Source organism: Entelurus aequoreus, linkage group LG13, assembly GCF_033978785.1.
Source record: "Entelurus aequoreus isolate RoL-2023_Sb linkage group LG13, RoL_Eaeq_v1.1, whole genome shotgun sequence".
In the NCBI taxonomy this organism is placed as follows: Eukaryota; Metazoa; Chordata; class Actinopteri; order Syngnathiformes; family Syngnathidae; genus Entelurus; species Entelurus aequoreus.
The window spans coordinates 7394590-7466678 of NC_084743.1; the positions used below are offsets into that span (position 1 = coordinate 7394590).

The window sequence follows — 72089 nt, forward strand, 5'->3', positions numbered from 1 at the left end:
TTCGGGTGAAGGAGTCCCCTATGACTAAGGTGTGGTGCCCGGTAGACTGGGGTGTAGGACTAGCTAAAGAGCTAAATCTATTATGCGTCTCAACCGGTACACCGTAGCTTGTAGGCCGCTTAGGACTGCTACAAGCTGGGCTAGTTGGCTCGCTACAGCTAACGCTAGCAGATGTGTCCGCAACATCTAAAGTTACGACATTACTCTGCTCTAACTGGCGGACACGGCCCTCTAGCAGAGCCAACCTCTCCGTGAGTATGGTGCAAGACGCGCAGGAAGCCATTACTCACAGTGTTTTCTGTCACCGAGTGAAGTTCCTGCTGTCAATCAATCAATCAATCAATCAATCAATCAATGTTTATTTATATAGCCCTAAATCACAAGTGTCTCAAAGGGCTGTACAAGCCACAACGACATCCTCGGTACAGAGCCCACATACGGGCAAGGAAAAACTCACCCCAGTGGGACGTCGGTGAATGACTATGAGAAACCTTGGAGAGGACCGCATATGTGGGTAACCCCCCCCCTCTAGGGGAGACCGAAAGCAACGGATGTCGAGTGGGTCTGACATAACATTGTGAAAGTCCAGTCCACAGTGGATCCAACACATCAGCGGGAGTCCAGTCCACAGCGGGGCCAACAGGAAACCATCCCGAGCGGAGACGGGTCAGCAGCGCAGAGATGTCCCCAACCGATGCACAGGCTAGTGGTCCACCCGGGGTCCCGGCTCTGGACAGCCAGCACTTCATCCATGGCCACCGGACCTATGCAACTCCCCCTCGCAAGGGACAGGGGAGAAGAGGAGAGAAGAAAAGAAACGGCAGATCAACTGGTCTAAAAAAGGGGGGTCTATTTAAAGGCTAGATTATACAAATGAGTTTTAAGATGGGACTTAAATGCTTCTACTGAGGTAGCATCTCTAACTGTTACCGGGAGGGCATTCCAGAGTACTGGAGCCCGAATAGAAAACGCTCTATAGCCCGCAGACTTTTTTTTGGCTCTGGGAATCACTAATAAGCCGGAGTTCTTTGAACGCAGATTTCTTGTCGGGACATATGGTACAATACAATCGGCGAGATAGGCTGGAGCTAAACCGTGTAATATTTTATACGTAAGTAGTAAAACCTTAAAGTCGCATCTTAAGTGCACAGGAAGCCAGTGCAAGTGAGCCAGTATAGGTGTATATATATATGTATATAAAGGTATATACAGTATAGGCGTAATATGATCAAACTTTCTTGTTTTTGTCAAAAGTCTAGCAGCCGCATTTTGTACCAACTGTAATCTTTTAATGCTAGACATAGGGAGGCCCGAAAATAATACGTTACAGTAATCGAGACGAGATGTAACGAACGCATGAATAATGATCTCAGCGTCGCTAGTGGACAAGATGGAACGAATTTTAGCGATATTACGGAGATGAAAGAAGGCCGTTTTAGTAACACTCTTAATGTGTGACTCAAACCAGAGAGTTGGGAGGAAGATAATACCCAGATTCTTTACCGAGTCTCCTTGTTTAATTGTTTGGTTGTCAAATGTTAAGGTGGTATTATTAAATAGATGTTGGTGTCTAGCAGGACCGATAATCAGCATTTCCGTTTTCTTAGCGTTGAGTTGCAAAAAGTTAGCGGACATCCATTGTTTAATTTCATTAAGACACGCCTCCAGCTGACTACAGTCCGGCGTGTTGGTCAGCTTTAGGGGCATGTAGAGTTGAGTGTCATCAGCATAACAGTGAAAGCTAACACCGTACTTGCGTATAATGTCACCTAGCGGCAGCATGTAAATACTAAAGAGTGCAGGGCCAAGAACCGAACCCTGTCCTCAGGGAAGTGGTCGCGGTCTGTGGGAGTAGCTTCTTACTGACCGGCGCTGCCTTTCTCCGCGCTAGCTTAGCAGCTAGCTAGCTGAGGAAAGGGTGGTGGGACAGAGATCGGGTGATTTGCAAGTTAAATAGTACCACTAAATATGTTTGAGAAGTGATAAAGAAAGCTGTAGAACAATTAAAAGCACACAGATAGAGCGCTACTTAGCTTTTTCGCAACAGCGAACAGACGGCGAGCAAGTCTGTGTTAAGAGTTTAGTAAAAGTATTTTAAGTATAGGTAAGCGCTTGTTAGCGATGGAAAAAAACTGTAAGTGCTGGCGATGGAAATGGAGTTGGAACTAACGAGTCCCACCATATTTCACATCACTTCCAGAGACACGGAAGTGAAGAGAAACCGTCAACCTGCTCATGAAATCTGACGCGGCCTCCATTATGCTGGAAGAAGCAGACAAGAAGGAAGGCAGGAACATTTGTTGCTGGCTGAAGGAGACAACACAACACTTTGTGTCAGAGATGAGCACTCGCTGAATCCCAACTTGCTATTCATGTCAAAAGCAAAATGGCCGACAACAATGAGCGTTAGTAGGAGCCAGAGATGAAAAGCTGCAGTACCCGAGCTGACCACAAGAGGGCGACAGAGCACACTGACAGCTTCCAAGCATTTGACTGCAAGAATCAAGTCTGCTGTTGATGAAGAAGTCAAAGTGATGAACAATTCAGAGCTTTATCAGTATCATGAAGCATGCAGCTCCAGCAACACTTCTAGACCTGAACTCGTGCACACTTCAACAAAGCAAAGGGTGTAAATCTGGGCTCTATTTGAACAGAACATCTTAAATTACATTCAACATGTTTCCTCTACCACTCAAAGAACAATTTTACAAGGTTCAAATAGAAATCAATTAAACACATTGGACTTTTCTTGTTGCACTCAAACCACAATTTACAATCCTCCATACTACAAATAGTCTGCCATGATCAAGGATTAGTTTAGAATATCATTTAAAAAAGACTTCATTTGCATTATATGAATTGCTTCATGATTTATGGTTGCCAATCAGAATCAGAACAGTTTTTATTGCCATTGTTTGAGAACAGCTTCACAAACTAGGAATTTGACTTGGTGCAATGGTGCAACATAAAACAATGGTGCAACATAAAACAATGGTGCAACATAAAACAATGGTGCAACATAAAACAATGGTGCAACATAAAACAATGGTGCAACATAAAACAATGGTGCAACATAAAACAATGGTGCAACATAAAACAATGGTGCAACATAAAACAATGGTGCAACATAAAACAATGGTGCAACATAAAACAATGGTGCAACATAAAACAATGGTGCAACATAAAACAATGGTGCAACATAAAACAATGGTGCAACATAAAACAATGGTGCAACATAAAACAATGGTGCAACATAAAACAATGGTGCAACATAAAACAATGGTGCAACATAAAACAATGGTGCAACATAAAACAATGGTGCAACATAAAACAATGGTGCAACATAAAACAATGGTGCAACATAAAACAATGGTGCAACATAAAACAATGGTGCAACATAAAACAATGGTGCAACATAAAACAATGGTGCAACATAAAACAATGGTGCAACATAAAACAATGGTGCAACATAAAACAATGGTGCAACATAAAACAATGGTGCAACATAAAACAATGGTGCAACATAAAACAATGGTGCAACATAAAACAATGGTGCAACATAAAAGACATATCACACAGAATAGGTAATAACATGAGCTGTAACTGAGCTACCAGATCTTGTTATTGTTCATGTGTCTGATGGCGGAGGGGAAAAACTGTTCCCTGGTCTGTGCTTTAAGAAACATAAAACTATTAGTAAGCACTAAAAACAAAACTATGGATACATGTACACAGATAAGCCATGTAGCAGGTAAAACACACATTTGTTAAAGATAAAACACACATTGTAGCAATTTGTTACCAAATTAGATTGGTGGTCCTAACTCCGCTAATATTTGGCATCAAGCCAAGCAACTGTGTGCACGTCTAAGCATCTACATGTTATGTATCTACATGTTATATATCTACATGTTATGTATCTACATGTCATGTATCTACATGTCATGTATCTACATGTTATGTATCTACATGTTATGTATCTACATGTTATGTATCTACATGTCATGTATCTACATGTCATGTATCTACATGTTATGTATCTACATGTCATGTATCTTCATGTTATGTATCTACATGTTATATATCTACATGTTATGTATCTACATGTCATGTATCTACATGTCATGTATCTACATGTTATGTATCTACATGTTATGCATCTACATGTTATGTATCTACATGTTATGTATCTACATGTTATGTATCTACATGTTATGTATCTACATGTCATGTATCTACATGTCATGTATCTACATGTTATGTATCTACATGTTATGTATCTACATGTCATGTATCTACATGTTATGTATCTACATGTCATGTGTCTACATGTCATGTATCTACATGTCATGTATCTACATGTTATGTATCTACATGTCATGTATCTACATGTTATGTATCTACATGTCATGTATCTACATGTTATGTATCTACATGTCATGTATCTACATGTCATGTATCTACATGTCATGTATCTACATGTCATGTATCTACATGTCATGTATCTACATGTTATGTATCTACATGTTATGTATCTACATGTCATGTATCTACATGTCATGTATCTACATGTTATGTATCTACATGTTATGTATCTACATGTCATGTATCTACATGTCATGTATCTACATGTTATGTATCTACATGTTATGTATCTACATGTTATGTATTTACATGTTATGTATCTACATGTTATGTATCTACATGTTACGTATCTACATGTTGTGTATCTACATGTTATGTATTTACATGTTATGTATCTACATGTTATGTATCTACATATTATGTATCTACATGTTACGTATCTACATGTTATGTATCTACATGTTATGTATCTACATGTTACGTATTTACATGTCATGTATCTACATGTTATGTATCTACATGTTATGTATCTACATGTTATGTATCTACATGTTATGTATCTACATGTTGTGTATCTACATGTTACGTATCTACATGTTACGTATTTACATGTTATGTATCTACATGTTATGTATCTACATGTTATGTATCTACATGTTATGTATCTACATGTTACGTATCTACATGTTGTGTATCTACATGTTATGTATTTACATGTTGTGTATCTACATGTTATGTATCTACATATTATGTATCTACATGTTACGTATCTACATGTTATGTATCTACATGTTATGTATCTACATGTTACGTATTTACATGTCATGTATCTACATGTTATGTATCTACATGTTATGTATCTACATGTTATGTATCTACATGTTATGTATCTACATGTTGTGTATCTACATGTTACGTATCTACATGTTACGTATTTACATGTTATGTATCTACATGTTATGTATCTACATGTTATGTATCTACATGTTACGTATCTACATGTTGTGTATCTACATGTTATGTATTTACATGTTATGTATCTACATGTTATGTATCTACATATTATGTATCTACATGTTACGTATCTACATGTTATGTATCTACATGTTATGTATCTACATGTTACGTATTTACATGTCATGTATCTACATGTTATGTAACTACATGTTATGTATCTACATGTTATGTATCTACATGTTATGTATCTACATGTTGTGTATCTACATGTTACGTATCTACATGTTACGTATTTACATGTTATGTATCTACATGTTATGTATCTACATGTTGTGTATCTACATGTTATGTATCTACATGTTACGTATCTACATGTTACGTATCTACATGTCATGTATCTACATGTTATTTATCCAAAAACCCTCAAATCTAAACTCCAAACATCCCAGAACAAGCTAGTCAGATTACTTCTAGACCTCCACCCCAGATCCCACCTCACTCCTACCCACTTCTCCAAAGTGGGCTGGCTCAAGGTGGAGGACAGAGTTAAACAACTTGCACTGAGCCTAGTCTATAAAATCCGCTACACCTCCCTGATACCGAAGTACATGTCAAACTACTTCCTTAACGTAAATGACCGCCATAACCACAACACCAGGGGAGCTCCACTAACCACGTTAAACCCAGATTCCCATCTAACAAAGGTCTTAACTCATTCTCTTTCTATGCCACATCAATGTGGAATGCACTCCCAACAGGTGTAAAAGAAAGGGCATCTCTATCCTCCTTCAAAACCGCAATAAAAGTTCACCTCCAGGCAGCTACAACCCTAAACTAACACCCTCCCCGGATTGCTAATAATCAAATGTAAACAATCAAATGCAGATACTTTTTATTATGCCTTCTGATCTCTCTCTCTCTCTCTCTCTCCCCTCTCTCTCTCTCTCTCTCTCTCTCCTCTCTCTCTCTCTCTCTCTCTCTCTCTCTCTCTCTCTCTCTCTCTCTCTCTCTCTCTCTCTCTCTCTCTCCCTCTCTCTCTCTCTCTCTCTCTCTCTCTCTCTATGTCCACTACTTGCTGTCCATATCCTACCAAGTCACACCTACACTGTTCCAATGTCCATTTCTCTGTTCTCAATTGTTGATGACTGATGATAACAACCAAACCTAACCCCCCCCCCCCTCCACACCCCTGATTGTAAATAATGTAAATAATTCAATGTGATTATCTTGTGTGATGACTGTATTATGATGATAGTATATATGATAGTATATATCTGTATCATCAATCCATTTAAGTGGACCCCGACTTAAACAAGTGGAAAAACTTATTGGGGTGTTACCATTTAGTGGTCAATTGTACGGAATATGTACTTCACTGTGCTATCTACTAATACAAGTCTCAATCAATCAATCAATCAATCAATCACACTGGCATACACGCACACACACACACACACACACACAGGAACACACAGACACACACACACACACACAGGCACACACACGCACACACACACACACAAGCATACACACACAGACATACACACACACAGACACACAGGCATACACTCACACACACACACACACACACACACACACACACACACACACACACACACACACACACACACACACACACACACACACACACACACACACACACACACACACACACACACACACACACACACACACACATGTGCAAGCATACACACACACACATAGGCATACACACACACACAGACACACAGGCATACACACACAGACACACGCACATATGCACACACAGGCATACACACACACACACTCACACACACACACACACACACACACACACACACACACAGACACACACACACACACACACACACACACACACACACACACACACACACACACACACACACACACACACACACACACACACACACACACACACACACACACGCAGGCATAGACGCACAGGCACATACTTGCATAAGCAGCTCAGCAGTCTTAGAAATGATGACAGCAACACGGAAGATGAAAGTTGTGTTTCAGGTTTTGTTGTTGTGTGTTCTCAGGAAGGAACGTTGTTGTGTGTTCTCAGGAAGGAACGTTGTTGTGTGATCTCAGGGAGGAACGTCAGTCAGCACAACGTGCAGCAAGAATATCCACGCTGAGGTAGGACAAAGATTTATTTTCAAATAACCCAAATGTACTGAAAGTAGATGCAAACACGCTAGTTGTTAGCCAAGTGCTTAAAGACGACACTCAGGTGCACCAACACATCATTGCTTCATTGCAGACACCAATCAGGTCCAAGCAGGACAAAAAGGCAGCAGGTGAGTTCACCTGTCTTCAACAATGGAAGCAGTAAGTCAAGGAAGAGTCAGAATAAGAAGAGAATATTTTCCCTGCTGTATTGTCTTTGCTTTTTTGTCACTTTCCTCTCCAATAATTATTATCCCTGCTAAATCCTTGCATTTGTCAATCTACACTTATTTGACTAATCAAGTCACTTTATAGAAAATACATGGTAACAAAGTGCTTTCCCCAACATTGGGGACCAAGTGGAGCGTTACACAGGTGGTACACATCCTGCTTTCCCCAACATTGGGGACCATGTGGAGCGTTACACAGGTGGTACACATCCTGCTTTCCCCAACATTGGGGACCATGTGGAGCGTTATACAGGTGGTACACATCCTGCTTTCCCCAACATTGGGGACCATGTGGAGCGTTACACAGGTGGTACACATCCTGCTTTCCCCAACATTGGGGACCATGTGGAGCGTTACACAGGTGGTACACATCCTGCTTTCCCCAACATTGGGGACCATGTGGAGCGTTACACAGGTGGTACACATCCTGCTTTCCCCAACATTGGGGACCATGTGGAGCGTTATACAGGTGGTACACATCCTGCTTTCCCCAACATTGGGGACCATGTGGAGCGTTATACAGGTGGTACACATCCTGCTTTCCCCAACATTGGGGACCAAGTGGAGCGTTACACAGGTGGTACACATCCTGCTTTCCCCAACATTGGGGACCATGTGGAGCGTTACACAGGTGGTACACATCCTGCTTTCCCCAACATTGGGGACCATGTGGAGCGTTACACAGGTGGTACACATCCTGCTTTCCCCAACATTGGGGACCATGTGGAGCGTTACACAGGTGGTACACATCCTGCTTTCCCCAACATTGGGGACCATGTGGAGCGTTACACAGGTGGTACACATCCTGCTTTCCCCAACATTGGGGACCATGTGGAGCGTTACACAGGTGGTACACATCCTGCTTTCCCCAACATTGGGACGTAAGAAGAAGAGCAGCTGGGCGGTGTCACGTACATCAGAGCTCTCATCCAAAGTTAGCGAAAAACAGTCCAAGTCTCCGGGCATATCAGCGCAACAAAGTCCAATAAGCACTCCTTAATAAACTCTCCGTCAGAAAACGCCTTACTTTTTCTGGCGATTTTGTGAGAAATGACGAAAATTGTCCTGACGGCTGCATCTCTGGGGGTGTGAAATTTGGCAAAAAGTCCTTGTTGGGTTTGCAGTTTTACCATCAACGCATCAGCCTCCCTTACGCGCGCTTCATCGGACAGATTCCGGTATTTTTCCTCGTGCTTCGTCGTGTAGTGGCGATTCAAATGATATTCTTTAAACACAGCAACCTGTGTACCACAAATTAAGCACACAGATTTACCTTTAATTTCTGTAAAGAAATACTTGGCAGTCCTCGTCTTGTTGGAAACACGCCATTTGTCATCAACTTTTCTCTTTTTAGCGTCTCATCACTTGTCGCTGTGCACCTTCACTCACAGGTTACACACGGACATACGCCCATAAATAACACTTTTCAAAACAAAAGCAGCACAGTTGTATTGCACGCACGACATAGATGTTTTTTAAACTTTATTTTGGAATTTGTGATTGCCGCTGTTCACATTCACTCACAAACCCACAAGCGCATACGTCCACACGGAAGTAATACAAATTAACGCTTTTCAAAACAAAAGCAGCACCGTTGTATTGCACACTCAACATAGATACTTTTTAAAATGTATTTTGTAATTTATGATTGGCCTCACGCGGGCTGGACAGGGACGCACAAAGGGCCAGATGTGGCCCGCGGGCCGCAGAATGCCCAGGTCTGCGATAGATTGACTTAATCTATTTGAGTTTCTTTTCATATGTTAGATTGACTTAATCTATTTTAGTTTCCTTTAAAACATTTGATTGACTTAATCTATTTGAGTTTCCTTTGTCACGTTAGATTGACTTAATCTATTTGAGTTTATCTTTATATGTAAGATTGACCTAAAACGTTATTAGTTAATGAGGTCAATAGAGACAACAATCTTAACGTCATTGGTCTTAGCGAAACCTGGCTCAAACCAGACGGTTTTTTTTGCGCTAAATGAGGCATCTCCTCCTAACTATACGAATGCACATATTGCCCGTCCCTTTAAAAGGGGTGGGGTGGAGGGGGGGGGGGGGGGTGAGGGGGTCGCACTAATATACAATGAAAACTTTAACCTTACCCCTAACCTAAATAATAAATATAAATCGTTTGAGGTGCTTACTATGAGGTCTGTCACACCGCTACCTCTCGACCTGGCTGTTATCTACCGCCCCCAAGGGCTCTATTCGGACTTTATCAGTGAATTCTCAGAGTTCGTTGCTGATCTAGTGACGCACGCCGACAATATAATCATAATGGGGGACTTTATTATCCATATGAATACCCCATCGGTGTCTCAGTGTGTAGCGCTCCAGACTATAATTGATAGCTGTGGTCTTACACAAATAATAAATGAACCCACGCATCGCAACGGTAATACAATAGATCTAGTGCTTGTCAAGGGTGTCACCACCTCCAAAGTTATGATACTCCCGTACACTAAAGTAATGTCCGATCATTACCTTATAAAATTGGAAGTGCTGACTCATTGTCAACAAGCTAATAATAATAATAACTGCTATAGCAGCCGCAAAATTAACGCGGCCACAACGATGACTCTTGCTGACCTACTGCCTTCGGTAATGGCACCATTCCCAAATTATGTGGGCTCTATTGATAACCTCACAAACAACTTTGACGACGCCCTGCGCAAAACCATTGATAGTATAGCACCGCTAAAGCAAAAAAGGGCCCCTAAAAGGCGCACCCCATGTTTTACAGAAGAAACTAGAGCTCATAAATTATCATGTAGAAAACTGGAATGCAAATGGCGCACGACTAAACTTGAGGTTTTCCATCAAGCATGGAGTGATAGTTTAATAACTTATAAACGCATGCTTACCTTAGCTAAAGCTAAATATTACTCAAATCTCATCCGCCTCAACAAAAACTATCCTAAATTTTTGTTTAGTACAATAGCATCGCTAACCCAACAAGGGACTCCTCCCAGTAGCTCCACCCACTCGGCAGATGACTTTATGAATTTCTTTAATAAGAAAATTGAAGTCATTAGAAAATAGATTAAAGACAATGCATCTCAGCTACAGCTGGGTTCTATTAACACAAATACGACGATATATACGACGGACACTGCCCTCCAAAATAGTTTCTCTCTTTTTGATTAAATAACATTAGAGGAATTGTCAAAATGTGTAAATGGGATAAAACAAACAACATGTTTACTTGACCCAATTCCTGGAAAACTTATCAAGGAGCTTTTTGTATTATTAGGTCCATCAGTGTTAAATATTATAAACTTATCACTTTCCTCTGGCACTGTTCCCCTAGCATTCAAAAAAGCGGTTATTCATCCTCTGCTCAAAAGACCTAACCTCGATCCTGACCTCCTGGTAAACTACCGACCGGTGTCCCACCTTCCCTTTATTTCGAAAATCCTCGGAAAAAATAGTTGCACAGCAGCTAAATGAACACTTAGCGTCTAACAATCTCTGTGAACCTTTTCAATCCGGTTTCAGGGCAAATCACTCTACGGAGACAGCCCTCGCAAAAATGACTAATGATCTATTGCTAACCATGGATGTCATCTATGTTGCTGCTTCTTGATCTTAGCGCTGCTTTCCATACCGTTGATCACCGACATTTATTTAATAATACCACCTTAACATTTGACAACCAAACAATTAAACAAGGCGACTCGGTAAAGAATCTGGGTATTATTTTCCACCCAACTCTCTCGTTTGAGTCACACATTAAGAGTGTTACTAAAACAACTCTCTCGTTTGAGTCGCACATTAAGAGTGTTACTAAAACGGCCTTCTTTCATCTCCGTAATATCGCTAAAATTCGTTCCATTTTGTCCACTAACGATGCTGAGATCATTATTCATGCGTTCGTTACATCTCGTCTCGATTACTGTAACATATTATTTTCGGGCCTCCCTATGTCTAGCATTAAAAGATTACAGATGGTACAAAATGCGGCTGCTAGACTTTTGACAAGAACAAGAAAGTTTGATCATATTACGCCTATACTGTATATACCTTTATACATATATATATATATATATATATATATATATATACCTATTATATATACCTATACTGGCTCACCTGCACTGGCTTCCTGTGCACCTAAGATGCGACTTTAAGGTTTTACTACTTACGTATAAAATACTACACGGTCAAGCTCCTGCCTATCTTGACGATTGTATTGTACCATATGTCCCGACAAGAAATCTGCGTTCAAAGAACTCCGGCTTATTAGTGATTCCCAGAGCCCAAATAAAGTCTGCGGGCTATAGAGCGTTTTCTATTGGGGCTCCAGTACTCTGGAATGCCCTCCCGGTAAAAGTTAGAGATGCTACCTCAGTAGAAGCATTTAAGTCCCATCTTAAAACTCATTTGTATAATCTAGCCTTTAAATAGACTCCCTTTTTTAGACCAGTTGATCTGCCGTTTCTTTTCTTTTCTCCTCTGCCCCCCTCTCTCTTGTGGAGGGGGGGACACACAGGTCCGGTGGCCATTGATGTAGTGCTGGTTGTCCAGAGTCGGGACCCGGGGTGGACCACTCGCCTGTGCATCGGTTGGGGACATCTCTGCGCTGCTGACCCGTCTCCGCTCGGGATGGTTTCCTGCTGGCCCCACCATGGACTGGACTCTCACTATTATGTTAGATCCACTATGGACTGGACTCTCACACTATTATGTTAGATCCACTATGGACTGGACTCTCACTATTATGTTAGATCCACTATGGACTGGACTTTCACTAATATGTTGGATCCACTATGGACTGGACTTTCACAATATTATGTCAGATCCACTCGACATCCATTGTTTTCGGTCTCCCCTAGAGGGGGGGGGGGTTACCCACATATGCGGTCCTCTCCAAGGTTTCTCATAGTCATTCACATCGACGTCCCACTGGGGTGAGTTTTCCTTGCCCGTATGTGGGCTCTGTACCGAGGATGTCGTTGTGGCTTGTGCAGCCCTTTGAGACACTTGTGATTTAGGGCTGTATAAATAAACATTGATTGATTGAGTGATTGATATTTGACTTTTCTTTGATACGTTAGATTGACTTTATCTATTTGAGTTTCTTTTGATACATTAGGTTGACCTAATCTATTTGAGTTTCCTTTTATACGTTAGATTGACTTAATCTATTTGAGTTTAATTTGTCACATTAGATTGACTTAATATATTTGAATTTATTTTTATATGTTAGATGAACTTAATATATTTGATTTTCCTTTGATACGTTATGTTGACCCTATCTATTTGAGTTTCCTTTTATAGGTTAGGTTGACTTAATCTATTTGAGTTTCCTTTTATAGGTTAGGTTGATTTAATCTATTTGAGTTTCCTTTGTCACGTTAGACTAACTTTATATATTTGAGTTTAATTTGTCACGTTAGATTGACTTAATATATTTGGATTTATTTTTATATGTTAGATGAACTTAATATATTTGATTTTCCTTTGATACGTTATGTTGACCCTATCTATTTGAGTTTCCTTTTATAGGTTGGATTGACTTAATCTATTTGAGTTTCCTTTTATAGGTTAGGTTGATTTAATCTATTTGAGTTTCCTTTGTCACGTTAGACTAACTTTATATATTTCAGTTTCCTTTGTCACGTTAGATTGACTTAATATATTTGGATTTATTTTTATATGTTAGATGAACTTAATATATTTGATTTTCCTTTGATACGTTATGTTGACCCTATCTATTTGAGTTTCCTTTTATAGGTTAGATTGACTTAATCTATTTGAGTTTCCTTTTATATTTTAGATTGACTTAATCTATTTGAGTTTCCTTTGTTACGTTATGTTGACTTAATATGTTTAATTATACGTTAGATTGAGTTTTTGAGTTGAAGCACCAGTAACATGCTGAGGAGACGTCAGAGAATAGTCAAACAACGTCCAAACAGGTCTTCCTGTGTCCTTAGTGGGCCTTCAAGGTTTGAATGCACCTGAGGAACAACCAAGACCTGCTGAGGTTGGGAGGGAGTGAAGGGGGCGGGGAAACAAGGTGAGTTAGGAGTTGTGCGAAGATTTCTGTCGTTGTGTCGATTTAGCAACACCTGGATTATGACAGCAGGCCTTCGGATGTCCTGTACTTCCTGCCCACATGGTAACGTGTGTATTATACATTCTGATGCAAGTACTTCCTGGTGGAAATATTTCTGCTCTATCAGGCAATTGTGCGGTCACTTTTGTCGTGTGTGAGTGTGTTCACCTGTCTGAGGCTTGTGTAACGTCTTCAGCAAGACGCTTTCTATTTGCTGTGCTTTGTTTTTGGCATACATTGGTAACCACGTACCTGTTAGTGTGGACTCTGACGCCTCCCATTCAGTCTTTCAGCTGCCCTCTTCTGTTTACCTTCAGGTGTGTGTGTGTGTGTGTGTGTGTGCGTGTACGACAAACTATTAACATAACAGGATGATATTTAGCACAAAAAGCGGTTGTTTAGAGCTATGTATTGTGTGGGCTCTGTTGGCTGTAAACACACCTGAGACATGCCCAGGCACTGCCCAGGTCTTGGTATGCCTCTGCTATTGCAGTCAAGTCTCTTACGCCTGCTATCACACGTCATGTTGTCTGCCTCTTTGTGAAGACATCATGAAACTCTTGTGTTCAACACGTCAAGGATACAACTGAGAAAGTTACAAAGACAATTGGATTGACAAATCACGCAGCATAACTGTCAAACATACGTCACACTCGGTGAGTTGCTAACTATCAAACAAACGTCACACTCGGTGAGTTGTTAACTGTCAAACATACGTCACACTCGGTGAGTTGCTAACTGTCAAACATACGTCACACTCGGTGAGTTGTTAACTGTCAAACAAACGTCACACTCGGTGAGTTGCTAACTGTCAAACATACGTCACACTCGGTGAGTTGCTAACTATCAAATGTACGTCACACTCGGTGAGTTGTTAACTGTCAAACATACGTCACACTCGGTGAGTTGCTAACTATCAAACAAACGTCACACTCGGTGAGTTGTTAACTATCAAATGTACGTCACACTCGGTGAGTTGCTAACTATCAAATGTACGTCACACTCGGTGAGTTGTTAACTGTCAAACAAACGTCACACTCGGTGAGTTGCTAACTATCAAATGTACGTCACACTCGGTGAGTTGTTAACTGTCAAACATACGTCACACTCGGTGAGTTGCTAACTATCAAATGTACGTCACACTCGGTGAGTTGTTAACTGTCAAACATACGTCACACTCGGTGAGTTGCTAACTATCAAACAAACGTCACACTCGGTGAGTTGCTAACTGTCAAACAAACGTCACACTCGGTGAGTTGCTAACTATCAAATGTACGTCACACTCGGTGAGTTGTTAACTGTCAAACATACGTCACACTCGGTGAGTTGCTAACTATCAAATGTACGTCACACTCGGTGAGTTGTTAACTGTCAAACAAACGTCACACTCGGTGAGTTGTTAACTGTCAAACAAACGTCACACTCGGTGAGTTGCTAACTGTCAAACAAACGTCACACTCGGTGAGTTGCTAACTGTCAAACAAACGTCACACTCGGTGAGTTGCTAACTATCAAACATACGTCACACTCGGTGAGTTGCTAACTGTCAAACAAACGTCACACTCGGTGAGTTGCTAACTATCAAATGTACGTCACACTCGGTGAGTTGTTAACTGTCAAACATACGTCACACTCGGTGAGTTGCTAACTATCAAATGTACGTCACACTCGGTGAGTTGTTAACTGTCAAACAAACGTCACACTCGGTGAGTTGCTAACTGTCAAACAAACGTCACACTCGGTGAGTTGCTAACTATCAAATGTACGTCACACTCGGTGAGTTGTTAACTGTCAAACAAACGTCACACTCGGTGAGTTGCTAACTGTCAAACATACGTCACACTCGGTGAGTTGCTAACTATCAAATGTACGTCACACTCGGTGAGTTGTTAACTGTCAAACAAACGTCACACTCGGTGAGTTGCTAACTGTCAAACAAACGTCACACTCGGTGAGTTGCTAACTATCAAATGTACGTCACACTCGGTGAGTTGTTAACTGTCAAACAAATGTCACACTCGGTGAGTTGCTAACTGTCAAAACAAACGTCACACTCGGTGAGTTGCTAACTATCAAACATACGTCACACTCGGTGAGTTGCTAACTATCAAATGTACGTCACACTGGGTGAGTTGCTAACTGTCAAACAAACGTCACACTCGGTGAGTTGCTAACTATCAAACATACGTCACACTCAGTGAGTTGCTAACTATCAAACATACGTCACACTCAGTGAGTTGCTAACTGTCGAACATATGTCACACTCGGTGAGTTGCTAAGAGTGTCAAGATAGTTGATGCTCGGCAACGTCTTGGAGATGTTCATTCAACTATCAGATTTTTCTGGCTCAAAGAAGGACAACTCACTGTTGTATGTCTCGAAAGAAACGACTCCTTTTTGGCATGTAGACTACTTCTAGAAATATCAAATAGGGGTGTAATGATTAATCCATACATTCATTTATATTCCATAGATTGAACCACATCGATATTTATCCATCCAACATCGATTTCAAAGGCAGTCAAATGATTTTATTGATACTAGAAATAGGAAAGATTGGATTTAAGAAGGACAGTTTTTGAAATGAAGTTGAAGACTTTTAATGAAAAGGACGTCTAACGTCATTCAAGTCTGTCTGTGGCTGAGAAAGGTCACAACAAATGCAAACACCACAAGACAATATCATCAAATACAACACAACGAGGGGCTGATACAGCACGATTGCAAAAGCCACAACAAACACAAACGCCACAACACAATAATATAAAGCCACAACTCAACTTTTATGCCACAAGGGACGCGTTGGACACGTGGGAAGTGACAGCTGACAACGTTGCGGCGATATCTGAACATAGTTCATTAGTATTATTGAATGAATAAAAACAGTTATTGATGAAACTATATAACTGAAAAAGTAATTACACTTCACTTACTTTTCCGACTTTGTTCATTACGCCCTTTTCAACTTTCCTTCTCAGGAAGTCGGTGAGTCGCCGAAACTTGTTTGCTGTCACTTCCGTTCTGTCTTTGTATTGTCGTGTTTTGTCATATAGTTGTTGTATTGTGGATTTATGTTGTTGTGTTGTGGCTTTTGCATTTGATTGGACTTTTGCAGTCTAACCACTGTTAATTCAACCTGAAGAGATTTATGTTTTATATTCATTTATTTGGTATTATTTTCATGTCATAAAACAACAGTAACATAGTTAGTAAATCTACTGTTAATTCAATCTGACACCTTCATAACAATAAGTAATATGTAAAATATACACACTGCAAGTATATATATAAATGTAGTAACAGACACCTTCATAACAATATGTAATATGTACAATATACACACTGCAAGTATATATATAATGTAGTAACAGACACCTTCATAACAATATGTAATATGTACAATATACACACTGCAAGTATATATATCATGTAGTAACAGACACCTTCATAACAATATGTAATATGTACAATATACACACTGCAAGTATATATATATATAATGTTGTAACACACACCTTCATAACAATATGTAATATGTACAATATACACACTGCAAGTATATATATCATGTAGTAACACACATCTTCATAACAATATGTAATATGTACAATATACACACTGCAAGTATATATATATATATATATATATATATATATATATATATATATATATATATATATATATATATATATATATATATATATATATATATATATATATATATATATATATATATATATGTATATATATATATATATATATATATATATATAAATAAAAAGAGAATACAACAAATCCTTTTCAACTTATATTCAATTGAATAGACTGCAAAGACACAATTATTAATGTTGGAACCGAGAAACTTTATTTTTATTTTTGCAAATATTCATTAACTTGGAATTTAATGACAGCAACACATTGCAAAAAAGTTGTCACAGTGGCATTTTTACCAGTGTGTTACATGGCCTTTCCTTTGAACAACACTCAGTTTTGGTTTGGGAAGTGAGGAGACACATTTTTGAAGTGGAATTATTTCCCATTCTTGCTTGATGTACAGCTTAAGTTGTTCAACAGTCTCCCTTCTCATCTTTTAGACGCCACACATTTTCAATGTCTGGACTACAGGCAGGCCAGTCTAGTCTTTTACTACGAAGCCACGCTGTTGTAAGACATGCAGAATGTGGCATGACATTGTCTTGCTGAAATAAGCAGGGGCGTCCATGATAACGATGGCAACATATGTTGCTCCAAAAGCTGTATGTACCTTTCAGCATTAATGGTGCCTTCACAGATGTGTAAGTTACCCATGTCTTGGCCACTAATACACCCCCATACCATCACACACTAATACACCCCCATACCATCACACACTAATACACCCCCATACCATCACACACTAATACACCCCCATACCATCACACACTAATACACCCCCATACCATCACACACTAATACACCCCCGTACCATCACACACTAATACACCCCCATACCATCACACATGCTGCTATTTACGCTTTCACCCTAGAACAGTCCGGATGGTTCTTTTCCTCTTTGGTCCACAGTTTCCAAAAACAATTTTAAATGTGGACTCATCAGACCACGGAACACTTTTCCACTTTGCATCAGTCCATCTTAGATGAGCTCGGGCCCAGCGAAGCGTTTCTGGGTGTTGTTGATAAATGGCTATTGCTTTGCATAGTAGAGTTTTAACTTGCACTTACAGATGTAGCGACCAACTGTAGTTACTGACAGTGGTTTTCTGAAGTGTTCTTAGCCCATGTGGTGATATCCTTTACACACTGATGTGGCTTTTTGATGCCGTAGCGCCTGAGGGATCCAAGGTGTGTAATATCATGGCTTAAGTGCAGTGATTTCTCCACATTCTCTGCACCTTTTGATGATATTATGGAGCGTAGATGGTGAAATCCCTCAATTCCTTGTTGAGAAATGTTGTTGTTCAACAATTTGCTCAGGCATTTGTTGACAAAGTGGTGACCCTCGCCCCGTCCTTGTTTGTGAATGACTGGAAGCTACTTTTATAGCCAATCATGGCACCCACCTGTTCCCAATTAGCCTGTTCACCTGTGGGATGTCCCAAATAAGTCTTTGATGAGCATTCCTCAACTTTATCACTCTTTTTTGCCACTTGTGCCAGCTTTTTTTGAAACAAGTTGCAGGCATGAAATTCCATATGAGCTAATATTTGCAAGAAATAACAAAGTTTCTCAGTGTGAACATGAACTACCTTGTTTTTGCAGTCTATTCAATTGAATAGAAGTTGAAAGGGATTTGTTGTATTCTCTTTTTATTTACCATTTACACAACCTGACAACTTCACTGCTTTTGAGTTTTGTGTGTGTTTTTGCTCTGTTCCCGCATTTTGTTTTGTTTTCTTCATAGCCCGTCCAGTCAGAGCACTTCCCTGTTGCTCTCACTTTGTTTCAACATTAAATATCCTTTTTTATTGAATGCTGCCTACTTGTTCGTCTGCATTTAAAATCGCTTTAACCTTCGTCGTCTTCACGACGCAACCTTGGCAAATACTTTATTTCTCTGTAGAAGCGTTCCAACTGCTTACTAGTTTAAAGACTGCGGCTGAGTAAAAACACAACAAGATAGTTCCACTCATCAGCGTTCTTTAGCACAAAAGATACTTCTTTCTCTCCATTGTCAGGTTTGTTATAAAAAAAGACACAAGAAATACAACGTAAACAAGTCAGTGTAACGGCCGCTGAAATTGAGTATAAAATACAACGTTTTAAGAACACCCAAACTGTGTTCAACCAATCAGTGCCCGCCCCTTTTCAGAGTACCACCCTGCGATTAAGAAATAAACTAAGTCTTGTGAACTTTGGGTTTTGGTGGAAACTCTGGGGCTATTTCACGGACCAGAGGACGGGAAGGTTCCTGCGGTGGAAAAGGGCCTTAGGTTCCGACCTGTGTAGGTCCCTGCACGCTGCTCATGTTTTCTTCTCCCCCTGACTTGAAGGTGTTCCTTGTGTCCTGCAGGCCACCACGGGGAAGTTCTCAGTGAAGGGTGTGCTGCAGACGTCCAGCAGTGAAGTGCAAGACACAATGAAACGTCTTGGCTCCAACTTTGAGGATGGCGCTCACCTCCCGGCCGCCCTCGCCTGTCTAAGGAGTCCCACGGACAAAGGTGAGCTAATAACCTGATTGGTGTGACACTCCTCTTCTCATTTCCTGCCCATACATTAGGAATTCCAACTCCAACATTCTTTTTTTCAGTCAAATTCCAATAATCCGAAAGTGAGCAGGACAAACGTGTCCGAGTAATCCACCAAAAACTTGGCTGTATCCAGCTTCATGGAACTTCAAGGAATTCTAACCTGTCTTTAAAATGATTTTCAGCCCACACATCAGTGAGCTTCTTTTACTAACACAATCTGTAAATCTCACACAGTCAATCTGCATGTTTAGCTGAAACTGTCGGATTCTGCAGCCTCTGACTAATTGTTGTCAGGGGTGGAGTGTCCACTCAGCCCACAACCGCTCAGAGACGCACCAAGACATGCCTCCCTTAGGCGCTTATAATCCAAAAACTGTTAACTGTCCACCAAAGTCCTGTCCATGAAGTCAGGAGAGACGAGGAACATTTACCATCAGGTCGGCCTTCAAGTGTTTCAATTGCTGACTTACTTCGCTTTGAATACATCAAAAACACACCATGTGGCAGCCATTCCAAAATGTTGTCCATCTTGACAAACGCTAACTGTTGCCACTTCCTAAAGTTGTCACCTGAGAACTTCAAAAGATCTTGTCAAGCCTCTCATGAAGTTATCGAACCTCACAGTTCACAAGATTTAGGAGTAAAAGCACAGCAAGATATGATGTTTCTACATCATGGGCCTGATGTACTAAAACCTGTGCAAACGTGATAGCACACAAAGCTGATCTAGTAAACTTGTGAGCAGAGGATTGTTTCTGTTTAGTGATCAGAACAAGTACAACAATCCATTTATCGTGTCTGTCTTCATGAATATGGAGAAAATATGCTGATCATCAAAACTCTCACAATATGGGAGGAGAAGATGCAAATAGAATCATTTAGCACACGCAATGTGATTTATCAACACTCATCAGCGTTTTGAGAGCACAAGTGTTTTATTTAGCACACGCAATGTGATTTATCAACACTCATCAGCGTTTTAAGAGCACAAGTAAGCGTTTTATTTAGCACACGCAATGTGATTTATCAACACTCATCAGCGTTTTAAGAGCACTATATTGCAAAGTGTAAAGAAATAAAAGGAAGGAAAATAATTCAAAAGAAGGAGCATTAATCCTCAAAAAAAACCTGGAGATTATTTTGCTGAACTATCTGCACAGGCTGGAAACGAGTAGCGAGGGCAGAATAATGACTTGATTGACAGTGCAGTGTGAAAGCCGATGTGTTTACTTTGTAATGAAGTAAACGCAGTCTCAAAGAAATGTTGCACTTCTTGACCAAACATCCACATTTCCATGTCCGCCCCCTGAGACCTAGGGCTACTGAAACTCTTCATGATGTAGTTGAATAGCCCGGGTTTAATGGAGAATAGTCAGGATATATTTGATTGAGAAAGGTTTTAAAATGCAAAGTCACATGGTGGGTCAGCACAGGAAGTCCTTCTTTAGCTGACTTGCTTGTTTTATCACCATTTTCACCAGTGTTTGTTTTGTATCCACAGTTAATCAATACAACTTCCGTACTTTGGAGCAAAACTCACAAACTTTGATTTCCCTCGTTGGCTTGTCGTCGCAGGCAAGTGACGGTGGTCGTGGTGGAGAGGAGGTTTTGTAGAGATGCTCAAAAATGTGTGATGCGTTGCCAACAATCAGCCTAAATGCGTTGCCGCAGCTTGATGTTTTTTTGTTTTGGGGTGTGCATGTCATGCAACTCACGCTTGCAAGACGAGGCCATGTCGCATGTTGCCGTGCTCGGGGGTGTGGTGGCAGTGTCGACAACACTGAGGCCAAAGAGCGACAAGGCGTGTTCATGGGATTCAAACGTGTGTCCGTTTGCAGGTCTGTTCAGGGGCGGGGGATCGGAATGGACCAGTAAAGTCCCAAAGATGGACAAGGACTGGATGATTCATTCAGAATTTTCCCATGCTTTGTTTCTGATCTTTCTGCATTTTAGTCATCTTTCTTCCCTTTGCTGAAATATCCTCTTTTCAAGTTGTCTTATCCTTTTTGTGAAATGTGTCGTTTGTGACGTCATTCACACTCACCAGTCAATCAGGGAATTCCCAGGATTGGAATCACTCGGAAGCAGTGTTTGGTTGGCATTACTCCCCTTGGCTGGCATTTTTAGATCCTTTATGGACTCTTCAGTACGGTGCACATTGTTAAGTTGTATGCTTGTCATCAAGTTACATGGCACATGTTTTCCCATTCAGTTAAATATCATCATCTTCTTTCTTTTTAACTCAAAACAAAAAAATAGCAGAGAGACGACTCATATCTCACACTATTGGTAGGGCAGTGCACTCGTAAGTCCAGGGTTTAGGTACCACTGTCCTGTATGTTAGGTGTGGTCCAACAGTTAATGGATTCTGTTGAGAAATTCACTGAAAGTGGATTTTGTCAAATGGTTCATAACATGAAATGATTTTCTTTTTGTTTAGGTGGAATTTGGGCTGCACTAACTTCTTGTGTCTTTAAACCAAGGTGGAGATGTGACGCCTGACTCCCAGCAGCCCACAGTCAGCCATGGCCGCTTATTTTCCGTGTCAGTGGTTCCATGTTCAGATGAAAACCGTTCTTACGTACGCACAGAAGAAATGTTTGACGCCTTCTCATTGGAGCCGAGTAAACCGTCGAGTACCCAAGCTTCACAGACTGTCCATACACCACCTTCCTGCAAACTGTTACAGCCGCTGTCTTCCCCCACTGTTCTGAAACGAAGCAAGAGTCATGAGTCACAGCTGGCCAATCGGATTGAGGAGCCTGCAAAGCCGAAGTAGGTAGAAGCACTGTGTTCCTGCCTGTGTTTGGAGTGTTGTGGGATGATTGTGTACAAAACCACACATTGACATCCCTCCTGCTCAGTAGAGACCACCAACAAAGTCACCCCTGATAACCCTAAAGATATGTAATATCTTCTGGTGTTGTTAGGAAGTCCATCACTTTGACCTTCTCACTTTGCAGACTGGAGTAGCTTTTCTTTTGAAGCCAACTCTAGTCATCCTGAGTGAGGATCAGATGTTATCTTTGACAGCTTCAGCAACCATCTCGGGTGTAGTTCGCCTCTTTTTCTCCCAAAGACCACAATCTTTGAGTTTGGTGCATGTGGACCTGTGTGGTATGGGTTTCCACAACCCTTCAAAGTTCAGCGTAGTTGATACACATCAGGCTGACAATGAATGAGGGAATGGTTTATTCTCAGTGAGTCCATAAAAGAGACAGCACAGTGGAACAGGGGTTAGTGCCTGTGCCTCACAATAAGGTCCTGGGTTCGATCCCCGGGCTCTGCATCTGTGTGGGGTTTGCATGGTCTCCTCGTGACTGCGTAGGTTCCCCCTCGGGTACTTTGGCTTTCTCCCACCTCCAAACACATGCATCTGGGGATAGGCCCCTCCCACCTCCAAACACATGCATCTGGGGATAGGCCCCTCCCACTTCCAAAGGCATGCACCTGGGGGTAGGTGAAAGGTTGATTGTCAACACTAAATTTTCCCTTGTGTGTGAACGTGAGTGTGAATGTTGTCTGTCTGTGTTGGCCCTGCCATGAGGTGGACACTTGTCCAGGTTCTACCCCGCATTCCTTGTCCAGGTTATACCCTGCCTTCCTTGTCCACGGTGTACAAGGAAATGCAGCTGGGATAGGCTCCAGCCCCCCTGCGACCTTGAGAGGGACAAGCTGTAGAAAATGGGTAGATGGATTCCATAAAAGAAATGAGTAAGATTTATTTTACAGTCCAAAGCAATCAGAAAACACAATGAGTAAACAACAAAGAGGCCTGAGTTTTACACAAAAAGTCAGTGAAGTTTTCCAAGAATTAAAAGCTTGTCCATACATATCCAGAAATGACATATATATTGCTCCATATGTGCCGATCCATCAAAGTCTATTTATATAGGCCTCTATCACAAATGCATCAAAGAGCCACAACCCTCAGATCTGAACCCACATCCGGGTAAGAAAAAACCCCAATGGAAACAATGAGAGACCTTGGGATGGACCGCCGATGTGGGGTTAGAAACAGACCTGAAACAATTCCTGTGATGGAAAAGAACCTCATCCTTCATGGACTGGCCCCCAATCCTTATAAGACAATTGACATGATTTCTCTCCAGCAATTGTTGAATTGACAATAGCTGACCTGGCTGTGAGCTGGTCTACTGGACAAGAGTGGACTATCACACACCACCTATGTGCTTACGGTGGAAGGAAGGAACATTGTTTCTGATCATTTCCAATACATTTAGCAACATCATTCAATTATCAAGATATCATTGCAGTGGTAGTGATGCAATGTTGTGATTCAAGGGACGCAGGTTCTAGGAGTCCTTGTTATCTATGTTTTATTTCTTTAATGGTGATGAACATGTTCCACCCATTTTCCTGGGTAATGTTTCATAATGTTGACAGGTGTGCATATCACCTATGGGCTGTTTTGACTCAACCATGTCACAAACATGTTAGAAAGACACCCAACTACTGTGAAAAGGAGCATATCATATTTAAGTTTGATATAAAGATATTTTACTGCATTGTTGTCTAAATATAGATTGGACATAAAATGGACTCTTCCTGCTGTCAAATGTCTGTTATTAGCAGTTGTTTGTCTGTGTAGGAGGAACAAGGCTTTGGCTGCTATTCAGCTCAATGGCTGTGGCAGCAGTCCAGAGGATTCAAACTCGTGGTCTTCCCGCACACACAGTCGTGTCCCTGCCTCAGCACCGTACACCAGAACTACTGCGCCGACCCAACTGGACAGTGAGTCTCCCTCCATTGACATGACATCCGTTTGCAGTGTCATACAGTGCTGATGTTTCACAGACCTGGCTGTGCAAAGGAGTTCACCTCATGCAGGGAGGCGAGATATTGATCTGCCTGCTAAACACAGGTTGGTAGCACACCCACACTGCATTACGTGTATAACAATGTCCAGCTAGGAAAAGAAATAGCCATATTCTTTGGAAAAGATCAATTCTTGGTATTAGAGGTGTTATGGTGGCCATGACAACTGAGAAGAGTCCCAGGACATATGGGGAGTTCAATAGTTCTTTTACTGATAAACGCAGTGTTCCGAAAATGACTTTTAAAAAGTAATCAATTGTAGTTACTCGCTACTTGACCAAAAAAAGTAATTGAATTACTGACGGAATTACTCTTTAATAAATGTAATCAATTACTAGGGAAACTTAAAAAAACAAAACATGAAATATCTGGCATATGCATTAGAGAGATGTTTAATATAAGAGCACAGTGTGCGGAATCTGTTCTTTTAAAAGGCGGGGCCTGTTGCCTAGTGACGTGTGACATCATCGAGGGTTTCAACGGACCTGTGTTTTTTAGCTTTAACAGTTAGCAGCACACTTTGTGGGCTCTGACGGCAGCTCTGTTAAATATTTTCTCCCTGTGGTGTTACCTCTGCTAAATAAATCGATTGAATGTGCTTCCATGGCTGTCATATCTTCTTGTCAACAAACAGGGTATTGTTTGGATGGCAAGTTTGTTACTTCACTTCAATATTCCCATGGTGTACATGTGCGTACATTACAATGTGATGTTGCCTGTTTCTATTTGATTTTACATTCATTTTAGTGCGATACTGCTTGTTGGTTTCTCGAGTAAAAGGATATTCCCTGCGTTATATTTGCTGCACTTATGACCAGTGTTGGGTTAGTTACTGAAAACCAGTAACTAGTTACAGTTACTAGTTACTTTATTTCAAAAGTAACTCAGTTACTAACTCAGTTACTTACTTACACCAAAAAGTAATGCGTTACTGTGAAAAGTAACTGTTTAGTTACTTCTTTTTTTAAGGCTCCCACGAATGCCCTTTTAGCCTTCATTTCAGTTCTGTTATTGCACTGGACAATAATACTGCATACTGTTATTGCACTGGACAATAATACTGCATACTGTTATTGCACTGGACAATAATACTGCATACTGTTATTGCACTGGACAATAATACTGCATACTGTTATTGCACTGGACAATAATACTGCATACTGTTATTGCACTGGACAATAATACTGCATACTGTTATTGCACTGGACAATAATACTGCATACTGTTATTGCACTGGACAGTAATACTGCATACTTTTATTGCACTGGACAATAATACTGCATACTGTTATTGCACTGGACAATAATACTGCATACTGTTATTGCACTGGACAATAATACTGCATACTGTTATTGCACTGGACAATAATACTGCATACTGTTATTGCACTGGACAATAATACTGCATACTGTTATTGCACTGGACATTAATACTGCATACTGTTATTGCACTGGACAATAATACTGCATACCATAGGTGTGGACTCGAGTCACATGACTTGGACTCGAGTCAGACTCGAGTCATGAATTTGATGACTTTAGACTCGACTTGACAAAATGTAAAGAGACTTGCAACTCGACTTAGACTTTAACATCAATGACTTGTGACTTCACTTGTACTTGAGCCTTTTGACTTGACATGACTTGTTACTTTCCCCAAAACCCAAAGCTTAAAAAGTTATTTGGGAGCGCTCCGTATTTTTCATTTCCTTCGTCTGTGTCTATCAGCGTGTGTGCTGCGTGTCAGCGTGTATGCTGTCAGTACAACAGCCAATCAAATTAGATCTACGTTGTTTTCATCACACAGCATTCATCCAATCAAATTGCAGGAGAACCAATGAGACGAGTTGTCAAACAACGCGCTAGTGAGAAAAAATTATGCCAAAGTTGGTTTCGTTCGGGTATAAAAACTACGACTTGGTCAACAAAAAACGAATTGCCGTATGCAAATCACGCAGTTCGAATATTACAGACGAAGACGCAACAACTTCCAACTTCGTTCGACATTTGAAGTTGCAAAAAGAAGGGTAAGTTTTGAATGTAAGCTAAAGTTTATTGGCTAAGTAACATGACTTTTATTTGCTGTGTAGTTAAATCAGTGAGGCTGTAAACTCACTGCTAACGTTATAATCATAGACATCTTATAAGTAGACTCAGCATGGAGCGCTACTGCCTACTGGCGCAGACGAGACGCGGGGCCGCCATCTTGGAGTGGTGATCCGCTCCACTCAGTGCAATTCATTTGGCAGGAGCAATGAACTGTCAGCGCATTTAATTCATCTTACCTCACTGAATACCACTGATTTCCACGCGCTTTTTTGTCATACGTGTAGCTATGATAACGGACACATGTTTTGGCATGTTTTATTATTCATAGTTTGCTTAACAGTAATATAATATTCTTATACGCTATAAGTGACCAGACGTCCGAGATCAAAACTGGGAATATAATCCCAGAGAAGGGGGGAAAAAATGGTCAGCTATTTTTAAATTGAAGAAACAATATGATTAGGTTATATATACATGCGTATATCCTACATAAACAATGTATGAATACATTAGATATCTATATATCTTATAGACTGTATCTCTGTTGCTGCAGCAGCAGAGAGTTTATTCTGTCTTGACACTTTGTATTGATATTTTGTATTACATTCTTCCCTTAAATGATAATGTTTACACTGATTGTTATATATGTATTTTTGATGTATGTCGCTTTGGATAAAAGCGTCTGCCAAATACTTAAACATATATAAACACCTGAAAGTCTTTATATCAGCTAAAACCACTGATCTGTTTCACTGGATTCAGAATAAAACCAAATTCTGTCTTACCCAACAATGTTAGTATTTGAATATTGTTACTTGAAGACTTATTCCTGGTTACAATTATACTGTTAAGAATGTATTGTCTTATACTTTGCCAAAAATGAGAATGCATCATAATCAGTGGCGGATGGTGAATTTTGTTTTAGGTGGGGCTGAAAGTTTGTAAACCAAACCCCTGTAGGGGCGTCATCCTCCCCCAGAAGATTTATTTGTGATTTTCACATACAAATATTGAAGATCTTTGCTCCTTCTCAACTCTGTGGTAATATTATTTTCACAAAATACAACCAATAGTACGTTAATGTTAAATCTTACTTGTGAAAAGTAATCCCCCGATTCCTATTTTCAACAGTCCGCTCATTTGAGCAGGAAAACGCTGAACACCAGCCCGGCATCTTTGTTTTCTACCTGTCAACTGTCAGTTTAGGCTGCTCGCCGACTCCTCATCACCACTTCAAGATGGCGGCCAAATTGCCAATGATGCGTCTACTTATAAGATGTCTATAGTTATAACGTCATTGCAAACACGGCAATCTGTTGCGTCTACTGCAGTTCGCTACCTTATTCATACTTTTTGTCATGCGATTTTTTTTAAGCAGGGTTGCATGAGGTACCTAGACTTAACGTTATGTTAGTCAATGTATCACACACAGTAACGTAACGTTAGACGGCGGTCAGCAGCACCATGTATTTTAGCCACCTACAAAAAAACAAACATAGTCAAATAAAGGTCAGTTAAAATGTATACTATATTAAGAATATGTGTACATATTGCATAGGGCCCTGACATCTAAAAAGTACAACTCTGTTCATTGTTATGTTCATGTATTAATGTTTTTCATGTGTACGCACACATCAACACACATACAGTATGAGATAAGGTAAGAACAGAATAGAAACTGCTGTGGAACTAGTTACAATACAATATGCCATGGAAATACAATGTTAACACTTTTGTACAAATAAGTACAGTTGCACTTGTTTTTTTAAATGTGTTCTGTAAAGGAACAAAAATTACTGTTTAATAGTGCTATTATGAAGTGCAATGTCAGCACTATTTTTGTTCCTGCAATTTCAAATGCACTTGTTATAATAAATAAATACAGCGTTTTAAAAGCATACACAATCTGTGTAAATATATTAGTCTGTGGTTAAAAGGACTTGAAAGGACTCGAAACTCAAAATGCAGGACTTGGGACTTGACTTGAGACTTTCCAGTCTTGACTTTGGACTTGACTCGGGACTTGCCTGTCTTGACTCGGGACTTGACTCGAGACTTGAGGGCAAAGACTTGAGACTTACTTGTGACTTGCAAAGCAATGACTTGGTCCCACCTCTGCTGCATACTGTTATTGCACTGGACAATAATACTGCATACTGTTATTGCACTGGACAATAATACTGCATACTGTTATTGCACTGGACAATAATAATAATACAATGTGTTGATCAACTTGACATGCATTTGCATCACTCAACTCTGCTAAGCAATGTGCTCTACAAACCCCATTTCCACATGGTAAATGGTAAAAGGGTTGTACTTGTATAGCGCTTTTCTACCTTTTTTAAGGAACTCAAAGCGCTTTGACACTATTTCCACATTCACACACACATTCACACACACATTCACACACTGATGGCGGGAGCTGCCATGTACGGCGCTAACCAGACCCATCAGGAGCAAGGGTGAAGTGTCTCGCTCAAGGACACAACGGACGTGACTAGGATGGTAGAAGGTGGGGATTGAACCAGGAACCCTCAGATTGCTGGCAGGGCCACTCTCCCAACTTCGCCACACCGTCTCGTGAGTTGGTAAATGGTGTTAGATGTAAATATAAAGTGAATACAATGATTTGCAAATCATTTTCAAGCCATATTCAGTTGAATATGCTACAAAGACAACATATTTGATTTTTTTTTTTTGTGTGCAAATAATCATTAACTTTATAATTTGATGGCAGCAACACGTGACAAAGAAGTTGTGAAAGGTGGCAATAAATAGTGATAAAGTTGAGGAATGCTCATCATTTGGAACATCCCACAGGTGTGCAGGCTAATTGGGAACAGGTGGGTGCCATGATTGGCTATAAAAGTAGATTCCATGAAATGCTCAGTCATTCACAAACAAGGATGGGGCGAGGGTCACCACTTTGTCAACAAATGCCTGAGCAAATTGTTGAACAGTTTAAGAACAACCTTTCTCAAGCAGCTATTGCAAGGAATTGAGGGATTTCACCATCTACGCTCCGTAATATCATCAAAGAGAATGTGGAGAAATCACTGCAGGTAAGCAGCTAAGCCCGTGACCTTCCATCCCTCAGGCTGTACTGCATCAACAAGTGTGTGTAAAGGATATCACCACATGGAACACTTCAGAAAGCCACTGTCACTAAATACAGTTGCTCGCTACATCTGTAAGTGCAAGTTAAAACTCTCCTATGCAAGGCGAAAACCGTTTATCAACAACACCCAGAAACGCCGTCGGCTTCGCTGGGCCTGAGCTCATCTGAGATGGACTGATACAAAGTGGAAAAGTGTTCTGTGGTCTGACGAGTCCACATTTCTAATTGTTTTTGGAAACTGTGGACGTTGTGTCCTCCGGACCAAAGAGGAAAAGAACCATCCGGACTGTTCTAGGGTGAAAGTGTAAAAGGCAGCATGTGTGATGGTATGGGGGTGTATTAGTGTGTGATGGTATGGGGGTGTATTAGTGTGTGATGGTATGGGGGTGTATTAGTGTGTGATGGTATGGGGGTGTATTAGTGTGTGATGGTATGGGGGTGTATTAGTGTGTGATGGTATGGGGTAGTGTGTGATGGTATGGGGGTGTATTAGTGTGTGATGGTATGGGGGTGTATTAGTGTGTGATGGTATGGGGGTGTATTAGTGTGTGATGGTATGGGGGTGTATTAGTGTGTGATGGTATGGGGGTGTATTAGTGTGTGATGGTATGGGGGTGTATTAGTGTGTGATGGTATGGGGGTGTATTAGTGTGTGATGGTATGGGGGTGTATTAGTGTGTGATGGTATGGGGGTGTATTAGTGTGTGATGGTATGGGGGTGTATTAGTGTGTGATGGTATGGGGGTGTATTAGTGTGTGATGGTATGGGGGTGTATTAGTGTGTGATGGTATGGGGGTGTATTAGTGTGTGATGGTATGGGGGTGTATTAGTGTGTGATGGTATGGGGGTGTATTAGTGTGTGATGGTATGGGGGTGTATTAGTGGCCAAGACATGGGTAACTTACACATCTGTGAAGGTGCCATTAATTCTGAAATGTACATACAGCTTTTGGAGCAACATATGTTGCCATCCAAGCAACGTTACCATGGACGCCCCTGCTTATTTCAGCAAGACAATGCCAAGCCACGTGTTACATCAACGTGGCTTCATAGTAAAAGAGTGCGGGTACTAGACTGGCCTGCCTGTAGTCCAGACCTGTCTCCCATTGAAAATGTGTGGTGCATTATGAAGCCTGCAATGTGAGAAGGGAGACCCCCGGACTGTTGAACAACTTAAGCTGTACATCAAGCAAGAATGGGAAAGAATTCCACTTCAAAAATGTGTCTCCTCACTTCCCAAACCAAAACTGAGTGTTGTTAAAAGGAAAGGCCATGTAACACAGTGGTGAACATGCCCTTTCACAACTACTTTGGCACGTGTTGCAGCCATGAAATTCTAAGTTAATTATTATTTGCAAAAAAAAAACAAAGTTAATGAGTTTGAACATGAAATATGTTGTCTTTGTAGCATATTCAACTGAATATGGCTTGAAAAGGATTTGCAAATCATTGTATTCACTTTATATTTACATCTAACACCATTTACCAACTCATATGGAAACGGGGTTTGTACATATAACAAACAAAGGCAAAGATATGTTTCAAAGGGCCAATTGGTTTCAGGCCAGAACAAATTGACAAAACTATTTTAAATAACTGCAACATAACATACATAAGTAACCAACAGCATAATAACAACATAGCTGTAAACCTGGCGTCACCCACACATGACATGATTATATGTCATGTCACTATATACTGTACAGCACACACACTGCTATACACATGACATGTCATGTCACTATATACTGTACAGCACACACACTGCTATACACATGACATGTCATGTCACTATATACTGTACAGCACACACACTGCTATACACATGACATGATTATATGTCATGTCACTATATACTGTACAGCACACACACTGCTATACACATGACATGATTATATGTCATGTCACTATATACTGTACAGCACACATACTGCTATACACATGACATGTCATGTCACTATATACTGTACAGCACACACACTGCTATACACATGACATGTCATGTCACTATATACTGTACAGCACACACACTGCTATACACATGACATGATTATATGTCATGTCACTATATACTGTACAGCACACACACTGCTATACACATGACATGATTATATGTCATGTCACTATATACTGTACAGCACACATACTGCTATACACATGACATGTCATGTCACTATATACTGTACAGCACACACACTGCTATACACATGACATGATTATATGTCATGTCACTATATACTGTACAGCACACACACTGCTATACACATGACATGATTATATGTCATGTCACTATATACTGTACAGCACACACACTGCTATACACATGACATGTCATGTCACTATATACTGTACAGCACACATACTGCTATACACATGACATGTCATGTCACTATATACTGTACAGCACACACACTGCTATACACATGACATGATTATATGTCATGTCACTATATACTGTACAGCACACACACTGCTATACACACAAAGCCTAACCAGGCATTGTTTTCTCTCAAGGAATTGTGAAATAAAATCATGTCTTCAGGAGATCAACACTGCACTGAAGCCCAGAACACTCTACGCATTTCCCCAGTTTTAGTTTAGAGATAATGAAAGATTGGCCTGGCCCACTAGGATCCCTCTTTATGTTTGTGAAATGTATAGTCTATACATTTAGAGTGATGTGATAATCAAACACTAGAAGTCTAGAATGAAAGAGTATATAGGAGAATTGACAGTGTGTGTACCTTCAGTGATGAATGATGAGCAGAGGCAGAGTTTGGAGTGTTTTCTTTAGCTTGCTTTCCATGTTTATGTACTCACTGTCCAGGTACATGGAAAATGTTTTCCGTGCCATTTGCTGTTTGACGCCGCTATCATGCTAATTAGCTGCCTGAAAGCGGGTGACTCCACTGTAGAAATAGCCTGCATGTCTTCTAGCACATATGCTGCAATGGCTCTATCAGTGTTGTCCTGGCTAGCAGTGCCTCCGTTAAAATCCAGCCGGTGAAGTGGCATCGGAGTCTGTGTCTCTCTTTACTAGCTTCGTCGAAGCATGTTGCTTTTGTAGGTGTTTCAGCAAATTTGAATTGCTTTTTTGGACAGTAGATAGGATCTTTGATCCAAGACATAACTTACATTTAACTAAAATGTTATTTTCTTTGTGCTCGACAAAAGAAAAGTAGTGAGAATATCTCCATGTTAAGAAACTCGACTTCGGCACTGCCATGATGTCTTGTTAGTAAACACAGACACGCCCCCTCCCCCACACACACACACGCAGCGCGCATCTTCTCTTCCTTGTGACACAGGAAGATTCAGAAGGACGACACTGCAGCTCTCCAATAAAACACACTCAGATCTTCTGTTTCTAGCTGATAAAACATAAAAAATAACGTAAAATAACGCAGTAACGCATCATGTAGTAACGGTAACTGATTTACTGAATATAAAAAATAACGCGTTAGACTACTAGTTACCGCCAAAAATAACGGCGTTACAGTAACGTGTTACTTTGTAACGCGTTAGTCCCAACACTGCTTATGACGCTGTCTTGTTGTCGACATAAAACCACTTTAAAAGTAGCGTGCCACATCACATCAAGCTATCGCTAATGGCGTTGTAACGGACCTAAAAGTAATTAATTAGATTACTTGTTACTTATAAAAGTAACAGAGTTTCTCAAGCCGATATTATTTAACGCCGTTATTATGAATGCTGCCTACAAGTATTTACAAAAATGGACACAACAAGAGGGGACTGTGCAAAAAGGAGAAAAACCAAAATGAGCACTGTGGAAAACAGCCAACAGAAATAGCTAACAAACAAACTCAGGGAGTTGCAAGCCGTGCAAACCAAAAAACAAAATCAACAAGATGGCATTGGGAAAAGCCATGACAAGAAAAAACCCTAAATTAGCGAGTGCAGCACATAAGTGACCAGGCAAGACGGACCAAGGAGAGGACATTTTGCCAAATGCCATCCGACAGTCAGGATACGGCTTAAAAATGTCTCGCAACTCCACCCACCAGAGGAAAGCTAGACTCTGGGCAGAAAGAAATACAACGCAGCAAATAATACCAAACAAGAAAAAAACAGACCACGGAAAAGGAACAAAAGGTACAAACCAAAAAGTGGTAGCGTAGCTGACAGGAGGTTCCAGATTGTCCAGTTAATAATAATAATATAATAAACTTTATTTGTGTAGCACCTTTCATACAAGAATTGCAGCTCAAAGTGCGTCACAGCAGTAAAATACATGATTAAGTAAAGACGTGGTAAAAACAAGTGTAGACAATGTAAAATAAATGATAACAAATACAAATAAATTTAAAAGCAAAGTAGAAAACAAAAGGATCAGACAATAATAGTTACAATAATCACAGTGTGGAACAAGAAAGTCATGTAGGAAATAAAAGAGCGTAAAATACTGTGAGCTGTAGGTCTCATTTACAGTACAATAATCACAGTATGGATGCAGAGAATAAGATATCATGCAATTATATAGGATACAAGTCAGAATAGCAAATTACAGTGAACTCAAGGTGCTTACAATAAAAGTATAACTGTATTACCACCAACCGGTTTGTACCGATGGTACCGCAATGATATCAAATAAAAACAAAGTAGGAAACAGTACGATAAGGCAGTGCCGAAGGTAATGTAGAAAGTAATGCAGACAGTAATCATTGTATAATAAAATACAAGGATCACTGTGAGCCGTAGGTCTCATTTACAGTACAGTAATCACAGCAATGTAGGAAATAAAAGGCACTGAATGGTAGGTTTTATTTACAGTACACTAATCACAGTGTGGATGCAGAAATTTAAGAGCAATGTAGGAAATAAAAGGGTAATGCAGTGTGGGTGCAGCAAGTGCAAGGTGATAGTGTAGTGGTTAAAGGTGTAGTTAGCTGGCTTCCCTGATGTCTAATTTCAATTCTCGAGTAAAGAGATAGGTTTTAAGTTGTCTTTTGAAGATATCTGTCGAGTTGGCTGCCCTGATAGTTTTGGGCAGTGTGTTCCATAGTTTTGGGGCATAGTTGACAAAGGCTGCATCACTGATCCTCTTTTGACTATTTCTGGGAGCCTCTAATACCCCAGCAGCTGATGACAGTTGGTAGGTCAAAGTGGATGGAATCCTGAAGAAGGATGACTACCACCAAATTACCTTAAATTCCTTCAAACCAATGACTGGAAAGCTGGATTATGGACTCATTTAGGTGTTCCAACAAGAAAATGATCCCAAACACACATGAATACGGGTTTTGGAATGGATGAAGAATACCAACATCGAGTTTCTGGAATGACCTTCCCAGAGCCCAGACCTCAACCCTATTGAACATTCATGTACTATGACTAAAAGCCGGGTCGATGCCAGGACACCGACCAAATTAACTGATTTCTACCTATTTTGTCAAGGAGACAGGTCAAATATCCAGACAGAATTATGCCAAATGTGTATACGAAAAGCAAATTAAGGTATACTTAACCAAATATTAGTGCTGGAGTATGTATATGATTTAACATGTATGAATAATCTACAAATTTACAAGGGTCGCTCAAATCTAGTTAAAAAAAATAATCCAAAAAAATTTCACCCCAGAAAAAAATGGGGGCTATAAATAATCAAACCCAAAAATGAGGGATGTCCCGATCAACATTTTTGGCCTGCGATCCCAATCAGATTTTTTGGGATCAGATGTGATCGAATTTGGAGTTCCAATATGATACAATAGATCAGAGAACTGGACATGTTTAATAGCCAGTAAAGTAAACACAACGTGACCTTAACATGTTGATGAAACATAAACATTTAGATGATGTATCACATTTGTGGCATTGAATGCTACATAACATTGTTTAAACAAAAGAAACTGGCTTAAGCACAAAAAAGATAACTATCGGCATCTCGACCAAACATTTTGACCATGAACACATGCAAAAAAAGAATGAATGGGAAAGGCTGTCATGGAATTCCATCAGTGCAGATGTGATTCTTGTCTGTCCTTTCAGGTTTTCAACTAAGTCTTGGCTCTCCCAGACATGCCAGGTGTGTGGCAGGAACATGATGTTTGGGCTGAAGTGTAAACACTGCAAGTAAGACATTCAATAGTCAGTCTTCTTCCCTTTGAAGATTGTCATTCGTCCTTCCATTTTTCTCTCTACAGGTTCAAGTGCCACAACAAATGTACCAAGGGTGCTCCGTCTTGTCGGATATTATTTCCCACATGTAAGCACTCTTCATAAGCGGGGAAATGTAATAACATACTCATTCAGACTTCTTATAGGCACAATATATTCCATCAATGCCAATGAAAGACAAAACAATTAGTGACATTGTGGTATTTGTGCTTCTGGAACTTAAAGTAGCTGTACAGTGGAAAAACATGTTGTCTCTGTATTGGAACTATTATCATATACATCTGATTTATGACACTGAAAGACTTACAAAGTTTGCGAGTTAATAGATATGATCAAAATAGTATCAATCTCACAGAGATTCCCGAGAGATTTTGAGAGATAACGAGGTGATCAGTGAAGTAGAGGAGGAACCACATATCCCTTCCCCATCAACAACAATGCTAATCAAACAGACTTAGTGAAATCCACCGATTACTTTTAGACAAATTATGATCCAGAACCTTATATGTTTGAGCCCAAAGACACAGAGGATGAGCAATAAGTTTTACAAGTCGAGTGCTAAACAGATGTAGTTTCATTGTGACTCTATATCATTAGCAGCATTGCTAGGTGCTAAACATACAAACTAACCATAATAGAGCAAAAATAAAACAAACACTTACTGTAATATGTCCACTCTCCCTGGAAGCTCACATAATTCCATTTAGATGAAGATTCAATCACAATCCTCACTAAGGGTTAAAAAAAAAGTTGCTACAACTAGCGTATTTTCATCTCTTTTTCGTCATCTCAGGGAATGTGAAAGTGGACCAGCATGTCGGTCCATGGCCACATTTGTCTACTAGCAGGTGAGAGATGCATGAATTATAATCTAGAATTTACTTTTAGCAAGTTTGGGACCAAGCATAAGCAACAACAATATCAGTGTAAGCTAGCATTAGCTCCCTGCTATCAATGCGCCGCTAAAATAGTCCAATATCTGATACAATAATCTGATACAATAATTCATTAGTATGGTGGTACTTTGTTACATACGTCCAACCCTAACTGACACCTGTGTATAAAATAGAATACTTCTTGTGTGTGTTGACCATCTTCATGTTGCGTCTGACTTGTAGTGCCAAGGATGCACAGAATACTTTTTGTGTGTGTTGACCATCTTCATGTTGCGTCTGACTTGTAGTGCCAAGGATGCACAGAATACTTATTGTGTGTGTTGACCATCTTCATGTTGCATCTGACTTGTAGTGCCAAGGATGCACAGAATACTTCTTGTGTGTGTTGACCATCTTCATGTTGCGTCTGACATGTAGTGCCAAGGATGCAAAGAATACTTCTTGTGTGTGTTGACCATCTTCATGTTGCATCTGACATGTAGTGCCAAGGATGCAAAGAATACTTCTTGTGTGTGTTGACCATCTTCATGTTGCGTCTGACTTGTAGTGCCAAGGATGCACAGAATACTTCTTGTGTGTGTTGACCATCTTCATGTTGCGTCTGACTTGTAGTGCCAAGGATGCACAGAATACTTATTGTGTGTGTTGACCATCTTCATGTTGCATCTGACATGTAGTGCCAAGGATGCACAGAATACTTCTTGTGTGTGTTGACCATCTTCATGTTGCGTCTGACATGTAGTGCCAAGGATGCACAGAATACTTCTTGTGTGTGTTGACCATCTTCATGTTGCATCTGACATGTAGTGCCAAGGATGCACAGAATACTTCTTGTGTGTGTTGACCATCTTCATGTTACGTCTGACTTGTAGTGCCAAGGATGCACAGAATACTTCTTGTGTGTTGACCATCTTCATGTTGCGTCTGACATGTAGTGCCAAGGATGCACAGAATACTTCTTGTGTGTGTTGACCATCTTCATGTTGCGTCTGACTTGTAGTGCCAAGGATGCACAGAATACTTTTTGTGTGTGTTGACCATCTTCATGTTGCGTCTGACATGTAGTGCCAAGGATGCACAGAATACTTCTTGTGTGTGTTGACCATCTTCATGTTGCATCTGACATGTAGTGCCAAGGATGCACAGAATACTTCTTGTGTGCGTTGACCATCTTCATGTTGCGTCTGACTTGTAGTGCCAAGGATGCACAGAATACTTTTTGTGTGTGTTGACCATCTTCATGTTGCATCTGACATGTAGTGCCAAGGATGCAAAGAATACTTCTTGTGTGTGTTGACCATCTTCATGTTGCGTCTGACATGTAGTGCCAAGGATGCACAGAATACTTCTTGTGTGCGTTGACCATCTTCATGTTGCGTCTGACTTGTAGTGCCAAGGATGCACAGAATACTTCTTGTGTGTGTTGACCATCTTCATGTTGCGTCTGACTTGTAGTGCCAAGGATGCACAGAATACTTCTTGTGTGTGTTGACCATCTTCATGTTGCGTCTGACTTGTAGTGCCAAGGATGCACAGAATACTTCTTGTGTGTGTTGACCATCTTCATGTTGCGTCTGACTTGTAGTGCCAAGGATGCACAGAATACTTCTTGTGTGTGTTGACCATCTTCATGTTGCATCTGACATGTAGTGCCAAGAGCAGAATCCGTACCTTCGGATATCAATAACGGAGTGGATGTCGCAGCCAAACTCCCTCTTCAGTTTACCACTCTACCCAAGGCCAAAGGAGTATGTATTGTTTGTGTTGCCATCCCAAGACGTGGTAAAAGGATGACACCAATAGTGTGTGTGTGTTCCCGCAGGAGCCGGCTGTCACTCCAGTCCAGCTGGACTCCAGCAGTAACCCATCATCAGCCACCTCCTCCACACCTTCCTCCCCAGCACCTTCCCAGCAGAGTAACCCAGCCAGCGTCAGCGCCACACCCCTACTGAACACACCACCTGCCGGGTCCCGGCATGGCAGCTTTCACTTCCCAGGTCAGCCCGCTGGACTCATTGACAGATGTCTTTGTGTTGTTTGCTAGCAGGCTCCTTTCACAACAATGACAACCATGTTCATTCTTCTTCTATTTGGTATTGACTTCATTAGAGTTTGCTGCTGCTGCTTGTTGCTTTAATTAGTAAAAAGTTACTTCCTGTTTTGAGCTTGCTGTGCTTCTGTCGCTGTTTTAATAATAATAGAGTTGGTTTGTATTGCACTTCATATTTCAATAACAAATGTCAAAGTGTTAAAAAAATATTTTTGGGGGGAGTATCTATTTTGTTGACTTATAACCACATCAAAAGTAGCGTGCTATGGTACATCAAAAGTTTCAGTATCGACGTTGTTACATACATAAAAGTGATGAATTACTAGAAAGAGTAATGGTGTAAGTAACGTTGTTAGCATTGAACAGTTATTTGGAACACTGGTGGATGATGGGCAAATAAATCCACCTTTGCTTGAAGGTAATTAAGAATAAAATAAACAGACAATAATGATTGCTAGTTAAGGCACTACCTTTAATTAACTTATGGGCAAGAAGTACATGTTTTCTCTGTATTTTCAGAATTTCTGACAGCATATGGAGAAATGGTTTTAAGACCTCATGACATGGCTAATGGTTGGAATATTTGAGTTGAAAATACAATGCAATTAGAATAAGACGCTATCTGCTATGACTGATAAGTGCAATTCAAAAATCATATTATTTTGTCTTCTCCAATTATCAGCGAGACAAACTACAAGCGTTCTGTGGCGTATTTGTTCAATCAGTGACCGGATGAAGGCCATGTTCTCAATTCATGGAAAATTACAAAAATGCTTCCATTTGTAAAAAGAGCAAAGCTAATGATATTTGAGGAAGTTGAAGACAAGGATGATCATTGATATTTCCACGAACACAGACACACTTTGCAGCTAACAGTCCTGACTGTTGTACACAATATTGTTTAGTCACTTTCTGATTGGAGGCTCAAACAGATTGGTCCAAAATGTTTTGAGGGCATGGTGTATCTTCATTTTAGCTCGGCTTTTGCAACTTTCTTGGTGTTGAATGTCAACTTATGGCTTCAGTGACTCAGCTATGAATTGAATGAAGAGTTATGGAAGTAAAAGACAAGAACTTTAACTGCTACTTCAGTTCAATACACTGTCCTGTGGTGTTCCAGAGGGTAGCGGCCTCTTCACAGCAAATTTGGGAATTATCTTTTCAAAAGAGCTCAGATTTGTACAAGTTGATCCAACTGTAAAGAGAATTGTTTCAATTGTATGCTTCAACATCAATTGCCAATGGTTTCAAATGAGGCCCAAAATAGCAAGTACTTAGTCATAATCAGTTCCTGAAAAAGTAAATGGATGGTTTCATTTGAAAAGCTGTCCGTAATCTTCAACTTTCCTTCTGTCAAGCAGATGAATGAAGCTACTTCTGATTATTATCCAATGATTTAGCCTGTTTGAAGTAATACAGCGGCTTGAATGTCAAAAGTGTACACAAAGAAGATCCTATTTCTTCCTGAAAACTGATGTCAACATCAAGTCCTTTCTTCAACAGATACTACAGACTCCATGTCGACTGATGGTCAGCAGTCCAACAGCTCCAATGACTCTGGGTAGAAAGGAAACACAAACGTCGTGCTACAAACGTTATGACGTCCGTGTAATGTTTCCTTGTTTTCTTTCTTCGTCTGTCAGAGAATCTCAGTCAGCCGTTACTCAGATACAGGTAAAAGGACAGGTGAGTAGCAGCAGTCCATTTCAAACTTGTACCTGTGACTGACACAATATTCATTCTGTATAATAATCAGTAAGTGACAGTCAGTAGAGAATGACTCAAAGCGCCTCATACTGAACAAATCATTTCTTCACTAAACACTGTCACTTCCTGACGGTGGTGAGCGACATCTGTCTTTCTTTCCTGGGTGCTCTTAGGGATTCTAGGCCCTCACTGTTTGTGGTGGTTTTAGGAGCAGGGCCAAAAGGCAGTGGTTGAGTATCCGGCTGAGGATGACAGCTTCTCCATGGTGGACTTTGATGAAGACGGGCTGGATGATCTGCCCTCTTCAGTCCACCGCCGTGGGACCGCTGGACGTTGGAGGCGGGGCATCAATGGTAAAGCCAGTCAGACCAGTGTCTACCTGCAAGAATGGGACATCCCGTATGAGGAACTGCAGCTAGGAGAGCTTATAGGCAAGGTGAAGAAAAACACTCTTTTTGATGTTTTTTAGATTGGGAAATATTTGGCATTAACAAAAAAAGTGTTTTAAATTCATTGTCAGGGCAAAATAAGTAGAACATAGACTGTCATACCATTTCTCAGCAGTGTCATTAAATATGTAAATGAAAACATCTTCAACGCTTAAATGGAATACCACGTAGGACGGAGAATTGTCACTCAATCATCTGTCTTTGCAGGACAATCTCCTTCCGCATAGCCATGACTCTTCTAATTGGCATCATCGTGCAAAATATAGCTCAGTGTCCGCAGAATGCTTTCCTTCTTGATAAATCACTAATCTTTGCACGTGCTAAATGATTATATGTGTATCCCCACAAGCAGTATTGGTTGTTTAAAGGGGAACTGCACTTATTTTGGAAATGTGCCTATCGTTCACAATCATTATGAAAGACATGACGACGGATGGATTTTTTTTTAATGCATTCTAAATATTAAATAAACATAAATAAAAGTCCGCTTACAATGAAGCCAATGGGGCCTCCTCTATTCCACTCATAAAATCCGTTTAGTAACTGTTGAAAAAGTGCCAACAATACTCCATTTGGTGACTTGAATATTAACAAGTATTAGTGATATTGTTATTATACATATGAACAAATATTAGTGATATTGTTATTATAGATATTAACAAGTTTTAGTCAAATTGTTATTATAAATATTAAGAAATATTAGTGATATTGTTATTATAGATATTAACCAGTATTACTCATATTGTTATTATATTATATTTGTTACATTTGAAATATTTTAGATGTAAGTGCTGTAGTAGTAGATCCACACAAGTCTCATCAGTCGCTTGCAACAATGTGTGGGTTCAAGGGGCACACCCCCTTGAAATGGTTCAGGTCATACCTGACAAACATAACTTTGAAGGTCCAAATTGGTGATTGTGTGTTCTTCCTTGTCCTGTGGTGTCCCTCCGGGTTTGATCCTAGGACCAATCCTGTTTTCAGTGTACGTCACAAGTTTAAACAATACAATAGATCCTATCATCCTACGCAAATCCATGTCCCTCCAAAAAAGATAAGTGAAACGTCTTTAAAATAACTTTTAAATTGTCTTGAGGACATAAAAGTATGGTTGGCGGTAAACGTTCTAAACTTAAATGAGAACAAGATGGAAAAAAATGTATTTGGCTGAAAAGTAGAACAGAATGCTCCCCCGGTGACCTGGACCCCCTGATGCCTTATTTAAAACCCACAGTCCCAAATCTTGGTTTTAGGTTGGACAATGATTTGAAATTGGATCAGTAGATTAACTCCGTTGTTCGATCCAGTTTTTATCATCTAAACTTTTAGCTAAAATGATCTTTTTGGACTTTGAGTGTTTTTATTTGATCATGTTGGAAGGAAGCAGGCCTCAATCGCTGCTGCTGGCCTTTGAACTGCCATTCAAACATTTTAGCATCCCTTCACTGCTCCCAGGTCATTTAAAATGTTGATGTTTTTAAAGCTCTTAGCGCCGCTTATGTCTGACATTATAAAAAGTTTCACCCCCTCAAAGTCTCTGAGGTCAGCTGATCAGTTTCAAAGATCTGCATAAAATCCAGAGGGGGTCGTGCATTTTCTGCTGTGGCTCCAAACCTTTGGAACGATTTCCTTCGTGCTATTCGGACGCTCCCTCTATAATGACTTTTAAATCGGATTTTGAAACATATTTGTACTCCTTGGCTTTTAAACCAGCATGTGACTTGTGTGATTTTAGTCGCTTTTATTTCCGTTGCTATATTGATTCACTTTTGAGTTCCATGTTTTATACAATTGTATCTCCTCAGTGTTGTCTAAATGTGTGTCCAAGTCCTGTGCAGCACTTTGTGAAACTTGTACTGACGGCAACATTACCTCGTGTTCCTGTGTCTGCTGTAGATCTTCATCCACTCCAACGTTAGCATGGTCACTCATCCTTTTGACAGCCTGGAGAAGAATGTTTTGAGGAAATCTTTGAGTGTGACTTGTGTTCTCTAGGGTCGTTGGGGGAAGGTGTACCGGGGTCGCTGGCACGGCGAGGTGGCCATTCGCCTCGTGGAGATTGATGGCAACAACGAGGAGCACCTGAAGCTGTTTAAGGAGGAGGTGATGAACTACAGGCAGACCAGACATGAGAACGTCATCCTGTTCATGGGTGCCTGCATGGCCCCGCCCCACCTTGCCATTGTCACCAGGTAGACGCCTCTGAGAACTAAAAAACATACACACCCCTCAGATATTTACAACCAACCAACAATATGAATTTTTCTAGGATGTAATTATGGTGGTCTTATCGGAAATAACTCCTACATTGACTCAATCGTCTCGATTGAAATGAATTGAAATGCCTTTAATGCGTTCCAGGCCACCCGGTAAACAACACCATTTTAACATGAAACATGGTTTTTGAGAAGAAAAACTACATTCCGATTACAAATATTGTTTATAAAACAATAAAATAGAATATAAGTAAATCAACAACCTGATCAACTCTATGCCAAGGAGATGTGTTGCACTGCGTGAGGCAAATGGTGGTCACACCAGATACTGACTTTTTCCCGCCCCCAGACCCCCAATAAAGCAAAAGTGCACATTTTAGATTTGCTTCTTGTTGTGAGCAGCCTAAGGCACACCTGTGCAATAATCATGCTGTTTCATTAGCATCTTGATATGCCACACCTGTGAGGTGGGATGGATTATCATGGCAAAGAAGTAATGCTCACTTACACAGATTTAGACACATTTGTCAACAACATTTGAGAGGAATAGGTATTGTGTGTATATAGTCAAAGTTTGACATCTTTGACTTCAACTCATGAAAAATGTATATTTTCGTTCTGTATATATATTTATATATATATATATATATATATATATACATATATATATATATACACACACACACACAATGTATAGAACTGTATAAATATATACAGTTCTGAAGTTAGTGTACTTATATAAATATTGCATACATGTGTAATGTAATTAAATAAGCATCTAAATAAATATGATATTAAAATCAGTAACTTCATTTGTTTTTTATTATTATTTATTCCAACTGTGTGTTGTCTCAGACTAATATGTGATTACGTTACCAGCTGTAATACATCTCATCTGCGACTGCAATTCTTTAAGTCTGCAAATGAATTGAATACCAAATTGAAGAGGGACCAAACATGTAAGAATATAGTACTAACTGCACTAAAGCCATATTTTTCAGGGTAATCGTAATATGAGTGGACGCACACACAAACACACATCACAAATGTGCATACACAAATACAGTTTGAATAGATCGTTGAAATATGATGAAATAAGTATTTGTACATTTGTAATAAAAATTCTGTCTTAAAGATGTGCCATATGTTTTGCTGTGTGTGTGACAAAAAAAATTTCAGGGGTGCATCTTTCTTTTTTGCAGTTTCTGTAAAGGTGTGACTTTATACTCTCTTGTAAGAGAAATGGGTCATTTGTTGGATCTGAATAACACCAGACAGATTGCACAAGAGATTGTGAAGGTAAGAAGCATCAAATTGCAGAATAGGGATTGTGTTAAATATGATTTGTCTATTTGACATTTCTTCTACAGGGCATGGGCTACCTGCATGCTAAAGGAATAATTCACAAAGACCTGAAGTCCAAGAATGTGTTCTATGACTCCAACAGAGTGGTTCTAACAGACTTTGGCCTAATCGGGATGTCTGGGGTGGTACAGGAGCGTAGGTAAGAACACACATGATGATACCAAGCAATCAATGTGTGCCTTGCTTATTGTCTTCCTAAATGTTTGTAGGATTAGAGTCATCAACGTCTTAAGGATACCCCGAGGCTGGATCCACTATCTGTCGCCAGAGATTGTTCGCAAAATGAGCCCAGAGATTGACGAAGACCAGCTGCCGTTCTCCAAAGCTGCAGATGTTTACGCGTTTGGGTATTGTTTTTATTCTGATAGGAATTTGATTGATAAAGGAATATGATAATCCAGAAAATATTCTATGTTGGATAAATGTCTATGCTAATTATTGCATGTACGCCGACACTGAAGTCACAGTGTGACTAACAAACATTTAGTCCTGACATAGGGATGTACAGCTCCATCACGGAGTTATACAGCTCGCTTGAAAAGAGTTTGAAAAGATGACTCATAACTGTAGAAAATAGGACAATGACTTTAATATAAAACTGCCTGCGGGAAAGGGGCTACTCTCAGTTTTTTGGGGGCACTTTTAACATGGCCTTTGGGGCACCTGCTGACCCCACAGCGATTGGGGGCAACGATGATGAATTTATACATACACGGTATTTATTACAGATGGGTTACTGTAAGTGAGCCAACAAATATGGTGAAAGCAATTTAAGGCTAATCTTTTCCTGCTCCAATCTCTGGATCCAACTTGAATAACAAATGTTACGATGCAACACAGAATTGAGTCATGTCTGTTTGACAAGAAACTTGGTCAAAAGAGTGTCAAACATGCACAAATACAAGATCTAGAGCTGCATGCAAGATTGCACGTGCTCAGGTCTGGATAAGAAAGTAACAATTATAATACACCAAATGTGTAGTGCATATGTTACACAAATATATTTTCAAATCCCGTTGTAGTCAAAAGGGGAACACAAACAAGCAGTTTATGTGAAATAAAACAGAAGTTGAAAAGGTAAGTCTAACCCAAATGATTATTTTAAACATAAACTTCTGTAGAGTTTTTTCAGAGCGTCAGTGGGTTGTGGTAACCTCAAGGTGTCAGGAAGGGCTCGGTAAACCCATGGTAAACCTTTGGGTTCACCATGGTCATGAGCCTAGAATAGAATAGAGTATACTTCATTGTCATTTGGCTCTTTTCATTTGGTTCCTGTGACTTCTAGTCCCTGGAACATTTGGTTCCTGTAGAAGTGTGGGGTTTGTGTTTCCAGTTCAGGTAGTTTCTACAAATCAGGCTGATGACATATGGAGGAGTGGTTAACTATATTTCTACACTGACACAATGTAAATTAACACACTATATTAGGTCACACTTCGTTCATGAAATAGAAAGCAATAAACAAAACCATATGATTTAAGTCAGGCTTTTGTCTGCAATGTCCTACAGTCAGAAAGTCATCCTCTCAGTAAATAATTAATTCACGAGGGTCAGGGGATTCCTTTTGGTCAATTTCAGCTGCAAATAACAATATATCAATAATACATGTCAGTGTTTATCTTTAAATAACAATATATAAATAATAAATGTCAGTGTTTATCTGAAAATAACAATATATCAATAATAAATATCAGTGTTTATCTGTAAATAACAATATATCAATAATAAATGTCAATGTTTATCTGTAAATAACAATATATAATTAAATAATGTCAGTGTTTATATGTAAATAACAATATATATAAATAATACATGTCAGTGTTTATCTGTAAACAATATATAAATAATACATGTCAGTGTTTATCTCATGACAACACAGATACAACAGCTTTAGTGTTAGCTTGTTAGCATTAGCATTCCGTTGACTGGGCCTTAGGCTAATAACTACACAAATATATTGTCACTGACTACTTTTACAACACGTAACAAAGTAAATCGTTAATATTTGATGTCTGCGTCCTTTATTTCACATGTATCTAACAAAGTCAAAGTAGTAAGCAGATGAGGTCCTTGCTTCGAATCTGGCTTCATACTCCACCATAAATATGTTTAAAAGAATCCATCCATTTCTGGTATCAAAAAGAGGTTTGTCATCCATGAACTTGAATATTGTGTTTGATTGGTAAAATGCGCTAACATTTGAAGTGCATCGGGAGAACGGAAGAGGGCTCAACACACAGCCCTGAGGAGAGTCAATGCTGAGAAGGTTTGAGGAGAGTGATACCCATTTTCCCTCACTGAGGGTGGTTTGTGAGGAAGTCTTTCATCCAGTAGAAGGTAGAGCTCAGAGAGTTTTGAAATAATATTCAAAATTATGATATTGAAGACTGAGCTGTAGTCCACAAAGAAGGTCCTTATGTTGCTCCCCCTATTCTTCAGGTGACTCAGCGCCGTGTCGGAGCAATGGCGTCCTCCACCAGAACTTTGAAGGTTTTCTTCTTGAGTTAGGGTTAGGGTTATGTGTCTCTGCTACAAGAACCCTACCATAGAAAATGTAGACTGGAAGGAGATGAGAGGATAAAAAAATGTCCCCCACAATATGTGATGATAATGAAGAAACACTAACTACACTAATTGTTTGTACAGAAAATACAATTCTGTGTTTGCAATGATCCCAAAGATTGTATTTTAATTGACTTCATGTTTTCTTTGCAGCACAATCTGGTATGAGCTGCATTTCAGAAAGTGGCCAATGATCAGCCAGCCCATGGAAGCTAAAATCTGGTTAGTGGGCAGCAGCGAGGGCATCAAGAAGGTGCTGGAAGATTCCACTCAGGGCAAGGAAGTTACAGTGAGTCTAAAACTAAGACTTTTGACATCGTTTTTTAAAAATAAAGATCCAGTTTCTTCAACTGTTCAAAGTGTTTTCAAAGAAGAATCCTGATCGACAACTTGGACCTTATCGACAAATGACAATCTCACACATCTCATTATTTCAATGACATCCTGCCTGACTAATATTTTATATATTTGTATCATTATTATTGATCTATTTGTTTGTGTAACAGATTGAGCACAGGAAGTTAAAAAAACCACAAAGTGCTAGCAATTGCTATGAAACAGATATAGGGAAGGAATAAATACGTTATTGTTTCTTCCTACTCCTTTTCAGACATGTTGTAACGAGGAACTAGGAATATGTGCCGCACCATATTGTGACTGTCTGTCTCCTCAATAAAATAATTCCATAACCTTTGGAATTAAATAAAGAATGAAAGAAATACAGGAATTCTGACTGTCATGATAAGCGTTTGTTGCTGCAAGCAGTCATACCTGGAGTTGATCTGTAAGCTTACAAATAATTTACAGGTGCTTTTCCATCATCTATTTTTTGTGATTCCACAACAGGAGATCCTTTCTGCCTGCTGGTCCTTTGCAATATCGCACAGGCCAACCTTCACACAACTAGCTGAGCTACTGGACAAGCTACCAAAACTGAACCGCCGGCTGTCCCACCCTGGACACTTCTAGAGCTTGACCAAGTATCACAGAAGATGACCGTTCATAATCCTGAAGGACCCAGTTGACACCCTAATGATACTGATATTCAAGAAAGGAGTATGCAACCTGTCATATATATATATATATATATATATATATATATATATATATATATATATATATATATATATATATATATATATATATATATATATATATATATATATATATATATATATATATAAAGACAATTGTGTTAATAAGAATTTTAATGAAGCTGAGTTTTGCATTATTACCGAATGATGTACATTAGGAGACTTTTCCTAATGAGACAAGAAAGTTTGTATATGTGTACACAAAGGTGGACCTGTTATTGTGTTCTTTATATTTTAGTTGCCTGTTATTTAAGTTTTGGCTTCTTATCACTCTTGTTATTGCTTTCCTTTAAATATTGAACAATTCCCTTTCCTGCTCCTGTTGCACCTCATCACCATGATCTACCTTGTGATCCCAATATTTTATTTTATTTATTGCTCCTATTTGTTCTTTGTCTTTGGTTGTCTTCTCTTTTTTATTTTCCTGAGTTGTGCCTGGGTTGTAATCATCATTATGAATGACCAAAATGGAAATTGTGGATATAATACAATTCAAATAAATATCAATCAAACTTTATTTATATATAGCCTTTAATCAGAAATGCCCTTGTGGGTTAGGGTTAGGGGTTTGAGTTAGGGTTAGAAGGGTTAGAGGGTTAGATGGGTTGGAGTTAGCGTTGGGGTTAGGGTTGGGGGAAGTTAGAGTGTAAGGGTTAGGAATAGTTAGGGTTAAAGTTGGGGTGGGGGTTGGGGTTAGGTTTAGGGTTGGGATTAGGGTTAGGGGAAGGGGGTGTAGGGTTAGGGTTAGGGTTAGGTGTTGGGGGGTTAGGTTTAAGGTTGGGGGAGGGTGAAAGGGAATAGGCACTGTCCAATCTACAGTCTGCCAGAGTGACACCCCACCAAGCGCACACCAGAGTTAGGGTTAGGGTTAGGGTTAGGGTTAGGGTTAGGGTTAGGGGTTGGGGGGTTAGGTTTATGGTAAGGATTTAGGGTTAGGGTTAGGGTTAGGGTTGGGGTTAGGGTTAGGGTTAGGGTTGGGGGAGGGGTTAGGGTTAGGGTTGGGGTAGGGTTAGGGTTAGGGTTAGGAGAAGGGGATGTGCACTGTCCGTCTACAATCCAACGGACTGACACTTACATCTCATTTAGGCCCCCCGGATGTCTGGTGCCCAATTTGGAGATCCACAGGAGCTCCGCCCTGTGACGTTGGGCGAGGCTCCATTTAGGATCCGTCTCTACGACAGTCACCCGGACGGAAGACCATCCGTGCAGGAGGAAATGCTGAACCAGGTGAGTGTTGGTATTTTTTTGTCTAACAATGTTGTATTTGTGCTGGGCGAATCTCCTGGCTAAGGTATTGCCCGTCTCGCCCACGTACATACACCCACATTGCTGACAACGAATGACATACACACAGTTCTGTGTGTGTCGGCCGCCACGGCACAACGGCTGGAAAACCTTGCGGTTATGGGGGTTCACCAACCATTGTGAGTGGCGGACAAGGGCGTCCCTCTTGGTGGAGGGCGGGTCTCTCAATGAGCAGACCCTGGCCCTGACCAACTGATCATTCAAGTTGGGGTTCTTGCGGTAGGCCGGCACCACATAGCGACCAGGCAGCCTCCCACTACTCTCCACAAAGACCCGGAAGTGGTTTTTGACCTTCCAGGCGGCCCGCGCAGCCGAAGGAGAGTAGGTGGTGATCAGAGGAATCATGTCTGTCCCAGGGGGAGGTCCCCTAGGGTCCAAGAAGCCCCTCAACTGCCGTCTGAGGAAGGACCTGGAATAGCCCCTCCTCATCAGAGCAGAAAAGAGGGTCCTCGAGGCCCCCAGGAAGTCCTCCCGTCTGGTGCAGATACGATGAAACCTCAATAATTGGGATTTCACCAACCGCGTGGGGTGGAAGCTGCTTCTGTAAAGGAGCGCATGGGTGTCGGTCTCCTTGAAGAACACCCGGATGTCCAAGTGTTGCGTAATAGCAAAGTCGGGACCCTTGAATGTAGTGGTGTCCAAAAAGTCGACAGAAGTACTGCTAATGGTCGACTTGATGGTGATATTTTTGTTGTGAGTGTTAAGCGTGTTCAGAAACACGCTGAACTCCTCACTGGAATGCGTCCAAACACCCCAGATGTCATCCAGGTACCGGAAATAATAAAGGGGACGTTTTGGGCAGGCGGCCAAAGCAGAGGTCTCCCACTCTGCCATAAAAATGTTGGCATACGCCGGTGCAAATTTCTTGCCCATGGCAGTGCCCTTAATTTGGAGGTAGAAACGACCGTCAAACTCAAAGTCGTTTCTCCTCAAATTAATTTCAAGGAGCTGTAGAATCTCCTTCTCGGGCCTGCTGACGTCGCGGTACTTGTAGAAGACATTTTTGACAGCCTGAATACCCTCATGGATGTCCATGTTTGTATACAGGCTGTCAATGTCTATGGTGAACAGGATGGCATCTGGGGGAATGTTCACATTCTTGATTTTATCTATAAAATCATAGGTATCTCTGAGGTAGCTGTCGTGCAGAACGGAGAGCGGAGTTAAAAAATGGTGGATAAACTCTGCCGTTCTGTACGTCTCGCTGCCGCAGTCAGACACAATGGGGCGGCCCGGAGGGATCTCGTGGGGCTTGCTCCACTTGTCTGGATCACGCTCCCCCATGAGATACCTCTGTTGTTTAAAATTTATACATTTTTTGAGGCGAAGATTATCCACAATCTTGCCTACCATGGGGATGGTCTGGGGATAAATTGGTTCCGGCAGTGGTTTGTAATACGTCATGTCACTCAACTGCCGGGAACCCTCCCATAAATATTGTGACCTGTCAAAAATGACAACAGCACTCCCCTTGTCAGCTGGTTTGATGACAATGTGCTTGTTTCTTTTTAGATTTTGAAGGGCCTCAACTTCTTCCCGTGTCAAATTGGGAGCGACCGCAGGTGCGCAGCCCGAACCGGACACGGAAAGCCCATCGGACCGGACCATAGCCTGGAATTCCGGAGGCATAAGTCCAGGTGAGGACTCCCAGCCGGAGCGGGCTGTGAAAGGTGTGGGTCCTGGAGAATCTTGACGCTCACGTCTATGGTAGCGCTGGAGGTCAAATTGAAGTTGATGATGCCAGTCGCTACTGAGATTAGTGGAAGGAATAAAGTTGAGGCCCTTATTAAGGAGGGAGATGTGTGACGGGGTTGGCGTGAAATTACGGGCCAAATTTATCACGTTCTTATTACCCCCCCGAACCAACGGGATTATGGGGATGCCAAGTTTCAAAACTCAAGCCAGTGCTTGAGCATCAACTTGGCAGTGTCCTGAGTCCAGTGGATCAGGTCAGGTTGGGTCTCGAAGTCCCGGCCGTCGAGAGCCGGGATGTGAGCGTAATTGTTCCTGATGCAAAGATTCAGCAGCCCAAGGTTGGCTTTTTGCTCAGCGGGCAGAGCTGCCGAAAAATTGATCAGGGGGATTAGCACTCGGGCCCGTGGGAAGGTAAGCGCGGCTGCCCTGAGTGCCCCTTGAAGCTGCTTAATAGCAGTCTCCTTCACTTTCTGCTCATGATGATGGATCCCAAAGGAAAGTACCAACACTTCCACCGGGACAGCAATTATGGTTTTGCGCAGGATGGCCTCCGCGTGTCGAAAATTGGCGTCCGGGTAACTATCGATCTGAAGGTCGTCGATATAAAAAGGAGGAAGATGAGAGAGATTGCAGTCGCCGATCATCAAGTACTTCTTGGTGGCCGACAACTTCCAATCCATCATCCTCCTCTGAGAGCCCATATGTCTAGTGGGTCTACGGGGGGAGGAGTGGGTAGCATCCTCTACCAACTGGACACAATCTGAAATAGACAGTGGAGTACCTGGGACCAAAGGCTCCCCATGTGGATTCTTTTTTAGTGTCCCGGGGAACAAATGTGACCAATCGGGGGACTCCTGAGGAAGCATCTCCCCAGGGAGCGTCTTCCGCAAAAGGTATGAAGGTGAGTCTTCACAGTCCTCCCTAGGGGTCCCGGAAAGTGTGGGCCCCTGTGGTGAAAATTCACCTTGTGGTGTCGTCTCATCTTCCATGTGAAGCTGGAGCGGGGATGAGACGGGGGTGGCGGCGGCCACAGGAGAGATGCTTGGGGACATCATCGAAGCAAGATCCTGTCCCTGTTCCTGGTCCTGAAGATCAATGAGGAGGGGCGAATGAAGCGTGGGCCCCATTGGTGAGTAACCGTAGTACTCAGTCTGAGTGGGGGTCTCCTGGGTTTTACTTTCCCCGGAGACTGTGAACCCACTTGTGGGGGTATCCTGGGTGTTGTTTTGCCCAGAGACTGTGGACCCACGTGGTGATTCATCGTCGTCCTCGGTCTGAGTGGGGGTATCCTGTGTGTCTTGTCTTGCAGGTGATCCCAGAGGAAGTAGCCTGCGGCGTGCAGGAATGGGCCGGGTCGGGAGATCCTCACCGATGCTGTCTTTGGCGGGTCTGCTGTCCGGAGCTCGGCGCGTGGTCATCCTCTGCTCCTTGGGAGGTTCCGCCACTGCAGGAGTCGGCGGCCGGCGAGGAAGGAAGATGGGGGCCATCCGGATTGGAGGGATTGCTGGACGGTCCGCCTCGGGAGACCAATCTGGGGCGACAGCGTCGGTGCTGGTAGCCACCGAAGCCCGAGTGACTATCTGAGCTGGGGGGCTTCTTGCCTGTACCAAGTCAGGAGCCCCAACTAGGCCCATAGGGTCAGTGAGGGTACCCACCGATACCAGGGTGGTAGTCTGGACCGGTATAGACCGGGCCGGGTGTACCACCTCCGGTGCCGGGGTGGCAGTCTGGACTGGTAAGGGCTGGGCCGGGCGTGCCCCCCCAGCGTTGACAGAGGGGTCGGCAAAGGCTGCGACAATGAGGGCCTCGGCCTGCTTGAGGGTGTCCCCCAACACTCTTTTCCCCAAGTGTTTTTTTGCCCATGTAACAGCCAGCTCAAAAGCGGGTCTCCAATTCTCGTGAATAAAATTGGTTATCTTGCCCAATTCTTTTTCCAGAGTGTCATTGTAATGTTCTCTTAAAATTTCGACAGTTGTTGATGCCCAAGTATTGGCATTGGCCCTGATCAAAACCTCAATATCAATGTTGGTGACCGCTGGTTTAATCATAGTGGCCAGCGTCTCCCGCATTTTTATTATGGATTGGGGGTAAGTGTCTTTAGTAACATTGATAAGGTGATGTGTGATTTTAACAATGTTATAAAAACACTGGGCTTTTAAATTCCCCTCCATGGAAATTGGGGAATTGTCCGGGGGTGCCTTCTTCCGAGAAGCGTTCTGTTGCTTCATGCCCTTTTTGCCCTTCTTCTTGGGACGGGGAGGAACGCGGGGACGTCTTTGAGGTGAATATTCAGGTAAGAAATATTGCCTTGAAGGTACAAAGTCCCTGTCTCTGCTGGAATATTGACGTGGCCCCTCCCTCCTGGAAGAGTCCTGGCGCCTCCCGAGTGGACGAGGAGGATTGCGGGGACGTCTTGGAGGTGAAAAATATGGTCTCAAATGTTCAGGAGAGTGATGTCTTGAAGGCACAAAGTCTCTGTTATTTTGTGCTGGGCGTGTGTTCCACCCATCATTCCACTGGGGGGCGCTGGCGCGCTCCTCTTGGAATCCGTCTTCAAAATGGCGGCGTGTCTGCGGGTAGGGGTGAACGGGAAGGGAAATGAGGTATCCCCGTACCACATCCGCATAAGTCATTGGGGGCTGCTGCTCGTACGGCTCAGGAAAATTATCCTCATAATCATAATAATCCTGATGGTCATCATAATGGTCCTCTTGATAAGTAGGCCACTCTGGAGGCGCAGCCTGCTGTCCCGGTCCGCGCCTTCGCCCCGACCAACCAGGAAGCCGTGCACCATCGTACCATCGTGACATTATTTAAAATTTTAATTTTAATGCCGCTGGTGTAGATGATGGTGAAAATGGTTTGCGAAACAAGGATGTGTTCGCTTTGTAAAAACAAAAATTGTCTTTATCCGTTCTTTTTGTAAAAAAAGAAGAACGGAGTGCTCGTGGGCGGGACTTCCGCCGGGGTCAAAGGGAGCACTTCCGGTCTATGGCTGATAGCATTTAGCAAGCAACCGATGTCTTTGGTTGCAAAAATATGCTAAACATTGCGCTAATAAGCCACCGGAATATATCGTGAATAATCATAGCACATGTAGTATCAAAAATAGGCTGTTTATGTACAGAAAATAGCGACTAGAGGAACGAAAGCGTCGCTCCTCGCCCAGGCCAGCTGGACTAGGTAAGTAAACAAACAGAGAAAAAATACTACAATGTGTATAAAAATATGAAAATTAGAAAAGAAGTATATTTACATGAAACGAGTCAGATGGCAACGTTTCAGTAGAATACCTTCATCAGGCCTGACTCCTTTGTAAAGAGTTAGCAGGTTAGCACGACAGGTAGGCTAAGGTCAGCCTTTTAACCTTGCCGTTTGCAAGAGGTAGTGCAGTCGTAAGGTGTCAATAGCCGTAAAACATTCAAATAAAGGGGTGGGGTCCACGTCATACACAAGTTGGCCTTCAAAATAGAAGTTTTGACCCAAACACAAGTGAAGAACAATGACAATAACAATTAGACCCACTGAAGCCCAAGGATGCTATTGCACAAACTTGTCTGCTAGAACAATAACATGAAGGAATAAACATAGTTATTGACATATAATGTATGATATAATACAATATAATATGATATAAATTATATAATATAATATAATTTATAAACAATAAACAAACACAAGGACATTCAGGGTGAAATAATACACGCCTCTCACGGTTTATCAACGCCCAGACACCTGCTAAGTTTTCCTCTGCTTTTGCTGCCGCCCAAAACATCAGGGCAGGTGAGATGCTGTCATCAGACCCAGAGGAGCTTACGTCCGTGTTCAACTCCACCTGCCTTTCTGTTCTGGACTCTATTGCCCCTCTCAAGTTGAAAAAGCCCAAACCCAAGACCATGGCTTGGCTCAATGAGACCACCAGAGCAGAGAGGAGAGCATGGAGACAGGCGGAGCGGAGGTGGAAGAAAGATGGTCTGCAGGTCTCTCTTGAGATACTGAGGGACAGACAGAAGAGCTACCACCGGGTGGTTAAAGCTGAGAGAGACAAGTTCTTTGCCAGTCTCATTGCAAATGCTCCAAACTCCAGAATTCTATTCAAAACCATCAATTCTGTGGTGTCCCCCCCCACCACTGTTATCCAGGATGCATCCCCTACAAAGTGTGAAGAGTTTCTGTTGTTTTTCTCAGATAAAGTAAACACCATCAGAAGTAACATCCCACCTCCCACCCGGGACTTAGCTCGTACTCTGAGTTGCTCATCCACTTTCTCCATGTTCAGCCCCATCTCCCTTTCATCCCTCTCTAAGATGGCCGCCGCCTTGAGACCCGCCACATCCCCTCAGGACCCCGTCCCTGCCCTCCTCCTTAAGGAGGTTTTTGATGCAGTAGGTCCCCACATCCTGTCCATCATCAACTGTTCCCTGGCCACAGGTATAGTCCCATCATGCCTAAAAGAAGCAGTAGTCCAACCCCTTCTTAAGAAAGCCAACCTAGATCCCACTCACCCCAGCAACTACAGACCCATCTCAAAATTACCATTTCTGTCTAAACTGTTAGAAAAGGCCATCCTCAGTCAGCTGCAGCCCTATCTCCAACACAACAACATACTGGAAAAATTTCAGTCCGGATTTAGGGCCGGCCACAGCACTGAGTCCGCCCTCTTGAAGGTATTAAACGACCTTCTCCTCATCACTGACTCTGGGAAATGTGCTGCACTGGTTCTCCTGGACCTCAGTGCAGCGTTCGATACTATAGACCATACTGATCTCCTGGACCGCCTCCAACATGGGGTCGGCATCACCAACACAGCTCTGTCCTGGTTTACGTCATACCTCAACAACAGAACCTTCTCTGTGAACATAGCAAACCATTCCTCCCGCTGTGTCAACCTCACCTGTGGGGTCCCCCAGGGCTCAATACTGGGTCCCATCCTGTTCTCCATCTACATGCTCCCCCTCAGCCAAGTCATTCATCGCCATAAAATTTCCTTTCACTGCTACGCTGATGATACTCAAATCTATCTTCCACTCAAGACAGATGATCCCTCTGGGCTGGACCTTTTGAAAGACTGCTTGCGGGACATAAAGGAGTGGATGTCACAAAGCTTCCTGCAGCTCAATGACACCAAGAGTGAAATTCTTCTGTTTGGCAACTCCACCTCGGTCAGTCAGATCAGAAAGAATTTGGGAAGTTTGGCCACTCTTGAAAAACCCCATGTCAAAAACCTCGGGGTCATATTCGACCCAGACCTCAAGTTTGACAAACAAGTGAAATCTGTGGTGAAATCCTGTTTTTTCCAACTACGCACCATAGCCAAGATCAAGTCTTTCCTCTCCCCCAGTGACCTACGGAGGGTCGTGTTAATGCTTATTTTTTCTAGACTGGACTATTGCAATGCCCTTTATGCTGGGGTCACCAACAAGACCATCCATAGCATGCAGCTAGTACAAAATGCGGCTGCCAGGCTGGTGACAGGCGCAAAAATGAGGGAACATATTTCTCCCATCCTCTCCTCCCTTCACTGGCTCCCAGTGAAGCGTAGAGTGAAATTTAAGATCGTCATGTTCGTCTTCAAAGCGCTCAATGGTCTCGCCCCAGCTTATATTAAAGATCTCCTGGACCAACCCACCAGCTCCAGGCTGGGTCGTTGCCTTAGATCAGACAACCAGATGACCCTGAAGGTCCCACGGTCAAACCTAGTGACAAGGGGAGACCGTGCTTTCTCAGTGATGGCACCTAGGTTGTGGAATAAGCTCCCCCTGAGTATTAAGTCCGCCACCACTCTGGACTCTTTTAGAGCACGGCTTAAAACTCACCTTTTTACCGCAGATGACTTTTAATCTATGTTTTCATTGTGAGTCTTAAATGTTTAGTTTAGATTCCTTTGTGTGTCTCAGTCTCTGTTTCTGTTTTTTTTTGTTTCTCCAGTCGGGCTGCGCCCCGGGCTGATGTAACAGTTGGTTGGGGGGCGCATAATAAATGAAAATAACATAACATAACATAACATAACAAAAAGCACCTTGTATTTGTAACCTAGGGCTTCAGTATTGAGGAGAGTCAGCAGAGGATGTTCCCTGTAACCTCCAATTGTGATGCTCTGAATGTATGTGTGTGTGTATGTGACACCATGCTCCGGTGAGGCTTTTTACACCTTGTTGAATACCTGTCTACTTCTGTTCTGATAAACAGGTGTCAGGTCCAAGGGGTCCAAATGAGGAAAAGCGAGAGCCGTAAGAGGATTGGAGGCACTGGCTGATTAGGTTTATGGTAAGGATTTAGGGTTAGGGTTAGGGTTAGGGTTAGGGTTAGGGTTGGGGTTAGGGTTAGGGTTAGGGTTAGGGTTGGGGGAGGGGTTAGGGTTAGGGTTAGGGTTAGGGTTAGGGTTAGGTTTATGGTAAGGATTTAGGGTTAGGGTTAGGGTTAGGGTTGGGTTAGGGTTAGGGTTAGGGTTAGGGTTAGGGTTAGGGTTAGGGGTTAGGGTTAGGGTTAGGGTTAGGTGTTGGGGGGTTAGGGTTAGGGTTAGGGGGAGGGAAAAGGGAATATGCGGTGTCCGTCTACAGCCTGCCAGAGTGACCCCACACCCAGAGCACACCCCCCCAGGGGACCCCAATCAGACAACGCCGAGAGTGGTGTCAGACACATCAACCAATTTCTTCATTATTTTTGTAAACATGCGACGCGTTTCGGCCTGTTTGGCCTCATCAGGCATGTAAAGCTTCCACATTTGAGGTCTCCAGCAAGATGGCCACCTCATCCGCTGGAGTCTTTTTCCAAATGGAGCTGTGGAAGGGGGAGGATTTTACTAGAGCTCTGCAGGGGGCGGGGCTACAGCTCACACCTGCAGTCGTTTAGTCTGCTCGTCAGAGAGCCGAGGAAGAAGCCAGGTGTGGGAAAATCAATCCAAAATAAGACAATAATCACACCACACACTAAACTAAACAAATCACTGCAAAGTATATACAGGGTTAGGGTTAGGGTTAGGGTTAGGGGTTAGGGGTTAGGGTTAGGGTTAGGGTTAGGGTTAGGGTTAGGGTTAGGGTTAGGGTTAGGGTTAGGGGTTAGGGTTAGGGTTAGGGTTAGGGTTAGGGTTAGGGTTAGGGTTAGGGTTAGGTTGTAGAGGGTTATGGTTAGGGTTAGGATTAGGGTTAGGGGAATGGGACAGGAATTAGGATGGCACGGTCCAATCAACAACCCGCCAGAGTGACGCCCCCACCAGACGCACACCCCCCAAGGACCCCGAACGGCAAGCGCCGAGTGTGGCGTCAACACCGTCAAGTCTTAAAAATCACACTACGTACGTTTCGGCCTATATGGCCTCATCAGGTGTGAAACTTTAAAAACTTTGGCTTCATTACTTCTCCTAGATCAGTTGTCCCCTCAACTGCTGGAGGTAAAATGAGCCGCGAATGCAAAAAGAGGTTTTAAAGGAGCTAGCAGGGGGCGTGGCTTATGCCCTCAACTGCAATGAATCGCTCCGAGTGTTTGCAGGTGGCGATTGCTCACAGCTGCAATAATCACACTCCACAGACATGGACAAGTCTTTGGTGCAAAATAACACCAAAAAATATATTCACTCAAAAGGTAAGTAAAGATAAAAGTGGTCCAGGCCAGCTGGACTCAAAAGCACTGCACACAGGTAAGTAAATAAATCACAGCACACAAATAAAGAAGTATAAATCACTTCAAACGAAATCAAGATAGGGTTAGGGTTAGGGTTAGGGTTAGGGTTAGGGTTAGGGTTAGGGTTAGGGTTAGGGGTTAGGGTTAGGGTTAGGGTTAGGGGTTAGGGTTAGGGTTAGGGTTAGGGTTAGGGTTAGGGTTAGGGTTAGGGTTAGGGTTAGGGGTTAGGGTTAGGGGTTAGGGTTAGGGTTAGGGTTAGGGTTAGGCATAAAGAAAAAGAGTTGGTTAGGGTTAGGCATAGAGAAAGAGAGTTGGTTAGGGTTAGGGCTAAGGGTGGGGGTGGGGCGATAGAAAAGAGCGAAAAAAAAGAATAAGAAGGGTGTGCACGGTCCGCCTATGGCCCAGCGGGCTCGCACTCACGCCTCATTGAGCCCCCCCCCGGGTGTCTAGTACCCAGTCTGTGGATCCAGAGGCCTTCCGCCCGCCTCCGTTGGGTGGCACTCCATCTGGAGTTGGCTTGGACCACACACGCCCGGACAGAAGCCCACCCGTGCCGGATAAAGTGTTGCACAAGGTAGGTGGTGGTGTTCTTCTGCCGGACAATGTTATATTTATGTTGGTGGAAACGGGTGGCGATGGTGTTGCCCGTTTCACCAACATACATAGCACGGCAACGCTGGCAGAGGATAACATACACGCAATTTTTGACCTGCCCGTCTCTTCTGCACAGCGGTCGGAAGACCTTACCGCTGTGGCGATTGACCAGCCAAGGGATGTTCCGCAAGGGAGCGCTGCTCCGGGCCGAGGGCGGATCTCCGGTGGAACTGATCCGAGCCTTGACAAGCAGATCACCCAGGCTGGGATTTTTGCGGTAGGCAGAGACCAGATAATGGTCCTTCAGTTTGCGGCTTTTCTCCACAAAGGTACAAAAGTTACCCTTGACCCTTCTGGAAACCTGCACCGCCGCAGGGTTAGGGTTAGGGTTAGGGTTAGGGTTAGGGTTAGGGTTAGGGTTAGGGTTAGGGGTTAGGGTTAGGGTTAGGGTTAGGGTTAGGGTTAAACTGTCCGTCGCTTAAAAGGTCCCGACAAGAAACAATGACTCGAGCATTTCCTCAGGGGAGAACTTTTTTTTTTTTTTCCGTTTTTTTCCTAAGTGTCTGATCGAGAGAAGGTAAAAAGAGGTGATTTTTAGCCTCTCTCTATTTTGTACTAAGAAAAAATCCAATTTTTTTTTTTTTTTTCCCGTTTTTTTCCTACGTGTCTGATCGAGAGAAGGTAAAAAGAGGTGATTTTTAGCCTCTCTCGATTTTGTACTTAGAAAAAATACAAGAATTTTTTTTTTTTTTCCGTTTTTTTCCTAAGTGTCTGATCGAGAGAAGGTAAAAAGAGGTGATTTTTAGCCTCTCTCGATTTTGTACTTGGAAAAAATCCAAATTGTTTTTTTTTTTTTTTCCGTTTTTTTTCTAAGTGTCTGATCGAGAGAAGGTAAAAAGAGGTGATTTTTAGCCTCTCTCGATTTTGTACTTAGAAAAAATCCAAGAATTTTTTTTTTTTTCCCGATTTTTTCTAAGTTTCTGATCGAGAGAAGGTAAAAAGAGGTGATTTTTAGCCTCTCTCGATTTTGTACTTAGAAAAAATCCATTTTTTTTTTTTTTTTTTCCGTTTTTTTTCTAAGTGTCTGATCGAGAGAAGGTAAAAAGAGGTGATTTTTAGCCTCTCTCGATTTTGTACTTAGAAAAAATCCAAGAATTATTATTTTTTTTTCAGTTTTTTTTCTAAGTGTCTGATCGAGAGAAGGTAACAAGAGGTGATTTTTAGGCTCTCTCGATTTTGTACTTAGAAAAAATCCAAGAACATTTTTTTTTTTTTCCGTTTTTTTCCTAAGTGTCTGATCGAGAGAAGGTAAAAAGAGGTGATTTTTAGCCTCTCTCGATTTTGTACTTAGAAAAAATCCAAATTTATTATTTTTTTTCCCGTTTTTTTTCTAAGTGTCTGATCGAGAGAAGGTAAAAAGAGGTGATTTTTAGCCTCTCTCGATTTTGTACTTAGAAAAAATCCAAATTTTTTTTTTTTTTTTTCCGTTTTTTTTCTAAGTGTCTGATCGAGAGAAGGTAAAAAGAGGTGATTTTTAGCCTCTCTCGATTTTGTACTTAGAAAAAATCCAATAATTTTTTTTTTTTTTCCCGTTTTTTTCTAAGTGTCTGATCGAGAGAAGGTAAAAAGAGGTGATTTTTAGCCTCTCTCGATTTTGTACTTGGAAAAAATCCACATTTTTTTTTTTTTTTTCCCGTTTTTTTTCTAAGTGTCTGATCGAGAGAAGGTAAAAAGAGGTGATTTTTAGCCTCTCTCGATTTTGTACTTAGAAAAAATCCATTTTTTTTTTTTTTTTTCCCGTTTTTTTTCTAAGTGTCTGATCGAGAGAAGGTAAAAAGAGGTGATTTTTAGCCTCTCTCGATTTTGTACTTAGAAAAAATCCAAGAATTATTATTTTTTTTTCAGTTTTTTTTCTAAGTGTCTGATCGAGAGAAGGTAACAAGAGGTGATTTTTAGGCTCTCTCGATTTTGTACTTAGAAAAAATCCAAGAACATTTTTTTTTTTTTCCGTTTTTTTCCTAAGTGTCTGATCGAGAGAAGGTAAAAAGAGGTGATTTTTAGCCTCTCTCGATTTTGTACTTAGAAAAAATCCAAATTTATTATTTTTTTTCCCGTTTTTTTTCTAAGTGTCTGATCGAGAGAAGGTAAAAAGAGGTGATTTTTAGCCTCTCTCGATTTTGTACTTAGAAAAAATCCAAATTTTTTTTTTTTTTTTTCCGTTTTTTTTCTAAGTGTCTGATCGAGAGAAGGTAAAAAGAGGTGATTTTTAGCCTCTCTCGATTTTGTACTTAGAAAAAATCCAATAATTTTTTTTTTTTTCCCGTTTTTTTCTAAGTGTCTGATCGAGAGAAGGTAAAAAGAGGTGATTTTTAGCCTCTCTCGATTTTGTACTTGGAAAAAATCCACTTTTTTTTTTTTTTTTTTTCCGTTTTTTTTCTAAGTGTCTGATCGAGAGAAGGTAAAAAGAGGTGATTTTTAGCCTCTCTCGATTTTGTACTTAGAAAAAATCCAATAATTATTATTTTTTTCCCGATTTTTTCTAAGTTTCTGATCGAGAGAAGGTAAAAAGAGGTGATTTTTAGCCTCTCTCGATTTTGTACTTAGAAAAAATCCAAAATTTTTATTTTTTTTTCAGTTTTTTTTCTAAGTGTCTGATCGAGAGAAGGTAAAAAGAGGTGATTTTTAGCCTCTCTCGATTTTGTACTTAGAAAAAATCCAAGAAATTTTTTTTTTCCAGTTTTTTTTCTAAGTGTCTGATCGAGAGAAGGTAAAAAGAGGTGATTTTTAGCCTCTCTCGATTTTGTACTTAGAAAAAATCCAAGAATTTTTTTTTTTTCCCCGTTTTTTTCTTAGTGTCTGATCGAGAGAAGGTAAAAAGAGGTGATTTTTAGCCTCTCTCGATTTTGTACTTAGAAAAAATCCAATTTTTTTTTTTTTTTTCCCGTTTTTTTTCTAAGTGTCTGATCGAGAGAAGGTAAAAAGAGGTGATTTTTAGCCTCTCTCGATTTTGTACTTAGAAAAAATCCAATTTTTTTTTTTTCTTTCCGTTTTTTTTCTAAGTGTCTGATCGAGAGAAGGTAAAAAGAGGTGATTTTTAGCCTCTCTCGATTTTGTACTTAGAAAAAATCCAAGAATTTTTTTTTTTTTTCGTTTTTTTTCTTAGTGTTTGATCGAGAGAAGGTAAAAAGAGGTGATTTTTAGCCTCTCTCGATTTTGTACTTGGAAAAAATCCAATTTTTTTTTTTTTTTTTTCCGTTTTTTTTCTAAATGTCTGATCGAGAGAAGGTAAAAAGAGGTGATTTTTAGCCTCTCTCGATTTTGTACTTAGAAAAAATCCAAGAAAATTATTTTTTTCCAGTTTTTTTTCTAAGTGTCTGATCGAGAGAAGGTAAAAAGAGGTGATTTTTAGCCTCTCTCGATTTTGTACTTAGAAAAAATCCAAGAATTTTTTTTTTTTTTTCCGTTTTTTTCCTAAGTGTCTGATCGAGAGAAGGTAAAAAGAGGTGATTTTTAGCCTCTCTCGATTTTGTACGTAGAAAAAATCCAAAAATGTTTTTTTTTTTTTCAGTTTTTTTTCTAAGTGTCTGATCGAGAGAAGGTAAAAAGAGGTGATTTTTAGCCTCTCTCGATTTTGTACTTAGAAAAAATCCAAAATTTTTATTTTTTTTTCAGTTTTTTTTCTAAGTGTCTGATCGAGAGAAGGTAAAAAGAGGTGATTTTTAGCCTCTCTCGATTTTGTACATAGAAAAAATCCAAAATTTTTATTTTTTTTTCAGTTTTTTTTCTAAGTGTCTGATCGAGAGAAGGTAAAAAGAGGTGATTTTTAGCCTCTCTCGATTTTGTACTTAGAAAAAATCCAATTTTTTTTTTTCTTTCCGTTTTTTTTCTAAGTGTCTGATCGAGAGAAGGTAAAAAGAGGTGATTTTTAGCCTCTCTCGATTTTGTACTTAAAAAAAATCAAAAATTTTTATTTTATTTTTTCGGTTTTTTTTCTAAGTGTCTGATCGAGAGAAGGTAAAAAGAGGTGATTTTTAGCCTATCTCGATTTTGTACTTGGAAAAAATCCAATTTTTTTTTTTTTTTTTTTCCGTTTTTTTTCTAAGTGTCTGATCGAGAGATGGTAAAAAGAGGTGATTTTTAGCCTCTCTCGATTTTGTACTTAGAAAAAATCCAAGAATTTTTTTTTTTCCCCCGATTTTTTCTAAGTGTCTGATCGAGAGAAGGTAAAAAGAGGTGATTTTTAGCCTCTCTCAATTTTGTACTTAGAAAAAATCCAAATTTTTTATTTTTTTTTCAGTTTTTTTTCTAAGTGTGTGATCGAGAGAAGGTAAAAAGAGGTGATTTTTAGCCTCTCTCGATTTTGTACTTAGAAAAAATCCAAGAATTTTTTTTTTTTCCCGATTTTTTCTAAGTGTCTGATCGAGAGAAGGTAAAAAGAGGTGATTTTTAGCCTCTCTCAATTTTGTACTTAGAAAAAATCCAAAATTTTTATTTTTTTTTCAGTTTTTTTTCTAAGTGTCTGATCGAGAGAAGGTAAAAAGAGGTGATTTTTAGCCTCTCTCGATTTTGTACTTAGAAAAAATCCAAGAAATTTTTTTTTTTCCAGTTTTTTTTCTAAGTGTCTGATCGAGAGAAGGTAAAAAGAGGTGATTTTTAGCCTCTCTCGATTTTGTACTTAGAAAAAATCCAAGAATTTTTTTTTTTTTTCCGTTTTTTTCCTAAGTGTCTGATCGAGAGAAGGTAAAAAGAGGTGATTTTTAGCCTCTCTCGATTTTGTACTTAGAAAAAATCCAATTATTATTTTTTTTTTCCGTTTTTTTTCTAAGTGTCTGATCGAGAGAAGGTAAAAAGAGGTGATTTTTAGCCTCTCTCGATTTTGTACTTAGAAAAAATCCAAATTTTTTTTTTCTTTCCGTTTTTTTTCTTAGTGTCTGATCGAGAGAAGGTAAAAAGAGGTGATTTTTAGCCTCTCTCGATTTTGTACTTAGAAAAAATCCAAGAATTTTTTTTTTTTTTTCGTTTTTTTTCTTAGTGTTTGATCGAGAGAAGGTAAAAAGAGGTGATTTTTAGCCTCTCTCGATTTTGTACTTGGAAAAAATCCAATTTTTTTTATTTTTTTTCCCGTTTTTTTTCTAAGTGTCTGATCGAGAGAAGGTAAAAAGAGGTGATTTTTAGCCTCTCTCGATTTTGTACTTAGAAAAAATCAAATTTTATTTATTTTTTTTTCCGTTTTTTTTCTAAGTGTCTGATCGAGAGAAGGTAAAAAGAGGTGATTTTTAGCCTCTCTCGATTTTGTACTTAGAAAAAATCCAAGAATTTTTTTTTTTTTTTCGTTTTTTTTCTTAGTGTTTGATCGAGAGAAGGTAAAAAGAGGTGATTTTTAGCCTCTCTCGATTTTGTACTTGGAAAAAATCCAATTTTTTTTATTTTTTTCCCCGTTTTTTTTCTAAGTGTCTGATCGAGAGAAGGTAAAAAGAGGTGATTTTTAGCCTCTCTCGATTTTGTACTTAGAAAAAATCCAAGAATTTTTTTTTTTTTCCCGATTTTTTCTAAGTGTCTGATCGAGAGAAGGTAAAAAGAGGTGATTTTTAGCCTCTCTCGATTTTGTACTTAGAAAAAATCCAAAATTTTTATTTTTTTTTCAGTTTTTTTTCTAAGTGTCTGATCGAGAGAAGGTAAAAAGAGGTGATTTTTAGCCTCTCTCGATTTTGTACTTAGAAAAAATCCAATTTTTTTTTTTCTTTCCGTTTTTTTTCTAAGTGTCTGATCGAGAGAAGGTAAAAAGAGGTGATTTTTAGCCTCTCTCGATTTTGTACTTAGAAAAAATCAAAATTTTTTATTTTATTTTTTCGGTTTTTTTTCTAAGTGTCTGATCGAGAGAAGGTAAGAAGAGGTGATTTTTAGCCTATCTCGATTTTGTACTTGGAAAAAATCCAATTTTTTTTTTTTTTTTTTCCGTTTTTTTTCTAAGTGTCTGATCGAGAGAAGGTAAAAAGAGGTGATTTTTAGCCTCTCTCGATTTTGTACTTAGAAAAAATCCAAGAATTTTTTTTTTTCCCCCGATTTTTTCTAAGTGTCTGATCGAGAGAAGGTAAAAAGAGGTGATTTTTAGCCTCTCTCAATTTTGTACTTAGAAAAAATCCAAATTTTTTATTTTTTTTTCAGTTTTTTTTCTAAGTGTGTGATCGAGAGAAGGTAAAAAGAGGTGATTTTTAGCCTCTCTCGATTTTGTACTTAGAAAAAATCCAAGAATTTTTTTTTTTTCCCGATTTTTTCTAAGTGTCTGATCGAGAGAAGGTAAAAAGAGGTGATTTTTAGCCTCTCTCAATTTTGTACTTAGAAAAAATCCAAAATTTTTATTTTTTTTTCAGTTTTTTTTCTAAGTGTCTGATCGAGAGAAGGTAAAAAGAGGTGATTTTTAGCCTCTCTCGATTTTGTACTTAGAAAAAATCCAAGAAATTTTTTTTTTCCAGTTTTTTTTCTAAGTGTCTGATCGAGAGAAGGTAAAAAGAGGTGATTTTTAGCCTCTCTCGATTTTGTACTTAGAAAAAATCCAAGAATTTTTTTTTTTTTTTCCGTTTTTTTCCTAAGTGTCTGATCGAGAGAAGGTAAAAAGAGGTGATTTTTAGCCTCTCTCGATTTTGTACTTAGAAAAAATCCAATAATTTTTTTTTTTTTCCCGTTTTTTTCTAAGTGTCTGATCGAGAGAAGGTAAAAAGAGGTGATTTTTAGCCTCTCTCGATTTTGTACTTGGAAAAAATCCACTTTTTTTTTTTTTTTTTTTCCGTTTTTTTTCTAAGTGTCTGATCGAGAGAAGGTAAAAAGAGGTGATTTTTAGCCTCTCTCGATTTTGTACTTAGAAAAAATCCAATAATTATTATTTTTTTCCCGATTTTTTCTAAGTTTCTGATCGAGAGAAGGTAAAAAGAGGTGATTTTTAGCCTCTCTCGATTTTGTACTTAGAAAAAATCCAAAATTTTTATTTTTTTTTCAGTTTTTTTTCTAAGTGTCTGATCGAGAGAAGTTAAAAAGAGGTGATTTTTAGCCTCTCTCGATTTTGTACTTAGAAAAAATCCAAGAAATTTTTTTTTTCCAGTTTTTTTTCTAAGTGTCTGATCGAGAGAAGGTAAAAAGAGGTGATTTTTAGCCTCTCTCGATTTTGTACTTAGAAAAAATCCAAGAATTTTTTTTTTTTCCCCGTTTTTTTCTTAGTGTCTGATCGAGAGAAGGTAAAAAGAGGTGATTTTTAGCCTCTCTCGATTTTGTACTTAGAAAAAATCCAATTTTTTTTTTTTTTTTCCCGTTTTTTTTCTAAGTGTCTGATCGAGAGAAGGTAAAAAGAGGTGATTTTTAGCCTCTCTCGATTTTGTACTTAGAAAAAATCCAATTTTTTTTTTTTCTTTCCGTTTTTTTTCTAAGTGTCTGATCGAGAGAAGGTAAAAAGAGGTGATTTTTAGCCTCTCTCGATTTTGTACTTAGAAAAAATCCAAGAATTTTTTTTTTTTTTCGTTTTTTTTCTTAGTGTTTGATCGAGAGAAGGTAAAAAGAGGTGATTTTTAGCCTCTCTCGATTTTGTACTTGGAAAAAATCCAATTTTTTTTTTTTTTTTTTCCGTTTTTTTTCTAAATGTCTGATCGAGAGAAGGTAAAAAGAGGTGATTTTTAGCCTCTCTCGATTTTGTACTTAGAAAAAATCCAAGAAAATTATTTTTTTCCAGTTTTTTTTCTAAGTGTCTGATCGAGAGAAGGTAAAAAGAGGTGATTTTTAGCCTCTCTCGATTTTGTACTTAGAAAAAATCCAAGAATTTTTTTTTTTTTTTCCGTTTTTTTCCTAAGTGTCTGATCGAGAGAAGGTAAAAAGAGGTGATTTTTAGCCTCTCTCGATTTTGTACGTAGAAAAAATCCAAAAATGTTTTTTTTTTTTTCAGTTTTTTTTCTAAGTGTCTGATCGAGAGAAGGTAAAAAGAGGTGATTTTTAGCCTCTCTCGATTTTGTACTTAGAAAAAATCCAAAATTTTTATTTTTTTTTCAGTTTTTTTTCTAAGTGTCTGATCGAGAGAAGGTAAAAAGAGGTGATTTTTAGCCTCTCTCGATTTTGTACTTAGAAAAAATCCAAAATTTTTATTTTTTTTTCAGTTTTTTTTCTAAGTGTCTGATCGAGAGAAGGTAAAAAGAGGTGATTTTTAGCCTCTCTCGATTTTGTACTTAGAAAAAATCCAATTTTTTTTTTTCTTTCCGTTTTTTTTCTAAGTGTCTGATCGAGAGAAGGTAAAAAGAGGTGATTTTTAGCCTCTCTCGATTTTGTACTTAGAAAAAATCAAAAATTTTTATTTTATTTTTTCGGTTTTTTTTCTAAGTGTCTGATCGAGAGAAGGTAAAAAGAGGTGATTTTTAGCCTATCTCGATTTTGTACTTGGAAAAAATCCAATTTTTTTTTTTTTTTTTTTCCGTTTTTTTTCTAAGTGTCTGATCGAGAGAAGGTAAAAAGAGGTGATTTTTAGCCTCTCTCGATTTTGTACTTAGAAAAAATACAAGAATTTTTTTTTTTCCCCCGATTTTTTCTAAGTGTCTGATCGAGAGAAGGTAAAAAGAGGTGATTTTTAGCCTCTCTCAATTTTGTACTTAGAAAAAATCCAAATTTTTTATTTTTTTTTCAGTTTTTTTTCTAAGTGTGTGATCGAGAGAAGGTAAAAAGAGGTGATTTTTAGCCTCTCTCGATTTTGTACTTAGAAAAAATCCAAGAATTTTTTTTTTTTCCCGATTTTTTCTAAGTGTCTGATCGAGAGAAGGTAAAAAGAGGTGATTTTTAGCCTCTCTCAATTTTGTACTTAGAAAAAATCCAAAATTTTTATTTTTTTTTCAGTTTTTTTTCTAAGTGTCTGATCGAGAGAAGGTAAAAAGAGGTGATTTTTAGCCTCTCTCGATTTTGTACTTAGAAAAAATCCAAGAAATTTTTTTTTTTCCAGTTTTTTTTCTAAGTGTCTGATCGAGAGAAGGTAAAAAGAGGTGATTTTTAGCCTCTCTCGATTTTGTACTTAGAAAAAATCCAAGAATTTTTTTTTTTTTCCGTTTTTTTCCTAAGTGTCTGATCGAGAGAAGGTAAAAAGAGGTGATTTTTAGCCTCTCTCGATTTTGTACTTAGAAAAAATCCAATTATTTTTTTTTTTTTCCGTTTTTTTTCTAAGTGTCTGATCGAGAGAAGGTAAAAAGAGGTGATTTTTAGCCTCTCTCGATTTTGTACTTAGAAAAAATCCAAATTTTTTTTTTCTTTCCGTTTTTTTTCTAAGTGTCTGATCGAGAGAAGGTAAAAAGAGGTGATTTTTAGCCTCTCTCGATTTTGTACTTAGAAAAAATCCAAGAATTTTTTTTTTTTTTTTCGTTTTTTTTCTTAGTGTTTGATCGAGAGAAGGTAAAAAGAGGTGATTTTTAGCCTCTCTCGATTTTGTACTTGGAAAAAATCCAATTTTTTTTATTTTTTTTCCCGTTTTTTTTCTAAGTGTCTGATCGAGAGAAGGTAAAAAGAGGTGATTTTTAGCCTCTCTCGATTTTGTACTTAGAAAAAATCAAATTTTATTTATTTTTTTTTCCGTTTTTTTTCTAAGTGTCTGATCGAGAGAAGGTAAAAAGAGGTGATTTTTAGCCTCTCTCGATTTTGTACTTAGAAAAAATCCAAGAATTTTTTTTTTTTTTTCGTTTTTTTTCTTAGTGTTTGATCGAGAGAAGGTAAAAAGAGGTGATTTTTAGCCTCTCTCGATTTTGTACTTGGAAAAAATCCAATTTTTTTTATTTTTTTTCCCGTTTTTTTTCTAAGTGTCTGATCGAGAGAAGGTAAAAAGAGGTGATTTTTAGCCTCTCTCGATTTTGTACTTAGAAAAAATCCAAGAATTTTTTTTTTTTTCCCGATTTTTTCTAAGTGTCTGATCGAGAGAAGGTAAAAAGAGGTGATTTTTAGCCTCTCTCGATTTTGTACTTAGAAAAAATCCAAAATTTTTATTTTTTTTTCAGTTTTTTTTCTAAGTGTCTGATCGAGAGAAGGTAAAAAGAGGTGATTTTTAGCCTCTCTCGATTTTGTACTTAGAAAAAATCCAATTTTTTTTTTTCTTTCCGTTTTTTTTCTAAGTGTCTGATCGAGAGAAGGTAAAAAGAGGTGATTTTTAGCCTCTCTCGATTTTGTACTTAGAAAAAATCAAAATTTTTTATTTTATTTTTTCGGTTTTTTTTCTAAGTGTCTGATCGAGAGAAGGTAAGAAGAGGTGATTTTTAGCCTATCTCGATTTTGTACTTGGAAAAAATCCAATTTTTTTTTTTTTTTTTTCCGTTTTTTTTCTAAGTGTCTGATCGAGAGAAGGTAAAAAGAGGTGATTTTTAGCCTCTCTCGATTTTGTACTTAGAAAAAATCCAAGAATTTTTTTTTTTCCCCCGATTTTTTCTAAGTGTCTGATCGAGAGAAGGTAAAAAGAGGTGATTTTTAGCCTCTCTCAATTTTGTACTTAGAAAAAATCCAAATTTTTTATTTTTTTTTCAGTTTTTTTTCTAAGTGTGTGATCGAGAGAAGGTAAAAAGAGGTGATTTTTAGCCTCTCTCGATTTTGTACTTAGAAAAAATCCAAGAATTTTTTTTTTTCCCCGATTTTTTCTAAGTGTCTGATCGAGAGAAGGTAAAAAGAGGTGATTTTTAGCCTCTCTCAATTTTGTACTTAGAAAAAATCCAAAATTTTTATTTTTTTTTCAGTTTTTTTTCTAAGTGTCTGATCGAGAGAAGGTAAAAAGAGGTGATTTTTAGCCTCTCTCGATTTTGTACTTAGAAAAAATCCAAGAAATTTTTTTTTTCCAGTTTTTTTTCTAAGTGTCTGATCGAGAGAAGGTAAAAAGAGGTGATTTTTAGCCTCTCTCGATTTTGTACTTAGAAAAAATCCAAGAATTTTTTTTTTTTTTTCCGTTTTTTTCCTAAGTGTCTGATCGAGAGAAGGTAAAAAGAGGTGATTTTTAGCCTCTCTCGATTTTGTACTTAGAAAAAATCCAATTATTATTTTTTTTTTCCGTTTTTTTTCTAAGTGTCTGATCGAGAGAAGGTAAAAAGAGGTGATTTTTAGCCTCTCTCGATTTTGTACTTAGAAAAAATCCAAATTTTTTTTTTCTTTCCGTTTTTTTTCTAAGTGTCTGATCGAGAGAAGGTAAAAAGAGGTGATTTTTAGCCTCTCTCGATTTTGTACTTAGAAAAAATCCAAGAATTATTTTTTTTTTTTCGTTTTTTTTCTTAGTGTTTGATCGAGAGAAGGTAAAAAGAGGTGATTTTTAGCCTCTCTCGATTTTGTACTTGGAAAAAATCCAATTTTTTTTATTTTTTTTCCCGTTTTTTTTCTAAGTGTCTGATCGAGAGAAGGTAAAAAGAGGTGATTTTTAGCCTCTCTCGATTTTGTACTTAGAAAAAATCCAAGAATTTTTTTTTTTTTCCCGATTTTTTCTAAGTGTCTGATCGAGAGAAGGTAAAAAGAGGTGATTTTTAGCCTCTCTCGATTTTGTACTTAGAAAAAATCCAAAATTTTTATTTTTTTTTCAGTTTTTTTTCTAAGTGTCTGATCGAGAGAAGGTAAAAAGAGGTGATTTTTAGCCTCTCTCGATTTTGTACTTAGAAAAAATCCAATTTTTTTTTTTCTTTCCGTTTTTTTTCTAAGTGTCTGATCGAGAGAAGGTAAAAAGAGGTGATTTTTAGCCTCTCTCGATTTTGTACTTAGAAAAAATCAAAATTTTTTATTTTATTTTTTCGTTTTTTTTTCTAAGTGTCTGATCGAGAGAAGGTAAGAAGAGGTGATTTTTAGCCTATCTCGATTTTGTACTTGGAAAAAATCCAATTTTTTTTTTTTTTTTTTCCGTTTTTTTTCTAAGTGTCTGATCGAGAGAAGGTAAAAAGAGGTGATTTTTAGCCTCTCTCGATTTTGTACTTAGAAAAAATCCAAGAATTTTTTTTTTTCCCCCGATTTTTTCTAAGTGTCTGATCGAGAGAAGGTAAAAAGAGGTGATTTTTAGCCTCTCTCAATTTTGTACTTAGAAAAAATCCAAATTTTTTATTTTTTTTTCAGTTTTTTTTCTAAGTGTGTGATCGAGAGAAGGTAAAAAGAGGTGATTTTTAGCCTCTCTCGATTTTGTACTTAGAAAAAATCCAAGAATTTTTTTTTTTTCCCGATTTTTTCTAAGTGTCTGATCGAGAGAAGGTAAAAAGAGGTGATTTTTAGCCTCTCTCAATTTTGTACTTAGAAAAAATCCAAAATTTTTATTTTTTTTTCAGTTTTTTTTCTAAGTGTCTGATCGAGAGAAGGTAAAAAGAGGTGATTTTTAGCCTCTCTCGATTTTGTACTTAGAAAAAATCCAAGAAATTTTTTTTTTC

General features: G+C 39.8%; 1 protein-coding gene across 2 annotated transcripts; it reads left to right on the forward strand.

Moving 5' to 3' along the window:
• Window positions 1-7343: 7343 nt before the first annotated feature.
• On the forward strand, window positions 7344-48475 carry LOC133663735 (kinase suppressor of Ras 1-like). 2 transcript variants are annotated; one of them, XM_062068428.1, is made up of 18 exons: window positions 7344-7485; window positions 19826-19973; window positions 22487-22778; window positions 24616-24758; window positions 24822-24888; window positions 36025-36108; window positions 36180-36241; window positions 38700-38797; window positions 38872-39046; window positions 40603-40660; window positions 40743-40785; window positions 41015-41242; window positions 43251-43447; window positions 44674-44770; window positions 44842-44975; window positions 45046-45183; window positions 47552-47687; window positions 48245-48475. In XM_062068428.1, the coding sequence occupies exons 2-18, from the start codon at window positions 19892-19894 to the stop codon at window positions 48365-48367; spliced, it is 2157 nt and encodes a 718-aa protein (XP_061924412.1). In that variant the 5' UTR covers window positions 7344-7485; window positions 19826-19891; the 3' UTR covers window positions 48368-48475. The 2 variants fall into 2 exon arrangements, with proteins under 2 accessions (XP_061924412.1, XP_061924411.1); XM_062068427.1 differs by lacking the exon at window positions 7344-7485 and adding an exon at window positions 13800-13878.
• Window positions 48476-72089: the final 23614 nt, after the last annotated feature.

Excerpts from the sequence above, each read along its gene's own strand:
- LOC133663735 (XM_062068427.1), top strand. Across the intron at positions 19,974-22,486 it reads AAGGAGTCCCACGGACAAAG|GTGGAGATGTGACGCCTGAC; the intron begins GTGAGCTAATAA and ends CTTTAAACCAAG. Across the intron at positions 38,798-38,871 it reads CTCTACCCAAGGCCAAAGGA|GAGCCGGCTGTCACTCCAGT; the intron begins GTATGTATTGTT and ends GTGTTCCCGCAG.